The sequence below is a fragment of the Salmo salar genome, chromosome ssa25 (assembly GCF_905237065.1).
Source record: "Salmo salar chromosome ssa25, Ssal_v3.1, whole genome shotgun sequence".
Lineage (NCBI taxonomy): Eukaryota > Metazoa > Chordata > Actinopteri > Salmoniformes > Salmonidae > Salmo > Salmo salar.
Window position 1 is genome coordinate 45,637,285 of NC_059466.1, and position 64,378 is coordinate 45,701,662.

At 42.9% G+C, this 64,378-nt stretch overlaps 2 protein-coding genes across 12 annotated transcripts; one reads left to right on the forward strand and one right to left on the reverse strand.

The window, feature by feature from the left end:
• Window positions 1–2,674: 2,674 nt before the first annotated feature.
• LOC106586842 (interferon alpha/beta receptor 1a) lies at window positions 2,675–16,740 on the reverse strand. 3 transcript variants are annotated; one of them, XM_014174554.2, is made up of 7 exons: window positions 16,472–16,740; window positions 11,150–11,276; window positions 10,197–10,378; window positions 4,364–4,524; window positions 3,562–3,715; window positions 3,248–3,405; window positions 2,675–3,096 (listed from the first exon to the last, which is right to left on the reverse strand). In XM_014174554.2, the coding sequence occupies exons 1-7, from the start codon at window positions 16,521–16,523 to the stop codon at window positions 2,740–2,742; spliced, it is 1,191 nt and encodes a 396-aa protein (XP_014030029.2). In that variant the 5' UTR covers window positions 16,524–16,740; the 3' UTR covers window positions 2,675–2,739. The 3 variants fall into 3 exon arrangements, with proteins under 3 accessions (XP_014030029.2, XP_045563242.1, XP_045563241.1); XM_045707286.1 differs by having other exon boundaries at window positions 16,578–16,697; XM_045707285.1 differs by lacking the exon at window positions 16,472–16,740 and adding an exon at window positions 14,926–15,482.
• Window positions 16,741–17,125: 385 nt separating this feature from the next.
• On the forward strand, window positions 17,126–53,887 carry LOC106586873 (interferon alpha/beta receptor 1a). 9 transcript variants are annotated; one of them, XM_045707233.1, is made up of 9 exons: window positions 17,126–17,415; window positions 24,080–24,203; window positions 24,782–25,216; window positions 37,584–37,710; window positions 38,740–38,924; window positions 40,756–40,916; window positions 46,986–47,139; window positions 47,302–47,459; window positions 47,611–50,116. In XM_045707233.1, the coding sequence occupies exons 4-9, from the start codon at window positions 37,706–37,708 to the stop codon at window positions 47,989–47,991; spliced, it is 1,044 nt and encodes a 347-aa protein (XP_045563189.1). In that variant the 5' UTR covers window positions 17,126–17,415; window positions 24,080–24,203; window positions 24,782–25,216; window positions 37,584–37,705; the 3' UTR covers window positions 47,992–50,116. The 9 variants fall into 9 exon arrangements, 7 of the variants coding, with proteins under 7 accessions (XP_045563189.1, XP_045563190.1, XP_045563186.1 ...); XM_045707234.1 differs by lacking the exon at window positions 17,126–17,415 and adding an exon at window positions 21,402–21,509; XR_006761913.1 differs by lacking the exons at window positions 17,126–17,415; window positions 24,080–24,203; window positions 24,782–25,216 and adding exons at window positions 28,563–28,800; window positions 52,728–53,001; window positions 53,156–53,886 and having other exon boundaries at window positions 47,611–47,956.
• Window positions 53,888–64,378: the final 10,491 nt, after the last annotated feature.

Here is a 64,378-nt window from a genome sequence, read left to right on the forward strand (position 1 = left end):
GACACACTCCAATTTGCATTCCGCCCCAACAGATGACGCAATCTCTACTGTACTCCATACTGCCCTCACCCACCTGGACAAAAGGAGTACCTATGTAAGAATGCTGTTCATCGACTACAGCTCAGCAATCAAAACCATAGTCCCTTCCAAGCTAACCACCGAGCTCAGGACCCTGGGTCTGATCACCTCACTCTGCAACTGGATCCTGGACTTTCTGATGGGCCGCCCTCAGGTGGTGAGGGTAGGCAACAACACATCCACCACACTGACCATCAACACGGGGCTCCCGCAGGGCTGTTTGCTTAGTCCCCTCGTGTATTCCCTGTTCACCCATGACTGCGTGGCCGCGCACGAGTCCAACACCAAGTTTGCTGATGACCCAACGGTGGTAGGACTTATCACTTAGGACGAAGATGCAGCCTATAAGGTGGAGTTCAGAAACCTGGTAGTGTGGTGCCAGGACAACAACCTCTCCCTCAACGTCAGCAAGACACAGGAGCTGATCGTGGACTAGAGGCGAACACACGCCCCCATCCACATCAATGGGGCAGTAGTGAAGCCGGTCGAGAGCTTCAAGTTCCTCAGTGTCCAAACCACTAATAACTTAAGGTCCATACACACAGTTGAGAAGAGGGCATGACGGCGCCTCTACACCTCAGGAGGCTGTTCTACATCTGCACCATCGAAAGCGTCTTGACTGGCTGCATTACCGCTTGGAACGGCAACTACAAGGCACCCGACCGCCAAGCGCTACAACGCGGGGTGTGTACTCCCTGTCATCCAGGACCACTATACAAGGCTGTGTCAAGAGCAAGTCCCCACATTGCTAACGTTGTGAAAGACTCGAGCAACCACAGTGCACCAAGTCTAGAACCAACAAGACCCTGAACAGCTTCTATACCCAAGTCATAGAAAAGAAAGGTGGACTTGGGTGTCGTGTCTTTGGCTATGCCGGATTAAGTGATATGACATGCTATTTTATAAAATCCTTTTTCTGTCATTTATAATACCCGATTGAGCTAATCATGTAAATGTAATTAACTACAAAGTCGGGGCACCACGGAAGAGTGTTTATAGAGCTGTTATCTTCCGAATAAACTCTTAAAGACCTAGTAATATTTTACATCAATAGCAGTCAATATTAATCGTCACCTTATTTCAGTCTCATCTGAAAGTTGTAAATTCTTGGTTATCTTCACGAACCCTGGCTAACATGTTGAATCAGCAATACAAAATTGGGTTTAATTATTTATTTGCTAAATACCTAACTAATCACACAGAATTACATATACACAGAATACAAATTATGTCATACAGAAAATGTCCCTGGTGGACAGAACCTGTATGAGGCGTGTTACACAAAGAGAGGGGGTTGGGCTTGAATGAAAGAGCGGGAAGACTGAGGAACAAAGGGAGAAGCTGTGCTATCGTAAATACAGTATCTTATGCATTCTAAATTACCGCCCATTTGGAAAAGGAAAATGCAATAAATATTTAGTCTGAGCTGCGCTTCGGTAGGTTGGTCGTAGATGCTGGCGGTGTTGGCCAACAGAGATCTTCCTGTCCTCAGAAGAATGTCTCTGGTGGTAAATTGGATACGTTGTAGTATCTTCGTTGTGTGTTAGACTGGGTACGTCGTCCGTCTTTTCTTAGCCCACGTTTACAGCTGCTGTTGCTAAGTCAACGGCTAGGATCTCTCACTTCTTTAGTGAATAAGAGTTCAAAGTTCATACCATTCACAACCAAAGCTCACGCTGAGGTTGGCTTCGTTGTGTACTTGACATGTTAGTCCTTTTAACGTGGAACCATCATCCTCACATCCTCGGAACAGCTTATTATCTGAATCCTTCTGACATCGGACCGTCGCCCTAATGTACCCGGGACAGCTTATTATCTGAGTCCTTTTAACGCAGAGGCTGCAGACCTCACGTACTCGGAACAGGAGGTTACATTTTCGTCAAGGGCTTATATAGTGGAGGGAGAGAAGGGTGTGTTTCATAGTTTATAACCCATGTCTCTTCACAGGGGTGGGACACTGATTGAGCAGGGCTCTAACCTTATGAAAACCCAATTCTCTCATTTGGAAGCTAAAATTACATTTAATCTTCTCACAAATAGTTTCAATATCAAACATTTAAATTACACAACAATTCCATGTGAATCTGATAACTAGAATGTGTAGACTTTCCCGGATACAGTTTGTCATCCTGTCATCAGTCATAATGTCTCAGATGACAACCAAACTGACATCCATATTCATTAAGTACCAACGCATATTTTCAACTGGTTCTATTACCGAAATATGGTTCCTTTCCCCCCACTTGTTTGTTAAACATAGAGAGTCTGGGAACATCAAAGGCTATTCAAGAGTCCTTCAGTAGAGTCAGAGAGAGAGGGGAAGGGAGAAAGGCATTTATGGGGGGGGGGGGTCATAAACCTTACCCACAGGCCAACGTCATGACAGGGGTCTTTTAGACATCTTAAAGTTAATGGGCCCCCATACCAAATCTGACACTTTTAAGCTTGTTTCTACACCCTTAAAAAAGACACAGCAACATGGGATTCCCAGACCAACCCAGGCAGCTGACAGTGTACTGGTATACTAAAAGACCGGAATCACATGAATAACATGCCATCCTGTCAGTGCTGCTGAAATAAAAGAATCCACCCCAAAAATATTTAGGTATTTAATAGTCAGTTGATATTCCCAAAATGTTAAACATGTCAACAAACAAGTTTTCAAAAATATTGGACTTTCATGATGACGTCTCTCCCCATCTCCTCCATCTTGACCTGCGCCAGTGTCTGCCAGGAGTCCACTTCCTGGTCTGTCCTGATTGGCTCCCTACCACTACAACCCTGCTGGGCGGAGCCTCCCTCTGTGGAGTGGATCCCAGAGTCTCCGCTGTCCTGGCGGATGTGCCTGCCGCTGTCCTGCTCCAGCTCTGAGGGGGGCGCTGTGAGGGGAGGAGGGAGGTGTATCTCCAGTAGCACCACCTCAGGACATATGGTCAGCTTATCACAGCACAGCTCTGCCTCTGAATCAGCAGTGAGGAGGCGGGGCATGTCGGAGCCGGGGGAGGAGTCACAGAGGTACTGGGGGGGAGAGGAAGAGAAAATGGTCGTCATTGCTTAATCCCAACCACTCTTAAACACACAGATACACCCACCAACCAAGAGGATGGACAGTACACCTGGATATTACTGTTATGCTGTTTACTGTTGAGTAAGCGTTTGTGGGGCGTACCTCCTGGATGTGTGCAGGCAGCTGGATAGAGGGGTAAAAGGTGTTTTTGAGGACTCTGTAGAACCTGAAGAAGGCGTAGGAGGGAAGCAACACGAGCAGGAAACACACCACCATGGAGACCAGGAAGTACAGGAAGATCTGCCCGTACGGGGTGTCACCTGAGGACAGTCACACTTTAGTGGACTTATTATGTAAATGATCCTGTAAAACACGCTCTCTGGCATCTCTACACACACACAATATACAGGTAGGTAATTTGTCAAGCAATTCAGAAACCAATCTCCAAGTCTTTAGTGTGAAGTGTTCATTCCTACCCTCTGTCTGCATGCACTGGGGTTCTGTGTAGCCGCTAGTCTTGTTGTAGTAGTCGTAGCGAGACTGGATTATGACACAGTACCACGTCCAGGCCTCCTGCTCAGGCAGCATCACCAGGTTGTTGCTAGAGTCCACCACTTTAGGCTTCAGACCCTGAACATCCAATAAGAACACGTTATAAATCAGACAGGGTTGGGATACGCTGCCCTGTCTTGCACTACCCCCAGCCGTTCCACTTACTTCACCCATTCCAGTAGCAGCACATGGGATTCTAGTGGTGAACTCATCATCAAGCCCTTTACAAGTTCAATCAGATGTGCTCGTCCTGAATGCATCACAAGAGTGGAACGGTTGGGGGTACACCAGGAAAGGTTTGGGATATAGAGATGATATAGAAATCATATCTATCTGCTCTGGTGTAACACAGGGACACAGCAGATGGGTTATTGATGTTTAAACTGGAAGAGTTCCAGAGAACATAGAACAACAACTTTGCATTTCATCTGAATATAGAACACTTCAAAACCTTCTAGAATACAGAGCACCAACCAGTTCCCTGCATTGAAAACCCCATTAGAACACACTTGTTTTCCTATCTTTAAGTTTCTTGTTTAGAGTGTTACAACATGTTGTAGCTTCTGGTGTTTTATAGCAGTCCCAGGGTTACTGAGGGGAGGCCCAGGTGATAGCAGTCCCAGGGTTACTGAGGGGAGGCCCAGGTGATAGCAGTCCCAGGGTTACTGAGGGGAGGCCCAGGAGTCTTTAGAGGCCATAGAAAAAGGCAGAAGGTTGTGCCAGTACCTGAGGGTCATCAGAGAGACTCCAGTACAGGATGCGGTAGTACAGGGAGATGACGTGTTTCTTCATGGAGCCCTGGGTGCTGGTCAGGGGATCAGAGATGGTCACATTCAGCTGGTTCCCCGCAGGAGCCAGCTCCACCCTGGGCGGTGGGCCCAACAAAGCTAGACAGGGGGAAGAACAGATAAGACCAAAATAAACTCACTAATAATCAATAGTTACCATACAGGCAACTCCAGAGTCCTGGGAATGATTATTGGTGAAGGACAGATTAACGGTCTCTGTGCTAGTTGTGTGTGAGGGTGGCTGTGCGTGTTGGCATGTGGCTGTGCGTGTTATATTTTCATTTTATTTAACCAGGTAAGACCCATTGAGGTTGAAAGCCTATTGTGCTAGGGCGACCTGGCAAGAAGGCAAAACAGGGAAATTGCAGCGTGTTCAGAAAATATTGGAGAAAAATACAAAAGACAAATGCTGTGTTCAAATACCCATACTAACATACTGTATACTACATATTTAAGGAGTATATACACTACATACTATTAGTTCATTTTATTATACTGTAAACTAAATGGTATTCTTTCAGTTGAGCGTACTAGTGCTTCACCCGTCTATCCCGGAAGTTGATGCTGACTTTGGGCGTGTTCGTAAATTCAATCTGGGAGTGCCAGAGCACGCTTTGGGCGGTCCTAAATTCAGAGTGCTGTCAGATTATCTGTTCATAAGCGTTCAGAGCGCACACTGGATGCTCTGGCTGAGGACTAGGGTTGATCCAAGTGTTCTGACCACAGCTTGGGTGCTTAGCTGCCGTTGTAACAGCCTAATGTTGGCTAGCTTGCTAGCTACATCCAGACACAAATTAGACACTTCACTCTGACCATTGTACTTGCCCTAGCAGAGCTGGTTAGGCTGGTTTCATGTTATCTAGAGTGTTGGTAACTGAAACTGTGCTGCTGGAAACAATTTAATCACGCTTTATTATTATTTTATTTTTTTAAGATCGCCAGAGCGAATTAACAATGTCCATTGAGACTACACCACTTAGCTAAGTTAGATAGCATATAGTTGATATACTGGCAAGTCCGATGTATTAGTAGCCAACTAATGTTAGGTAGCTAGCTAACATACCGGTACATACGGCTGTAATATGCTATGTGGTTCGTGAGGATAGCGTAGCTAACAAATTGTCAGCCAACATAACGTAACTTATTTGAAAAGTCATTACATTGCTCAACATTTGTCATAAATAGTTAAAGCAATGAATTTGTATCCGCTCTCATGGACTTCGGCTGCATATTTGCTGCAAATCTGAAAATGTTGTGAAGCCACACCCCATTTGAGGAATTGCATTATGGGCCCTAAAGTACGGAAATAGTGTCCTCTGCGTGTATACTTCGTACTTTGTCAAATTTAGGACAACATCCGTGAATTGTCATACTAACTATATCAGTAAAATGGGATAGAGACAGCTTGATCCCCTCTGTCGAAGGCGCTTGGACCTTCTTTTTTGATATTTTCAATGGTATTGTTAACAAACGCACCCCCATAAAGAAAATTAGAATTAAAAAAAGATTTAGCCCCTGGTGCGACCGTGATCTTGCAGAGTTACTCCACCTCAAGAATTGCATTTGGCGAAAGACTCGGCACATGCATACTCAGGCTGACTGACTATCGTTCAGGTAAATGAGAAATAAGTGCACTCAGGCTATCCGGAAGGCGAGGGTTAGTTACTTTAAGGAGCAGTTCTCTCTGTGGGTCTAACCCCAAGAAGTTCTGGAAAACGGTTAAAGACCTGGAGAATGAATCCGCCTCCTCACAGCTGCCCGTCCCTTAATGTTGATTATGTGGTTGTTACTGACAAGAACATGGCTGAGCTTTTTAAATCACCATTTCATTAAGTCAGGATTCCTATTTGACTCAGCCATGCCTCCTTGCCCGTCCAACATTTCCTCATCTCCCACCCCTTCTAATGCGACTATCCCCGATGCTTCTCCCTCTTTTTCCCCTGCCCCGCTACAAAGTTTCTCCCTGCAGGCAGTCACTAAGTCCGAGGCGCTAAAGGAATTCCTTAAACTTGACCCCAAAAAAACATTGAGTCAGATGGATTAGACCATGTCTTCTTAAAACATGTTCTTACCCCTATCATTACCAAGCCTGTATCTCCTTTCTGGGGGGGGGGGTTCCCCCATTGCGTTGATGGGAGCCACAGTTCATCCTTTATTTAAAAAGGGGGAGATCAAGCTGATTCTAACTGTTATAGGCCAATTTCTATTTTGCCCTGTTTCTCAAAGTCATGGAAAAACTTGTCAATAATCAACTGACTGGCTTTCTTGATGTCTATAGTATTCTCACAGGTATGCAATGTTTTCTGCTCAGGTTATTGATGCGTCACTGCAACCTTAAAAAGGTACTAAATGATGTCACCATTGCCCTTGATTCTAAGCAATATTGTGCTGCTACTTTTATTGACTTGGCCAAAGCTTTTGATACGGTAGACCATTCCATTCTTGTGAGCCGGCTAAGGAGGATTGGTGTCTCTGAGGGGTCTTTGGCCTGGTTTGCTAACTACCTCTCAAAGAGTGCAGTGTATAAAGTCAGAACATCTGCGGTCTCAGCCACTGACTGTCACCAAGGGAGTACACCAAGGCTCAATCCTAGGCCCCACGCTCTTCTCAATTTACATCAACAAAATAGTTCAGGCTGAAGGAAGCTCTCTCATCCATTTATATGCAGATGATAGTCTTATACTCAGCTGGCCCCTCCCCGGATTTTGTGTTAATGCTCTACAACAAAGCTTTCTTAGTGCCCAACAGGCTTTCTCTACCCTTAACCTTGTTTTGGAGGTGTTCAGAACAAAAAGGTAATGTGGTTTGTAAGAAGAATAAACCCTCAGAGGTAGTAATCACACCGGTGGGAAGAGGGGCAGAGCTTGAGGTAGTCACTTCATACAAGTACTTGGGAGTATGGCTAGACAGTGCACTGTCCTTCTCTCTGCACATATCAAAGCTGCAGGCTAAAGCTAAATCTAGACTTGGTTTCCTCTATCGTAATCACTCCTCTTTCACCCCAGCTGCCAAACTAACCCTGATTCAGATGACCATCCTACCCATGCTAGATCACGGAGACATAATTTATAGATCGGCAGGTAAGGGTGCTCGAGCGGCTAGATGTTCTTTACCATTCAGCCATCAGATTTGCCACCAATGCTCCTTATAGGACACATCACTGCACTCCTCTGTAAACTGGTCATCTCTGTTTACCCGTCACAAGACCTACTTGTTGATGCTTATTTATAAAACCCTCTTAGGCCTCACTCCCCCCCCTATCCGAGATATCTACTGCAGCCCTCATCCTCCACATACAACACCTGTTCTGCCAGTCACATTCTGTTAAAGGTCCCCAAAGCACACACATCCCTGGGTCACTCTTTTCAGTTCGCTGCAGCTAGTGACTGGAACGAGCTGCAACAAACAGTCAAACTGGACAGTTATCTTAAGCTCTTCATTCAAAGACTCAATCATGGGCACTCTTACTGACAGTTGTGGCTGTGGCTTTGTGTGATGTATTGTTGTCTCAACCTTCTTGCCATTTGTGCTGTTGTCTGTGCCCAATAATCTGTGTACCATGTTTTGTGTTGCTACCATGTTGTTTTTGTTTTGTTGCCACCATGCCGTGTTGTCATGTGTTGCTATGTTGTCATCTTAGGTCTCTCTTTATGTAGTGTTGTCCCTCTTGTCATGATGTGTGTTTTGTCCTATATTTATATTGTATTTATTTTTAATCCCAGGCCCCTGTCCCCGCAGGAGGCCTTTTGGTAGGCCGTCATTGTAAATAAGAATTTGTTCTTAACCGACTTCCCTGGTTAATAAAAGGTTAAATAAAAATCCATACTATGCCCAATAAGCATGTACATCAAAAATAGTATGTTTAGTATGAGTATTCGAACACAGCTTAAGTGTCACAAGTTACAGATACATTTGAAGATTAGAAACAACTGCAGCTATCACAAACAATGTCATCGATCAGCGTCTTAAAACAGGCAAAGACACTAACCCCCATAACTTTAATATCTTTGGAAGCATATTCCAGGATGAAGGCAGTATGTGATATTTATTGCTTTCCCCATCTCAGTTCTAGCCTTAAGAACAGACAAGGACAGCAGTGACTGTGAAAGAAGACTGTATTGAGTGACTGATCTGGTCAGTGACAAAACAGAGATACAAAAAGGTAGTTGTCCTATCAATACCTTGTTCACAAAAGTGTACCAGTGCTTTAGCCTCCTGGTGGAGAGACAGATACATTGCACCATGGGTAATTGATGTAGCATTTGTAATGAATCTTAAAGCATCATGATAAACTCTGGACTCAGTGTAAGGTACTTGTGGAGGTCTGCATATAGACAATATCACCATAAATTGAGGACTGATAAAGTGCTTTGAACAAGATCCTTTGACAGACATTGAAAAGCCAGATTTGTTCCTAAAATAGAAACCCAATTTCAACTTCAGTTTCTTCGTCAAGGTTATCAATGTGCCGTTTAAAAATGTTCTTCTAACTAATTCCCAAGATACTTATAGGAGGTGACCATATCAATTTGCTGGCCTTTCATAGTTAAAACTCTGAGTGACTCCATCTGTTTACTTTAAGAAAAGAAAAAGCACAAGCACAAGTTTCAATTTGAAAAGATGCCTCTGAATAACATCAAAAGCCAACTATAAGTCCTGAAAAGCAATCTCAATATTAGATGCGCAAGAATAAATCATTGTGTCATCAGCATACAGATGGAGATTTGCAGAGTCAACAGTCTTCCCTATATCATTTATATACAGTGTAAAAAGGATCGGACCTAAAGTTGAGCTCTGGGGAACTCCTTTCATAAGCCTTCAAAACTCAGATTCCATACCCTGCTGTGCTACACACTGTTCTGTCAGAAAGGTAGTTTTGGAACCAATACAATGCATCGACACTTAAACCAACTTTTATTTAGTCTATACAACGGTGTCAAAGGCCTTTGACAAGGCGATAAAAAGTGAGCATCTAGAAAACCACCAACAACCTTACTGCAGTAATTGTACTATACTGCCCTACCAAGCAAAAAGGAAGTAATTGCTCATTTGATCGAAAATAAGTTAGTCATTTTTGCTACATTAAATACATGCTTAATCATGTGGACAAGTATTCTGCCTCGATTTTGTGTTTTGGTGAAAATGGGGGTCATGTTAGCAGTAACTGCATACAGTTACTGTGAAACCAAGGTAAATGAATGCCCTTTTTCCTCAGTTCCACGCTATGAGCAGTTACTGCCTTTTTGCTTGGTAGGGCAGTATACTTGGCTCTAAAACCCGACTGGAATTGAGGTAAACTCATAACTCAGTTTTTTCCAAAACATTTGCATGTGCAGACAGTTTAGATATGGGACGATAGTCATCTCCACCCTTTTGTAAAGGCGTGACGTAGGCTGCTTTCCAGACTTTAGGAATGTTATTACTCGCCAATGAAAGATTTAATATATGAGTGAGAGGGTCAGCAATAATCTCTGCACCCATTATTTGAAAAATGAGGGTTAAATTAATCCGGGCCAGCCGCTTTCTTAAGAAAAATAGATTTGAGTGCCTTTACAACTTCTGAAAGCTCAAACACACCCGTGTGGCTGTGTGTGTGTGTGTGTGTGTGTGTGGCTGTGTGTGTGTGTGTGTGTGTGGCTGTGAGCGTGTTTCTGTTGGTGTGTGGCGGTGTTTAAATGTGACTGTTTGCAACTGTGTTTATTTTCTCCTCTAATTTAGTTTATTTTTCATCTGTGCCCAAGTCTGTGTGCCTTCTCCCATTCCTCTCTCACCGTTTTTATCAGGGCAGAACTCTATGCAGACCCAGTGTGAGTTGACTCCGTCTGCGCTGGCTCGGACTCGGAGCATGTACGTTCCTATGTAGGTCAGATTAGACCCTGTGAAATCACAGCGGGTGTGTGTGGTCCTGTCACACACAAGGCTCCAGTCCTTCTTCATCTTCATCTTGTACTTCCTGTTGGGGAGCGAGCGAGAGGGTCAGTGATGAGAGGCAGTCTTGGCCTAATACCAGATCATGACTCTCAGTGGTAAAATAAAACAGACAAGTCACTGTTTGGGTGTAGGAGGTGAAATACGGTATCATGTGTGACATGTAGGAGGGGGAGGTGAAATATGGTATCATACGTGACATGTAGGAGGGGGAGGTGAAATATGGTATCATACGTGACATGTAGGAGGGGGAGGTGAAATACGGTACAGTATGTGACATGTAGGAGGGGGAGGTGAAATATGGTATCATATGTGACATGTAGGAGGGGGAGGTGAAATATGGTATCATATGTGACATGTAGGAGGGGGAGGTGAAATATGGTATCATATGTGACATGTAGGAGGGGGAGGTGAAATATGGTATCATATGTGACATGTAGGCGGGGGAGGTGAAATATGGTATCATGTGTGACATGTAGGAGGGGGAGGTGAAATATGGTATCATGTGTGACATGTAGAAGGGGGAGGTGAAATATGGTATCATGTGTGACATGTAGAAGGGGGAGGTGAAATATGGTATCATGTGTGACATGTAGGAGGGGGAGGTGAAATATGGTATCATGTGTGACATGTAGGAGGGGGAGGTGAAATATGGTATCATATGTGACATGTAGGAAGGGGGGAGGTGAAATATGGTATCATATGTGACATGTAGGAGGGGGAGGTGAAATATGGTATCATATGTGACATGTAGGAGGGGTATGCGGGGGTGGTGTGCGTGCATCTGGTGACTTACGCCATGTACTCTACAGTGAAGGTAACAGCGTTGCCTGTGGTCGTCTGGTCCCAGTCCCATGTCAGTACGTACTGTGTGTTCAGGGTGAGCAGAGTCAGGTTCTGAGGTTGAGGCAGCTCTGCAAGCACTGGAACAGAGAGTAAGACAGGCAGACCGGGTCATTGAGAAGTTCTTCACTGTTTGGCACCGTGTTGATTACATGTTATATGATGGGAGATGGATATAATCAACTGATTTGGCAACAACATAAGTTAAAATAGCCTAAACATTTGCATACTTTAGGCTGTGTATTTCATCACTACTTCACAGCCAACCACCAATTCACATGTCCTGTGGACATGAAATATAAAAAATAAAAAAGAGGAATTTATCCAATATTTAAAATCTCTGAAGACCAAGAGACGCAAACACACCCCTGTGGTGAGAAAGAAACAATAGACTGGCAACAATGACATTGACCTCACTAGCTATCCAGCGCTTCTATTGGGCGATTCCACGCCATCGAGAAATATTTTCAGTATCTCAGAATGTTCTTGTAATTCTCACATAAGAACTGCATTGGGTGGAAGGATGTTAAACATGCTTTTTACCTTTGTAGCAATAATTTTTTTGAAAATCAGGATTAAAAATGGCCATTTAAGACCTCTTATAAGACCCTAATGATCTGTAAACCGTAACACGATAGACATCTTGGTGTCATTATAACTCCTTATAGTGTTCTCTCAAATATGGAGTATGTCTAGACTCTGAAATAACTTCCACATTAATTTATTCAACATTAAAAAATAATGTCCTACACTTTTTGATTTAGCTTATTTTTTGGCATATTGTTTGTAACAATATACACTTTTTCAAACATGTCAAATTTCCAGAGTGGGCTTTGGTACTTTTAATGATATGATCCACCTAGACATAGAAATTGACATTATACATTGCATTCGGAAAGTGTTCAGACCCCTTGACTTTCCCACATTTTGTTCACAGCCTTATTCTAAAATTGATAAAATAGATTTTCCCCCCGCAATCTACACACAATTATGACAAAACAAAAATAGTTTTGAAATGCATTAAAAATCCAAAACTGAAATATCACATTTACATAATGATTCAGACCATTTACTCAGTACTTTGTTGAAGGACCTTTGGAAGCGATAACAGCCCCGAGTCTTCTTGGGTATGACGCTACAAGTTTGGCACACCTGTATTTGGGGAGTTTCTCCCATTCTTCTCTGCAGATCCTCTCAAGCTCTGTCAGGATGGATGGGGAACGTCACTGCACAGGTATTTTCAAGTCTTTCCAGAGATGTTTGATCATGTTCAAGTCCGGCGTCTGGCTGGGCCACTGAAGGACATTCAGAGAGTTGTCCCGAAGCCACTCCTGCGTTGTTTTGGCTGTGTGCTTAGGGTCGTTGTCTTGTTGGAAGGTGAACCTTCGCCCCAGTCTGAGGTCCTGAGCGCTCTGGAGCAGGTTTTCATCAAGAATCTCTGTACATCTTTACCTTGATCCTGATTAGTCTCCCAGTCCACAGAGGAACTCTGCATTTCTGTCAGATTGACCATCAGGTTCTTGGTCACCTCCCTGACCAAGGCCCTTCTCCCCCCAATTTCTCAGTTCGGCCGGGCAGGGAGCCTACACAGCCAGGATGCCTGCTAAACCAAGTGTAACTATAACAAATCTAACATGTGTCAAATTATATCCAGCTCAGGGGCTCCAGCTACGCATTTGGTTTGCTAACTTGCTAGCTAAGTGGCTAGATGTCAAGATTAAGTTTATTGGTCACTGTAGAGACATTCAGTTCCCTCCTGGATCGAGATCCCTGTTGCCTAAATTGTTGTGGAAGAACTGCGCAGATGCAAAGTCTGGCAAGAGAATTTCAGTAAAATCTCCCATCGTTTATAAACATCTCCACATTTTCCAAAAAGTCTTAAATATTTGCTCCGAATTCAACGATATCTCCAGAAAGAAAGAAAGGGGCGTTAGCTATGACATGACACATTGACTCTGAAAATATATATTTTGGTTATTGAACTACAGTAAATAAAGTGGATTTACACCCAGTAACAGAGTTGCGGTAACGGAATTTAATCATGGGGTCCCTGGTCTGTACAACACAGAAACGCCTAATTATGAATGTTATTCTCTTCATGGTGATGTATCCTATGCAGGGCTCTACAGTGCGACCATTTTACACGCATATGCGACTAAATATTATGCTATGTGACCAGGATCCTTTTTTATTTAGGAGCACCAGTGCGCCTGGAACAATTAAGAATTCTAGCAATATTAGCGCAAATATTTTGCATTGTGCTCCTAAATTTCTTTGTGTGCGCCTACATTTTTCTCAACTTCAACACGCATGTGCTCCTTATAAAATACGTCAGCGACAACGTAGACCCAAGTAAATACACAAAAGGTATAAATATGCAAGATCCTCCTCTGTATACTTAGGTATTATTCTACACACTGGCTATTATTTTAAATGAACTCTGCATCCAAACAAGACCAAATTTGGTTGGTCCGGACCAAATCTGAACCAAGCATAGACATCTATGTTTCACAAGTTTGGCCATAACAGTACACCACAGTACAGTTCAGTAGAGTACAGTGTACTCAATTTGTGTGATCGACTGTGTACTGTACTGCTTTATTGTACTCTACTTCACTGTAGTCTACTGTCCAAACTTGTGAACCCAACAATGGTGTAACTACTATAAATTCCAATTGCAGAAATTCCGCTACGGAATTTCTCAGAAATTACATTAACAATTTGGTAATAGAATTGTTTTAATCACTTAATTCATAAAAAAAATTGATATCAGTAAAAACACTAACTGAAAGGTCTAATTGTACTTGTTTCTTTCATTATCCTTCCTCATGAATGAGAAATGTGAAAATACACACCACATGGCCAAAAGTATATGGACGCCTGCTTGTCAAACATCTCATTCCAAAATCATGGGCATTAATATGGAGTTGGTCCCCCGTTTGCTGCTATAACAGCCTCCACTCTTCTGGGAAGGCTTTCCATTAGATGTTGGAACATTGCTGCAGGGACTTTCTTCCATCCAGCCAGGAGAGCATTTGTGAGGTTGGGGACTGATGTTGGGCGATTAGGCCTGGCTCGTAGTCGGCATTCCAATTCATCCCAAAGGTGCTCAATAGGGTTGAGGTCAGGGCTCTGTGCAGGCCAGTCAAGTTCTTCCACACTGATCTCAACAAACAATTTCTAAATGGACCTCATTTTGTGCATGGGGGCATTATCATACCGAAACAAGAAAGGGCTTCCCCAAATTGTTGCCACAAAGTTTGAAGCACAGAATCGTCTAGAATGTCATTGTATCATTAAGATTTCCCTTCACTGGAACTAAAGGGGCCTAGCCCAAAACATGAAAAACTGCCCAACCCATTATTCTTGCTCCAAACGTTACAGTTGGCACTATGCAATCGGGCAAGTAGCACCCTCCTGGCAGTCGCCAAACCCATTTTGCAAATACATGCTTGAACGTGCCAATAAAATCTAGCTCGCGTGTTAGGCTCTGCCCACCTCCTTGCTTGTTCTGCCTACTCAGATTACATTTGCGCCCATTGGAAACGACAGACTGGTCTATTTTGGTTAATCCTTAGTACAAATTAATGTACAGGTTTTGTTTAAAGCGCAAATTCTCGAAAACAAAACAGCCAAATTCTCCATCTAAACGTGAATCGAGTAACAATTGCGGTACGGTTCTAGAAACAAATCCCTTTACTTGCATATCACATCAAAATAAATACTTACTGTACACTGTTTTAAAAGGTGAACACAGTTGCAGCCGACAGTATTTTCCCAGTGAATCCACATTTTCGGCGTCTGTCTGTTTAAACACAGGTGTTCAGAGACGCTGATGGCTAGCTAATTAGCACAGGTCATTTAGTCCGTCTGTTTTCCGCAAACACGCACTGTGTGGGAATCCAATCCTAACCCTGTGTAATGGCACCGGGAGTCAAGGACTAGCTGTGCGTTCGTCAATTCAACTGTGCCTATCCATTCCGACTCCAACTGTGCCTATCCATTCCGACTCCAACTGTGCCTATCCATTCCGACTCCAACTGTGCCTATCCATTCCGACTCCAACTGTGCCTATCTATTCCGCTCTCGTCTGAGTGTGCCGGAGTGCAGAGTAACTGTTGAATTTACAAACTCTCAACACCTGTTGAATATGACCGGTGTCAGTAAACCTCGGCAAAAAAACATTAAATTATTGCCAGCAGCACAGTCACCATCCCTCTAGATCACATGAACACAACCTAATCAGCTCTTCTAGGGCGAGAAAAATGGTCAAAGGGAGGTGTTCTCGTATTTATGTCTGAAAGTAGTTTTAGCCAGTTAGCTTGGGTGCTTGACTGCGGTTGATCAACCCTACTCCTCGACCAGAGCGTCCAGGGTGCGATCTGAATTTATGAACGGACAATCTGACAATGCTTTGAATTTATGATCCCGTGTGTCTCAGTTGGTAGAGCATGGTGTTTGCAACGCCAGGGTTGTGGTTTCGATTCCCACGTGGGGAACATTTCATACATTTTTTTCTTCTCCGTACGGGTCGTACGGAGAAGAAAAAAATGTATGAAATGTACGCATTCACTACTGTAAGTCGCTCTGGATAAGAGCGTCTGCTAAATGACTAAAATGTCAAATATAATTAACGGACAATGCTTTGCATTTCCGAACGTCCAGAGCACACTGGCACTCCAGAGTGAATTGGATGCGAAGACGTAACAATTGTATCCATATAAAATCGGGGCCAACATCTATATAGCTAATCCCAATTTCGTCCTAAAGTAGCTATCGGTTTAAGGCTAGGGTTAGAGTTACCACACCGCCGAGAGACTGGAAAACAGTTTATATCTCAAGGCCATCAGACTGTTACACAGACAGGCTGCTGCCTACATACAGACTTTAAATCAATGGCCACTTTAATAAATGGATCACTAGTCACTTTAATAATGTTTACATATCTTGCATTACTCATCTCATATGTATATACTGTATTTTATACCATCTATTGGATCTTGCCTATGCCGCTCTGTCATTGCTCATCCATATATTTATATAAATATATTCTTATTCCATTCCTTTACTTAGATGTGTGTATTAGGTAGTTCTTGTGGATTTGTTAGGTTACATATTAGATATTGCTGCACTGTCGGAACTAGAAGCACAAGCATTGCGCTACACTCGCAATTAACCATGCTAACCATGTGTATTTGCCTAGTTAAATAAAGATTTACAAATATATGTAAAAAAAAAAAAAAATCTAACTAAATTAGCTAGTTACTGTACTTACCACTGGTTATTGGGAGAGACCAAAGGAGAACGAGTGCAAAGCCCACGTTCATGATAAATAATGATTATTTAACAAGTAATCCAACGGTACGTTTTTCCCAAACTACCTTCACAGATCGTTCATCTTCCCACTCCCAGCTTTAGTTGCTGTGGCCAGGTGACTTGGTCCCGTTTCCAGGGACATCACTGTTTGAATGTTAAATGACGAGACAGAGGCATTGATGTGAGTAACCAGTCTAGTTCAGTATATTGCAATGCATCCGGGTATTTCAAGCACACCGGTAAAAACACTGGAGTTGCAGTAATTAACATTTACCAACAGATGGCATCAATGTGCCATTTTACACCCATAACATCTTCCCTTTTATAAAATAGGACAGGAGTGTCAATTCACTAACAAAACAAACCTAGTAATAATTTCCAACATGAACAGTTTTTTTTTTTTGGTTCAGGTAACAACTTAACACATTTTGATACTCTCTTCACTTTTATCTCTGTCTGTCAACAATCCCTAATGGGAAACCTACAGATTAAGTATTTTTGGTGGCTGGGATAGACGCCCACAGCGTGAAAAGACAGGGGGCTTGTCTGCGAGGACTGCGGGTTTCCGCACAGGCGTGTCACATGACTGTCTAAGGGGAGTATTGATGGGCGAGGGAGCGGCCGACCTGTGATCCCCTGGCTCTTCGCCCAGTTCCTCAGGCCCCATGTGACTTGCTGGGGTTCTGTCTTTTGTCATGCGACCCCTTTGACCATCAGGGTTCTGAGTAGGTGCTGGCTCAGCAATCCGAAGGTCAACCCTGTTACGACGGTACAGTGATCCATTCACTTCGACCAAGTAGGAGCGTGGTGCCACTTTCTGTACACAGGATCCGAGTCTTCAGAGGCCCGTCCGGTCCCCTGGTAGTGGCGTCATCCACACCGTTTCACCCACCCTGAGCTCAGGTAAGTCTTTTGCTGATTTGTCATAGATGAACTTGGAGACCTGTCTTCTGTGACGTAGCTTCACCAGCACGTCTGTCACCACACATGGCTCCAGGAGAGTGCTGGCTACTGGCAGAGCTGCTTTTAAGCGCCGTGCCATGAGGCGCTGGGCCGGGCTGCTATCCATGCCTTCTGTCGGGGTATTGCGCTACTGCAGGGTTGCTTTCCAGGCATCTTTGCCCTCTCTCTGAGCTTTTTTGCAGAGGTTCTTTGCGATTTTGACTGCGGACTCCGCCTTCTCATTAGCTTTTGGGTGTCGTGGTGATGAAGTGACGTGCTCAAATTCCCATTCTGCAGCAAATTTTCGGAACTCAACTCCGGAGAATTGGGGTCCATTGTCTTAAATTACCCTATCTGGCTGGCCATAGCGGGCAAACTGAGCCTTGCTGCGTTTGATCGTTGTCTCTGCTGAGAGGTCGGGGAGGAGGTCAATCTCCCAGAAGTCTGAGTAATGATCGACTACCAGCAGAAAGTCTTTGCCACTATGCTGGAAGAGATCTAGACTTACTATCTGCCAGGGGCGCATCGGTAGCTCGTGGGACATCATCGTCTCTCTCTGTTGCTCAATGGCATATTCATTGTAGATTGTGCATTTACTGACATAGTCTTTGATTTCACTCTGCATTCCTGGCCAATACAGTGTGTCACGTGCTTGTCTGTAACAGGCCTCACCTCCTATGTGACTTGAGTGCACGCGCGCCAACATCTCAAGGCGCAGAGACCGGGGAATAACGACTCTCTGACCCTTGAATATTACTCCGTTTTGAACACTGAGCTCCTCTTTGACTGGCCAATAATCTCTGACAGCTAAAGCAGTTTCTTCCTTGCAGTCGGGCCAGCCCATGAGAATGACAGACCTCAATGCCTGGAGTTGCTCGTCCCTGTCTGTGTGCTGTCTGATTTGTATAAGGCGCTGGTCCGTGACATTGAGGTAGTCAGCCTGGTTGATGTGTTCAACATCCAATTGCTCTGTTTGTAAGCTGCACACTGTGTGTCGTTCATGCATGGCGCGTGTGTGAGTGCCTGATGCAGTAGCCCTGCTGAGCGTGTCACTCACATACATCTCTGGCTTATACACCACCTTGAGGTTGTAGTTTTGTAGGGCCAATAGCATGCTCTGCAGTCATTTCGGGGCATTCAGGAGAGGCTTGCTGAATATAGTGACAAAGCTGTCAATGGACTCCCCGTCCTCCTGTTTGCAACAACCGAAAATATAACGCTCGTAGATAACGTTCTTTGCTGGCTTAAAGTAATGTTCAAGAGCATCAAGAATAGCTGTAGCGTTACCTTGCTGAGCTGCTGTTAGGTTCAGGTTGTGTTTGTATACGTGTCGGCATTCAGTTCTCATTATAGTCCTCAAAGTGGCAGCCACTACCTCATCGTCCTTTTCCCGAAGTCCCGACAGACTGTCAACGAATACAGCAAATACCTTCTGTTTTTATTAGTGAGTTCAAGTTTAAGTTCTTACTCAGCACTGTCAACACTTTTTAATTCAACACCAGAACTGCAGCTGTAATGAATGAGTAGGAAAGTGTATCGAAAGGCTTTCGTTATTATTAGCTAGGCAATTTTTTGATATGGAGTAATTTCACTTAATCAATCAATCACATACATCATCAGATGTCACAAAGTGCTATATAGAAACCCAGCCTAAAACCCCAAACAGCAAACAGTCCAGATGTGGAAGCACAGTGGCTGGGAAAAACTCACTAGAAAGGCAGGAACCTAGAGAGGAACCAGGCTCTGAGGGGTGGCCAGTCCTCTTCTGGCTGTGCTGGGTGGAGATTATAAGAGTACACGGCCATTAAGGCCAGATTGTTCTTCAAGATCTACAAACGTTCATAGATGACCAGCACTGACCTGTGCCCCCGCACATCGACTCTGTACCGGTACCCCCTGTATATAGCCTCGCTATTGTTATTTTACTGCTGCTCTTTAATTATTTGTTACTTTTATTTCTTAATTTTTTTTGTGTTTTTCTTAACTGCATTGTTGGTTAAGGGCTTGTAAGTAAGCATTTCACTGTAAGGTATTTGGCGCATTTGATTTGAGCAGGGGCAAATAATCACAGTGGTTGTAGAGTAGAGGATGCAACAGGTCAGTACCTTGGGGGTAAATGTCAGTTGGCTTTTCATAGCCGAGCATTCAGAGGACGAGACAGCAAGTGCAATTTAAATGTATGCTTTCTCTGTTCATAGGAGGAACAACATGAATTTCTGCATGAGGCAGAAATAATGCAGTGGAAAGTTGAGAGGGCAGCCCATCTGCTGCCCTCTCCCTCTGCTGAGACTGACCATCAGATGCAGGCCCAGTAAAATAAAAATAAAAAGCTAATTATTTAAATGTATGCTCACTTAGCTGTGCCTCTCAAGTAGTACAACAACTGATCTATTACCGGTGTGATCATATAGCTTACCTCAAATGATAAAATATTTAAAAAAATGAAATGTTATTTAATGGCCTGAACAACAATTGAATTAAAGCCAATCTGAGGTAATAATGTATTGGGCCTCTAGCCTACTGCACAAAACTCATTGCTACAGAACTGTTTTTAATAGGTTAGTGTTGCGTAAACTTAATTTAAAAAAAAAGTCATGTTAAAAAAAAACTGAGCGGTAGATCTCGGCTTGCATTTTGACTGAGAAAGTGATCTTGACCCAGAAAAGCTTGGTGACCACTGGTCTACAACATAGCTCCAGGTATAAGAGCAGGTATGTTAAGTAGACTAGGCCTACTTATTATAGCCAGGGTTGGATGAGGACCACTTAGTACCCACAAGACAGGTCAGAAGTTACCTTGGCTTTAAGGGGAGGGCAATATCTGCACTTGCAACGTCATCGTATGTGAAGACTGATTGTTCTGTGTGTGTTAGCATTAATAGCTATTAACACCTGAAATGTCTATTTGTAAATATGTTGCATGATGTATCTGATCAATTCCGAATGTATCTAATAATAATATTAGCTCTAGTTCAGGAGAGAGGAGGGCCGTGGAGAGAAAGATCTACAGTATGTTAAAGGGAAGGTTAACCCATTTTGAATGTTATATTGTTTTTTGTGCATCTCTGAGTGATGTTCTATCGATTCTCTGTGTCATTTCATGTTTTCATGTGTACCTGAGTTATTGGCATTCAAGCAGGCAGATATGCGGCCGGTATGACGTAGCACTGTCTTAAAGCCACTCTCATTACACTGGAAGTTAATTGGAATACGACTAGCATAGATGTCAGATTTTAATTCTGGACGATATTATAACTCGGGAGGATGTCTTCTTTTGAATGAGCCAATGATCATATTTTTGGCGATATTTCTACCCAGAGAAAAGTGTAATTTTAACAGAGGGTCTAGCACATTTATCCTATTTGTCTGCCTCTTCAGTCCAGGTTGCATTTCATGGTGCTGTTGCCAGAGATGTTACAACACTGTATATAGCCATAATATGACATTTTAAATGTCTCTATTCCATTGGAACTTTTGTGAGTTTAATGTTTACTGTTTATTTTTTGTTTTTTAATATAATTTTGTTTTATCTATTTCACTTGCTTTGGAAATGTAAACATGTTTCCTATGCCAATAAAGCCCTTTGAATTGAATTGATATTAGAGAAAGGAGATAGCAATCCCATTGGACAAGGAATGGAGGAACGTACAGTATAACGGCCCACCCAGCAGACTGTCGACCAATCGCGTTCATGTTGTCATGCCGTGTCAAGCGGTTGCTAATGTCAACAGCGTGAGTCGAGAAACGTGCCTATTTTCCTCAAAAGTACGTAATATCACGATCTCCAAAGCTATACAAAATTACAGATATCAAGTTAATTATCTCACATCTCGGAAAATATTTGTATTGTTGTTCTTTCTTGTTGACGAAATTCATGCTAATTTTGGGTTTTTGAGCTATAGCGCCCAATTTACTCCCATTCCCTCCGTGAAGGAGCGCTCTCCTACCAGCAATGGCCGTTATTCCAATGAGTTTCCCATCTCATCAAAAGTATCTCTGCTGTTGCTAATGTCAGACTCCACTCTGGGACGCACAGAGATCTGCAGGTTGAACATGGTGAGATTGTAGACTCCTAAATTGATAGTGCGGTTTGTTTTATGCGATTTTACAGCTAACTATCTACTTCACATGCTGATATTGTTTTTGGTATTATTGTTTGTACCAAGCCAGCCAGGCCATAGAGAGAGCATTGCATTGTGGATTTTGTAGTCGACCTGAGCTTTAACGGATTTCCACAACGATTTTCACGTTGCTAGATTACCAACCTATTTATAATGCCTAAATTAAACATTGGTTCACACATTTTTTTGTTCTTTAACACGGTAAATTATAGAAATGGGTGGTTTTGGATTTTTACTTTAAGGACAATTTCACCAATCTGAAACGGTGGCAGCATCTCACACTATGCAATTCGATGTCTGCTTGCAATTCAAAGCACACTGCACAGCATGGCCTGATAGTTGCCTTCACACTGTGCGATTTCACAAGCTAATTCTTTACACTCGAGCCTCTTCCCCTTCTATCCTTCCTTCTGTGTGTACGATGGCTGTAAATACATTGAGAGAAGATAAAGGCCTTTCTCCTAACGTTGTTCACCCTGTTATGCTGTGAAGGCAAGGGAGCCTTGTCCACCAAATACAGCGTGCGGATGACAAGCTTTTTGAGACCTCCTTTTTTGACAGGAGTTTTTTAAATGTATTAATGAAAGCCATATGGTGCCGACTAGTGGACATTTAGTGTACTCTTCCGGCATAAATATCACAGTCTTCCTAAGGTAGGCTGAAGTGGATCTAGGGTTTCCTGGATGATGGTGTTGATGTAACCCATGGCCAGCCAATGAAAGCACTTCTTGGCTACCGATGTGAGTACTACGGGTCTGTAGCCATTTAGGCAGGTTACCTTCACTTTCTTGGGCACAGGGACTATGGTGGCCTGCTTGAAACATGTAGGTATTAAACACTCAGTCAGGGAGAGGTTGAAAATGTCAGTGAAGACACTTGCCAGTTGGTCCGTGCATGCTTTGAGTACACGTCCTGGTAATCTGTCTGGCCCCGCGGCTTTGTGAATGTTGACCTGTTTAAAGGTCTTGCTCACATCGGCTACGGAGAGCGTGATCACAGTCGTCCGGAACAGCTGGTGCTCTCATGCCTGCTTCAGTGTTGCTTGCCTTGAAGTGAGCATAAAAGGCATTTAGCTCATCTGGTAGGCTCGCGTCACTGGGCGGCTGGGTTTCCCTTTGTAGTCCGTAATGATTACATATCATTTTGAAAGTATTCAGACAAATATAATTATGTTTTTTACATCATGAAATTGTAAAGTAGATATTACCTCTATCTAGTTCTCAAGAGGCCAGGCTAAGTTGCTAACTTGAATGTGAGAGCCATTATCAAAAGTTACATTAGGTTTACAAGTACTTTGGGGTTATATTATCGATGTTCACAGACGGCATTAGTACTACTGGCTAATGCTAATGTGCAAACGTCAAGGGCATCATTGGTCAAGCTATACAATACAGTATTCTGTACTTATTCACAAGTTTAAGGTCAACATACTTTTTAGTGTTTATGCGATCATCGTAGTAGTACTTCTTTACTTGCTTTTTGCTATACTGTAGGAAACATTTAATCTAACTGTTACATATTCAGGAAAAAGTAGTCATTTTGAAGTGTGTATTATACCTTTTTTTGTAATCCATGCAAAAAGAGATTCCTTTTATCTGTAAAATAAATGTAATATTTGTTAACGCCAAGGGTGCGATGAATAATACAAACATTTTGTAATGAATCTTAAAGACAATTTTTTTAATCCTTCATTTTTTTAATGTAATAAAATATTTTTCGGATACCATCTGAACATTTGTTTTATCGTTTGTTATACACACAGTTTAAGAAACTATTCAGTACAACATTAGAAGTTTCATGTTCCTGACAGATATGTACACTGTATCCTTCAAACCAAAGAAACACAACTAATACAGCATACACTTCAAATATTCACAAATATGACATCAAAATGGACAGCAAATAAATACACTGAGTGTACAAAACATTAGGAACACCTTCCTAATATAGAGTTGCACCCCTCAGAACAGCCTCAATTTTTCAGGGCATGGACTATAAAAAGCGTTCCACAGGGATGCTGGCCCATGTTGACTCCAAAGCTTCCAACAGTTGTGTCAAGTTGGCTGGATGTCCTTTGGGTGGTTGGTCATTCTTGATACACACAGGAAACTGTTGAGCGTGAAAAACCCAGCAGCATTGCACTCAAACCGGTGCGCCTGGCACCTACTGTCATACCCCGTTCAAAGGCACTTAAATCTTTTGTCTTGTCCATTCACCCTCTGAATGGCACACACACAATCCATGTCTCAATTGTCTCAAGGCTTAACCTGTCTCCTCCCCTTCATCTACACTGATTGAAGTGGATTTAACAAGTGACATCAATAAGGGATCATAGCTTTAATCTGGATTCACTTGGTCAGTGTATGTCATGGAAAGAGCAGCTTCCGTTACCTACAGTATCTTATCTTCTTTGTATTCTCTGAAACATCATTTTCTTTATGTCTATAATTTTATATTTGTTTGTCTCCCTCCCTCCCTCTCTGTCTATATGTCTACATGTTCCAGTGGTGTTTCTGCTCCCAGCCTTTAGCAACATGTCCATTGTCTCCTTCAACCTTGAGCACACTCTGACCTGGCTGCCTGGTTCAGGGACTCCTGCCAACACCCACTTCACAGTTCAGATCCTCAGGTACGCACTTACTCTTCAGTCCCATGCTTTCATTTTATCCATCCTTCTAGTGTAGCTGCTGACTAAGTGCTTTCATTTTATCCATCCTTCTAGTGTAGCTGCTGAGTAAGTGCTTTCCTTTTTCTATCCTTCTAGTGTAGCTGCTGAGTAAGTGCTTTCCTTTATCCATCCTTCTAGTGTAGCTGCTGAGTAAGTGCTTTCCTTTTTCTATCCTTCTAGTGTAGCTGCTGAGTAAGTGCTTTCATTTTATCCATCCTTCTAGTGTAGCTGCTGAGTAAGTGCTTTCCTTTTTCGATCCTTCTAGTGTAGCTGCTGAGTAAGTGCTTTCCTTTTTCTATCCTTCTAGTGTAGCTGCTGAGTAAGTGCTTTCCTTTTTCGATCCTTCTAGTGTAGCTGCTGAGTAAGTGCTTTCCTTTCAGCTGGTTAAGTGGTAAAGGCAAAATACTGTATCACTGCAATTGTGCAATCTAGGACAGTTTAGATTTGATCATCATCAGTGTTGCCTTTGCTTTGTTTTCCCCCTCTATATCTCACTCTCGGTTTCTCTATTTCTCTCTGTCTCTTGTTCCCTCCTCCAGGAAGAACTCATGTGAAGGATTGTGCCAGGTTGAAGACCAACCAGCCATATGACCTCTTTAACAAGTTCAAGGATTCCTTCTGTTACTGTCAGGCCCGTGTTCAGGCCTTCACCCTTAGCCAGAAGTCCAACTGAGTGAAACTTTAGTCTGCTCTTTTAATTTGGAAATTGAAAAATATTGTCCATTCTAGTGGTCCTCATTACATCAATTTGTTGATAGAATTTACTTGTATAGAATCATTGTCTTCACTTTAACCCCTGACCTCCTTATTGCAGCAGTGTTGGGCCCTCTAGTGGTGTCCATGTCAGGCAGTGGGAACTGCCTGCTCCTGCAGGTCACTCCCCCTACATCCAGGGACCTACAGCGCTCCCCCCCCCACAGCTCCTCTTCAGGGAGATCACCTGCCAGATGCGGCGGAGCAGTGACGGGGCCCAGGTAGGGCTTGGTCGTTCAAAATTAGGTGACTTCTAATGAGGTGAGCCAGGGACAAAATACTCAGGTGAGATTGATGATAAAAACATTTTTTTTTAAATCAATTTTAGAATAAGGCTGTAACGTAACAAAATGTGGAAAAAGTCAAGGGGTCTGAATACTTTCCGAATGGAATGTACCTAGAAAAGAAAGCAAGTTCTGAGAATATGGTCAAACCCACTCACATTCCCTTTGAATAGAACCTGGGAATGTGATTTTTTACTTCAACTGGCAAGTCAGTTAAGAACAAATTCTTATTTACAATGACGGCCTACCCCACCCAAACCCGGACGACGCTGGGCCGGCTTCGGGTATTTAGATCACATCGATAAAAGGACAGAATATCTTGTAGTTCACTGAACAGTGTCATGAACTGTATGTTAAATAACTAGGGAGAGTGAGGAGAGGTATGGCCATTCACCTCTTGTGAATGCCACTTTGGTTAATTTCCCTACAAAAGGGATTGAACCCACATGGAGGCATGCAGGCATTTTAATAACAATCATTAGATACACATTTCAAGTCAACATAATATAGTAATATTTATACTCCAGTAGGTGCTGTAATAAATGTGATTATCTTTCCATGTGAAATTACTTTCTTTTGCAGTTGTTCATACTGCAATGTTCAATCCGTTCATGTTATTTATTTTAATCCAGGCATTGTACATGATAAACAGTGTCTTTGAAGTGAAAATGTTTCCCTTTTTGGTAATGTACAAAGAAATACCATTCTTAAAGTTCTCCAAATGAAGCCATGACCATTGTTGGGGTGATGGTTAAGGGTTTAATAATGGACATTATAAACTGGGTGTTTCGAGCCCTGAATGCTGATTGGCCGAAAGCCGTGGTATGTCAGACTGTATACCAGAGGTATGACAAAACATTTATTTTTACTGCTCTAATTAAGTTGGTAACCAGTTTATAATAGCAATAAGGAACCTTGGGGGTTTGTGGTATATTGCCAATATACCACGGCTAAGGCCTGTATCCAGGCTCTCCGCAATAAGAACAGCCCTTAACCGTGGTATATTGACCATATACCACAAACCCCCTCATGCCTTATTGCTTAAATATACTACAACATCTGCATTACATGTAGCCTTCATTTCAGCTACCTCTCTTTGTAGCCGCTGGGGTTGGTAAGTTGCTCTCGTTCAACAGCCTCTCGTTCAACAGCCTCTCGTTCCACAGCCTCTCGTTCAACAGCCTCTCGTTCAACAGCCTCTCGTTCAGCAGCCTCTCGTTCAGCAGCCTCTCGTTCAGCAGCCTCTCGTTCCGCAGCCTCTCGTTCCGCAGCCTCTCGTTCCGCAGCCTCTCGTTCAACAGCCTCTCGTTCAACAGCCTCTCGTTCAACAGCCTCTCGTTCCCCAGCCTCTCGTTCCCCAGCCTCTCGTTCCACAACCTCTCGTTCCACAACCTCTCGTTCCACAGCCTCTCGTTCCACAGCCTCTCGTTCCACAGCCTCTCGTTCCACAGCCTCTCGTTCAACAGCCTCTCGTTCCACAGCCTCTCGTTCAACAGCCTCTCGTTCAACAGCCTCTCGTTCAACAGCCTCTCGTTCCACAACCTCTCGTTCCACAGCCTCTCGTTCCACAACCTCTCGTTCCACAGCCTGGGGTTTAGAGTGGAATATTTAGCCACAGTATTGTTGTATGAAGGTTGTATGAAGTCACAGTATTGTTGTATGAAGGTTGTATGAAGTCACAGAATTGTTGTATGAAGGTTGTATGAAGTCACAGTATTGTTGTATGAAGGTTGTATGAAGTCACAGTATTGTGCTGGATTTACTGTCGGTGCCGGAGATGGCTGCCGTTTTACGGGCTACTAATCAATTGTGCTATTGATTTTTTTTTTTGCATTATTTGTAACTTATTTTGTATGTAATGTTTCTGCCACTGTCTCTTATGACCGAAAAGAGCTTCTAGATATCAGGACAGCGATTACTCACCTCGTACTGGACAAGATTTTTTCTTTAACGAGTCAGACGCAAAAGATTTACTTCAGACACCCGACAAGGCCCAAATCCACATCATTCTTATGAAGAAGATATCGGGGAAGTAGGTCGGGGTCTTTGTAAGGATCCGCCAGCGAGTGAGTAATCTGTCTCTATCATCAGTCCTATTAGCCAACGTGCAATCATTGTGTAATAAAATGGATGAGCTCCGATCAAGACTATCCTACCAACGGGACATTAAAAACTGTAATATCTTATGTTTCACCGAGTTGTGGCTGAACGACGACATGGATAACATACAGTTTCCTGGGTTGTCCGTGCATCGGCAAGATAGAACAGCTGTCTCCGGTAAGACAAGGGGTGGCAGCCTGTGCCTATTTGTAAATAACAGCTGGTGCACAAAATCTAATATTAAGGAAGTCTCAAAGTTTTGCTCGCCTAAGGTTGAGTATCTCATGATAAGCTGTAGACTACATTATTTACCAAGAGAGTAAATAGTGGTGTCCAAACACACCAAGACAGTTGTGAAGAGGGCACGACAATGCCTATTCCCCCTCAGATTTGGCATGGTTCCTCAGATTCTCAAAAAGTTATACATCTGCACCATCGAGAGCATCTTGACTGGTCGCATCACTGCCTGGTATGGCAACTACTCGGGCTCCAACCGCAAGGCACTACAGAGGGAAGTGCGTACGGCCCAGTACATCATTGGGGCCAAGCTTCCTGCCATCCTGGACTTCTATACCAGGCGGTGTCAGAGGAAGGCCCTAAAAATTGTCAAAGTCTCCAGCCACCCTAGTCATAGACTGTTCTCTCTGCTACCGCACGACAAGCGGTACCAGAGCGTCAAGTCTAGGTCCAAAAGGCTTCTTAACAGCTTCTACCCCCAAGCCATAAGACTCCTGAACAGTTCATCAAATGGCTACCCAGACTATTTGCATTGTCCCCCCCCCTTTTTTTTTTACACTGCTGCTACTCTCTGTTTATTATCTATGCACAGTCACTTTGACTCTACCTATTTGTACATATTACCTCAACTAACCTGTGCCCCCGCACATTGACCCTGTACTGGTACCCTCTGTATATAGCCTTGCTACTGTTATTTTACTGCTGCTCTTTAATTATTTGTGCAGGCATGCATAATAACAAATCAACATGCTATATTAATATAAAAACTATTGTTGCAAGCTAAGTAGCTAGCTATATATCTAACTATCTATCTATGTATTTACCAATATCTGATTATCCATTGATCTCATCCATGTCTTGACGACTGTCTCAAGCTACGTGCAAAAAACGTAAACAAATCGTTAGGACCAATGAGAGTAAAGTTACTGAGTTCCGACGTCATTCATACATCTCCATATAAGGCATTGCGTTGGCATCCATGTTGGATTGTATATCCGGTGATGTCCCTGGAAACGGGACCAAGTCACCTGGCCACAGCAACTAAAGCTGGGAGTGGGAAGATGAACGATCTGTGAAGGTAGTTTGGGAAAAACGTACCGTTGGATTACTTGTTAAATAATCATTATTCATCATGAACGTGGGCTTTGCACTCGTTCTCCTTTGGTCTCTCCCAATAACCAGTGGTAAGTACAGTAACTAGCTAGCATAGCTGTCGTTAGATCCTGTAATGGATAGATAACGTTACCTTCGGTCGAACGAGTTGGGTTGATTATCGACTTGATTTGTAATATCTGAGAGAGATTAATACCATTCGATTGTAATGGTGGGTACGTCAGTGGTTGAAACCCGTGTGTTAGTTACATGAATATAGATGTCGACCTGACGATATATGGATACAATTGTTTATGTCTTCGCATTCAATGGGTGTGTTCGTAAATTCACGCTGGAGTGCCAGTGGGTGCTCCGGACGGTAGAAAATTCAGAGCCTTGTCAGATTGACCGTTTTTTAGTAAATTCGGAGTGTTTCAGAGCGCACACTGCTCTCTCTCTCTCTCTCTCTCTCTCTCTCTCTCTCTCTCTCGGTCGAGGTGTAGGGTTGTCCAAGCATTCTGACCACACATGCTAGCTACTTTCAGACACCACCCTCTGACCATTTTTCCTGCCCTAGCAGAGCTGGTTAGTCTGTTGGCCACACGGCCATATTTTTCACGTTACAGCGCTTGTTAACGGAAAACAGACGGACGACAGTGGACTAACGTTACCTGTGCTAATTAGCTAGCTATCTGCTTCTCCGAACAATTGTGTGTAAACAAAGACAGACGCCGCAAATGTGTATACACTGAAAAATACCGTCGGCTGCAACTGTGTTCACCTTTAAAACAGTGTACAGTAAGTATTTATTTTGATGTGATATGCAAGTAAATGGCTTTGTTTCTAGAACCGTACCGCAATTGTGAATCGATAAACGCTTACATTGAGTTATTTTATTTCACCTTTATTTAACCAGGTAGGCTAGTTGAGAACAAGTTCTCATTTACAACTGCGACCTGGCCAAGATAAAGCAATGCAGTTCGACACATACAACAACACAGAGTTACACATGGAGTAAACAAAACATAGTCAATAACACAGTAGAGAAGTCTATACAGTGTGTGCAAAGGAAGTAAGATTAGGGAGGTAAGGAAATAAATAGGCCATAGTGGTGTAATAAATTGCAATTAAACACTGGAGTGATAGATGTGCAAATAGAGATACTGGGGTGCAAAGGAGAAGAAAAAAAAATAATATAGGGATGATGTAGTTGGATGGGCTATTTACAGATGGGATATGTGCAGTGATCTGTAAGCTGCTCTGACAGCTGGTGCTTAAAGCTAGTGCGGGAGTTATGAGTCTCCAGCTTCAGTGATTTTTTTTTTTTGCAGTTCGTTCCAGTCATTGGCAGCAGAGAACTGGAAGGAAAGGCGGCCAAATGAGGAACTGGCTTTGGGGGTGACTAGTGAAATATACCTGCTGGAGCATGTGCTATGTGTGGGTGCTGCTATGGTGACCAGTGAGCTGAGATAAGGCGGGGCTTTACCTATCAGAGACTTGTAGATGACCTGGAGCCAGTGGGTTTGGTGATGAATATGAAGAGGGCCAGCCAACGAGAGCATACAGGTTGCAGTGGTGGGTAGTATTTGGGGCTTTGGTGGCAAAACGGATGGCACTGGGATAGACTGCATCCAGTTTGTTGAGTAGAGTGTTGGAGACTATTTTGTAAATGACATCGCCAAGTTTTATGAGGGTATGTTTGGCAGCATGAGTGAAGGATGCTTTGTTTTGTGAAATAGGAAGCCATTTCTAGATTTACTTTTGTCTCAGAGATGCTTAATGTGAGTCTGGAAGGAGAGTTTAGTCTAACCAGACACCTAGGTAGTTGTCCACATATTCTAAGTCAGAGCCGTCCAGAGTCGTGATGTAGATGGGCGGGCAGCGATCGGTTGAAGAGCATGCATTTACTTTTACTTGCATTTAAGAGCAGTTGGAGGCCATGGAAGGAGAGTTGTATGGCATTGAAGCTCGTCTGGAGGTTAGTTAAGTGTCCAAAGAAGGGCCAGAGGTATACAGAATGGTGTTGTCTGCGTAGAGGTGGATCAGAGAATCACCAGCAGCAAGAGCGACGTTTATGTATGTATACAGAGAAGAGAGTCGGCCTGAGAATTGAACCCTGTGGCACCCCCATAGAGACTGCCAGAGGTCCGGACAACAGGCCCTCCGATTTGACACACTGAACTCTATCTGAGAGGTAGTTGGTGAACCAGGCGAGGCAGTCATTTGAGAAACCAATGCTGTTGAGTCTGCCGATTTTAGAATGTTGTGATTGACAGAGTCAAGCCTTGGCCAGGTCGACGAATACAGCTGCACAGTAATGTCTTTTATCGATGGCGGTTATGTCGTTTAGGACTTTGAGCGTGGCTGAGGTGCGCCCATGACCAGCTCGGAAATCAGATTGCATAGCCTAGAAGGTACGGAGGGATTCGAAATGGTCAGTGATCTGTTTGTTAACTTGGCTTTTGAAGACCTTAGAAAGGCAGGGTAGGATAGATATAGGTCTGTAACAGTTTGGGTCTAGGGTGTCTTCCCCCTTTGAAAGGGGGATGACCACAGCTGCTTTCCAATCTTTGGGGATCTCAGACGATATGAGAGTTTGAACAGGCTAGTGATAGGGGTTGCAACAATTGTGGTGGATCATTTTGAGAGGGTCCAGATTGTCTAGCCCGGCTGATTTGTAGGGGTCCAGATTTTTCAGCTCTTTCAGAACATCAGCTATCTGGATTTGGGTGAAGGAGAAATGGGGGAGGCTTGGGCAAGTTGCTGTGGGGGGTGCAGAGCTGTTGACCGGGGAAGGGGTAGCCAGGTGGAAAGCATTGCCAGCCATAGAAAATGCTTATTGAAATTTTCAATTATAGTGGATTTATCGGTGGTGACAGTGTTTCCTAGCCTCCTTGCAGTGGGTAGCAGGGAGGAGGTGCTCTTATTCTCCATCGACTTTACCGTTTCCCAGAACTTTTTGGAGTTTGTGCTACAGGATGCAAATTTTAGTTAGGAAAGCAACAGCTAGCTTTTTCAAACTGCCTGTGTATATTGGTTCCTAACTTCCATGAAAAGTTGTGTATCGCGGGGGCTATTCGATGCTAATGCAGAACGCCACAGGATGTTTTTGTGCTGGTCAAGGGCAGTCAGGTCTGGAGAGAACCAAGGGCTATATCTGTTCCTGGTTCTACATTTTTTAATTTTTTTTGAATGGGGCATGCTTACTTAAGATGGTGAGGAAAGCACTTTTAAAGAATAACCAGGCATCTTCTACTTATATATATATATATATTTATTTATTATTTAACTGTCAGTTAAGAACAAATCTTATAATGACAGCCAAACCCGGGCGGCGCTGGGCCGAATGTGCGCCGCCCTATGGGACTCCCGGTTGTGATACAGCCTGGAATTCAACCAGGGTCTGTAGTGACGCCTCTAGCACTGAGATGCAGTGCCTTAGACCGTTGCGCCACTCAGGAGACTGAGGTTCATGCAGAAATTGTTTGTTGATCGTGTGGAAGAACTTGACTGGCCTGCACAGAGCCCTGACCTCAACCCCATCGATCCCCTTTGGGATGAATTGGAACCCCGACTGCAAGCCAGGCCTGAACTCCCAACATCAGTGCTCTTGTGGCTGAATGAAAGCAAGTCCCCGCAGCAATGTTCCAACATCTAGTGGAAAGCTTTCCCAGAAGAGTGGAGACTGCTGCTATAACGAAGGGGGGACCAACTCCATATTAATGCCCATGATTTTTGGAATGAGATGTTTGACGAACAGGTGTCCACATACACTACATGGCCAAAGGTATCTTTCATGAGGGAGGATAATGAAAGTTCACAGAAGTAACAAGTAAAGTTAGTTCTATCAATTAGTTTTACTGATATCAATTTTGTTTAGGAATTATTAAGTGACTAAAACAATTCCATTACCAAATTGTTAACGGAATTTATGAAGAAAATCGATAACAGAATTTCTGCAATTAGAATTTATAGTAGTTACACCATTGTTGGGTTCACAAGTTTGGACAGTAGACTACAGTGAAGTAGAGTACAGTACACAGTAGATCACACGGGTTGAGTACACTGTACTCTACTGAACTGTACTGTGGTGTACTGTTATGGCCAAACTTGTGAAACATAGATGTCTATGCTTGGTTCAGATTTGGTCCGGACCAACATATACATTTTAGGATATTTGCGCATTGGTGCTCCGACGTTAAACAATCCTAGTCACATAGCAAAATATTTATTCCCATATGCGTGTAAAATGGTCACACTGTAGAGCCCTGCATAGGATACATCACCATGAAGAGAATAACATTCATATCCATAATTAATGATGCATTTCTGTGTAGTACAGACTAGAGACCTGTGATTAAATTCCGTTACTGGGTGTAAATCCACTTTTACTGTAGTTCAATAACCAAAATATGTTTTCAGAGTCGATGTGTCATGTCATAGCTAACGCTCCTTTCTTTCTGCAGATATCATTGAATTTGAATTCAAAGCAAATATTTGAAGACTTTTTGGGAAACGTGGAGATGTTACTTTACAGATTTTACTGAAATTCTCTTGCCAAGCTTTGCATCTGTGCAGTTCTTCCAGGAAATGTATTTTCATAATGTTCAGTGTAAATTGTTAAGTTGTCCTTGTGCATAGAGTTGTATGGCTTGTTAAACTTTTGAAGTCAATGGTTTTTGTTTGGCATACATTTTTAAGTGAAAAATCTTGAGTCACAGCTTAATGCTGTCACCGTGGAATAGCCCTGTAGCCTAATGCCTACTAGCAACATTTTAATAGACTTGGAAGAGGTTAGGCCAGGGAACAGGAACTAAAGTCAGCAGTCCCTAGCCTGAGGTCCCTGAATTCCATGGTTCCAAAGCAGTTTCAGTGATTCACTGACAGTTTGGCAAGTTATGCTGTTCTCCACGCTGTAAAATTCCTTCATGGTTAAGTCACTTGCTGGATCTTGATGTCATACTTCATATTCAATGTACATTGTCATCAGCAGTTTAACTGGTTTCAGTGTAGCCAGGCTATTTATAACCTGTGATTCCCGAAACCATGGTTAGCTTTCTGTCACACCCTCATATATTTTTATAACTCCAACACCATGGACTCTGTTTCGGAGTGCAAAGTCTGAGTTAGAGTAAACGTCATAACCAGTTATAGTCACGCACAGAACAAGTTAGGCAACAGGGATCTCGATCCACAAGGGGATTGAATGTCTCTACAGTGACCAATAAACTTAATCTTGACATCTAGCAACTTAGCTAGCAAGTTAGCAAACCAAATGCATAGTTGGAGCCCCTGAGCTGGATATAATTTGACACATCTTAGATTTGTTATAGTTACACTTGGTTTAGCAGGCATCCCGACTGAAGAGAAACAGATTTGTTATAGTTACACTTGGTTTAGCAGGCATCCTGACTGAAGAGAAACAGATTTGTTATAGTTACACTTGGTTTAGCAGGCATCCCGACTGAAGAGAAACAGATTTGTTATAGTTACACTTGGTTTAGCAGGCATCCTGACTGAAGAGAAACAGATTTGTTATAGTTACACTTGGTTTAGCAGGCATCCCGACTGAAGAGAAACAGATTTGAGTCAGAGGGTGTACTGAAGCTTAGCACACACAGATGTTAGGGGAACTGTTCCCTCCTCTAAATTAGATTTCCCCCCCAGCAGGAGTGGAAAATATTTTCGATATCTCTGATTTTGTTCTGGCCATTCTCACATAGGAACTTCTTTGGGGGGAAAGACATTTCAAACTGCTTTTTAAATTTGGACACTTTTTTTTTTTGAGGGGGAAATTATGACAGTGGCAATTTTAGGCTCTTTTTAGATATATACATGCGTCCTGTAAGACCTTATGATGACGGTGTCATTCTACTCCTTATAGTGTACTCTAACATATGGAGTAGCCTGACTTGATTCCGAAGTAAAAATGTTAACATGAATTTGTTAATATAAAAAAAAATATCAATAGTAACGCCCCCTTTTTATTTTTATTTTTTTTAACAATATTATTGTCGTTCCTGTTGGCTCAACTGTTTTTGAAGTTCAGTTGTTAAATTAAAATCTCTCTACCGTCATATCTAAGCCAATATGGCACCAATATCGATGAACATTTGCAAATCAACTTGACAGGCGGTACGACACACTCCCCACCTCTTGTCATGATCCGTCCGGCTGTTACTGAGACCCACTATACCAGGTTTTTAGCAAGGTCGCTAGCATTAGGGTACTCAGACACGTAATTATATATCTTTTTTTTTTATATGGATGTAAATCCTTTTGAACTGAACAGGTTTGTAGGTGCAACCATTTTTATTAAATTCACAATGTGTCACTCTAAGGATGTGCTACCTCCTTTTTTGTAGCATTTCTAACAATGCTGACATCTTTTCAGCACTATCTCAGAGTTCTCAACCGGTCGACCAACTCAGTTTTTGTGCAACAGTAGCAGCTAGCATCTATCTAGGTAACACCAGTTGGATGAGAAGCAAAGGAAGATGGATTAAATTGTTTAAAAAAAAAATGCATCAATCTACACAATACCCAATAATGACAAAGCAATTTTTAACATTTTTGTAAATATCACATTTCCATAAGTATTCAGACCCTTTCCTCAGTACTTTGTTGAAGCAGCTTTAGCAGCGATTACAGCCTCGAGTCTTCTTGGGTATGACGCTACAAGCTTGGCACACCTGTATTTGGGGAGTTTCTCCCATTCTTCTCTCCAGATCCTCTCAGGTTAGATGGGTAGTGTTGCTGCACAGCTATTTTCAAGCCTCTCCAGAGATGTTCGATCAGGTTCAAGTCTGGGCTCTGGCTGAGCCACTCAAGGACATTCAGAGACTTGTCTCAAAGCCACTACTGTGTTGTCTTGGCTGTGTGCTTATGGTCGTTGTCCTGTTGGAAGGTGAACCTTCGCCCCAGTCTGAGGTGCTGAGGGCTCTGGAGCAGGTTTTCATTAAGGATCTTTGCTCCATTCATCTTTACCTCTCCTGACTAGACTCCCAGTCCCTGCCGCTGAAAAACATCCCCACAGCATGATGCTGCCACCACCATGCTTCACCGTGGGGATGGTGCTCGGTTTCCTCCAGACGTGACGCTTGGCATTCAGGCCAAAAAGCTCAATCTTGGTTTCATCTGATCAGAGAATCTTGTTTCTCATTGTCAGTCCTTTAGGTGCCTCTTGGCCAACTGCAAGCGGGCTGTCATGTGCCTTTTACTGAGGAGTGGCTTTCGTCTGGCCACTACTGTAAAGGCCTGATTGGTGGAGTGCTGTGGAGATGGAGGAACCTTCCAGAAGGACAACCATCTCCACAGAGGAACTCTGGACCACTGTCAGTGACCATCGGGTTCTCGGTCAGATCCCCGATTGCTCAGTTTGGCCGGGCGGCCACCTCTAGGAAGAGTCTTGGTAGTTCCAAACTCCTTCAATTTAAGAATGTTGGAGGCCACGGTGTTCTTGGAGACCAGAATATTTTTTTTTTTGGTACCCTTCCTCAGATCTGTGGCTTGACACAGTCCTGTCTCTGAGCTCTATGGACAATTCCTTCTACCTCATGGCCTGGTTTTTGCTCTGTCAACTGTGGGACCTTTATCTAGACTGGTGTGGGCCTTTCCAAATCTTGTCCAGTCAATTAAATTTACCTCGTGGACTCCAAGTTGCAGAAACATCTCAAAGATGGTCAAACAACATCATAATAATCATTCCTTGCTTGTGTGTCACGTGTGCAGTCAAACTCCATGCTTGCTAACTTTGTTAGCTATGTGATAAAATGATTGTCTTTGAACCCAACAACTGTTTTAAGACACATTTATCAAAGATGACTAAACATTCAATCAGTACTGAATATCCAACTTTTTGGAACAAAACGTGCTGCCATCACCAGACTGACAATTTTTAAATCAAGTTGACGTATCTATTACAGGGTTTGTAGCGTAACGCTTAGCGTCACTGCCCTGGGATATGAAGGTCTTGGGTTCGCTGACCGGAGGGGATATTTAGACAATTCCCTTTCGTGTGTAATAAACAGCAGGCTATAGGCTTATCTTAACGCAGTGATTGGTTAATGACCTATAATGTCCATTTCTATGTAATGGATGGATCATATCATTAAAAGTACCAGAGCCTACTCAGGAAATGTTTATTTTGAAGAGTATATTGTTTACAAACGGTATTTCTAAAAATAAGCTAAATAGAAGTGTTTTGAGATCAATATTTATAATGTTGAATAGATTGTGACTATTTTTATTTCAAATAGTCTAGACATACTCCATATTTGAGAGAACACTACAAGGAGTTATAATGACACCAAGATGTCTATCGTGTTACGGTTTACAGATCATAAGGGTCTTATAAGAGGTCTTAAATGGCCATTTTTAATCCTGATTTTCAAAAAAATTATTGCTACAAAGGTAAAAAGCATGTTTAACATCCTTCCACCCAATGCTGTTCTTATGTGAGAATTACAAGAACATTCTGAGATACTGAAAATATTTCTCGATGGCGTGGAATCGCCCAATAGAAGCGCTGGATAGCTAGTGAGGTCAATGTCATTGTTGCCAGTCTATTGTTTCTTTCTCACCACAGGGGTGTGTTTGCGTCTCTTGGTCTTCAGAGATTTTAAATATTGGATAAATTCCTTTTTTATTTTTTATATTTCATGTCCACAGGACATGTGAATTGGTGGTTGGCTGTGAAGTAGTGATGAAATACACAGCCTAAAGAATGCAAATGTTTAGGCTATTTTAACTTATGTTGTTGCCAAATCAGTTGATTATATCCATCTCCCATCATATAACATGTAATCAACACGGTGCCAAACAGTGAAGAACTTCTCAATGACCCGGTCTGCCTGTCTTACTCTCTGTGTTCCAGTGCTTGCAGAGCTGCCTCAACCTCAGAACCTGACTCTGCTCACCCTGAACACACAGTACGTACTGACATGGGACTGGGACCAGACGGCCACAGGCAACGCTGTTACCTTCACTGTAGAGTACATGGCGTAAGTCACCAGATGCACGCACACCACCCCCGCATACCCCTCCTACATGTCACATATGATACCATATTTCACCTCCCCCTCCTACATGTCACACATGATACCATATTTCACCTCCCCCTCCTACATGTCACATATGATACCATATTTCACCTCCCCCTCCTACATGTCACGTATGATACCATATTTCACCTCCCCTCCTACATGTCACACATGATACCATATTTCACCTCCCCCTTCTACATGTCACACATGATACCATATTTCACCTCCCCCTCCACCCCTCCTACATGTCACACATGATACCATATTTCACCTCCCCCTCCTACATGTCACATATGATACCATATTTCACCTCCCCCTCCTACATGTCACACATGATACCATATTTCACCTCCCCCTCCTACATGTCACACATGATACCATATTTCACCTCCCCCTCCTACATGTCACACATGATACCATATTTCACCTCCCCTCCTACATGTCACACATGATACCATATTTCACCTCCCCCTCCTACATGTCACACATGATACCATATTTCACCTCCCCCTCCTACATGTCACACATGATACCATATTTCACCTCCCCCTCCTACATGTCACACATGATACCATATTTCACCTCCCCCTCCTACATGTCACACATGATACCATATTTCACCTCCCCCTCCTACATGATACCATATTTCACCTCCCCCTCCTACATGATACCATATTTCACCTCCCCCTCCTACATGATACCATATTTCACCTCCCCCTCCTACATGATACCATATTTCACCTCCCCCCTCCTACATGATACCATATTTCACCTCCCCCTCCTACATGATACCATATTTCACCTCCCCCTCCTACATGATACCATATTTCACCTCCCCCTCCTACATGTCACACATGATACTGTATTTCACCTCCTACACCCAAACAGTGACTTGTCTGTCTGTTTTATTTTACCACTGAGAGTCATGATCTGGTATTAGGCCAAGACTGCCTCTCATCACTGACCCTCTCGCTCGCTCCCCAACAGGAAGTACAAGATGATGAAGAAGAAGAAGAACTGGAGCCGTGTCTGTGAAAGGACCACACACACCCGCTGTGACCTCACAGATTCTGATCTGCACTACCTGGGAATGTACGTGGTCCGAGTCCAAGCCAGCGCAGACGGAGTCAACTCACACTGGGTCTACAAAGACTTCTGCCCTGATATGGATGGTGAGAGGAATGGGAGAAGGCACACAGACTTGGGCACAGATGAAAAATAAACTAAATGAGAGCAAATAAACACAGTTGCAAACATGCACATATTTAACCTCTCTGCGGGACACACTATTCAACAGCCAGTGAAATAGAAGGGTGCCAAATTCAAAACAATCTCATAATTCAAATTTCTCAAACATACAACTATTATATCCCATTTTAAAGATGCGCTTCTCGTTAATCCAACCACATTGTCCGATTCAAAAAGGCTTTACGGCGACAGCATAACATTAGATTGTTAGGACAGCTGCTGTGTCAGATTTCAAAAAAGCTTTGCAGCGAAAGCACACTTTGCAATAATGTGAGTATGGCGCTCAGTCACAAAACCAAACCTGCCATTTTGTTCCCGTTCAGTTGCGTAATCCAAATTCACTGTGCTCGCGCAGTGAGTTCAGACAGAGTCAAAAAAGTTATATTACAGTTCGTAGAAACATGTCAAACGATGTATAGAATCAATCTTTAGGATGTTTTTATCATAAATCTTCCATAATATTCCAACTGGATGATTCCTTTGTCTTCAAAAAAGAAAAGGAACACAGCTAACTCTCACGTGAGGGCGCGCCACTGAGCTCATGTCATCTGATTCCAATGGCTCTTATTCTCTTCCCATTCACAGTAGAAGCATGAAACAACGTTCTAAAGACTGTTGACATCTAGTGGAAGCCTTAGGAAGTGCAAAATGACCCCACAGACACTGTATATTGGATGGGGAATCACTTGAAAAACTACAAACCTCAGATTTCCACACTTCCTGGTTGGATTTATTCTCAGGTTTTAGCCTGCCATATGAGGTCTGTTATACTCACAGACATCATTCAAACAGTTTTAGAAACTTCAGAGTGTTTCCTATCCAAATCTACTAATAATATGCATATCTTAGCTTCTGGGACTGAGTAGCAGGCAGTTTACTCTGGGCACCTTCTTCATCTGGATGTCAAAATACTGCCCCCTACCCAAGAGAGGTTAAACACCCACCAACACACCAACAGCCACACGCGTGTGTTGATTGAGCTTTCAGAAGTTGTAAAGGCACCCAAATCTATTGATATTAGAAAGCGGGTGGCCCGGATGAATTGAACCCTTTTTTTAAATAAAAATGGTGCAGAGATTATTGCTGCCCCTCTCACTCATATATTAAATCTTTCATTGGTGAGTAATACCATTCCTAAAGTCTGGAAAGCAGCCTACGTCATGCCTTTACTTAAGGGTGGAGATCTGTTCCAGTTGAAGAATTATTTATTTTTATTTATTTTTTTACCTTTTATTTAACCAGGTAGGCTAGTTAAGAACAAGTTCTCATTTGCAACTGCGACCTGGCCAAGATAAAGCATAGAAATTCGACACATACAACAGTCACTCAATACAGTCTTCCTTCACAGTCACTGCTGTCTTTGTCTGTTCCTAAGGCTAGAACTGAGATGGGGAAAGCAATATTTATCCCATACTGCCTTCATCCTGGAATATGCTTCGAAAGATATTAAAGTTATGGGAGTTAGTCTTTGCCTGTTTTAAGACGCTGATCGATGACATTGTTTGTGATAGCTGCAGTTGTTTCTAATCCTCAAATGTATCTGTAACTTGTGACACTTAAGCTGTGTTCGAATACTCATACTAACTGCTCTAACTGTACTATTTGTGACTTACACACACACACGCGCGCACAGAGACAAACAGTTAATCTGTCATTCACCAATAATCATTCCCAGGACTCTGGAGTTGCCTGTATGGTAACTATTGATTATTAGTGAGTTTATTTTGGTCTTATCTGTTCTTTCCCCCTGTCTAGCTTCGTTGGGCCCACCGTCCAGGGTGGAGCTGGCTCCTGTGGGGAACCTGCTGGATGTGACCATCTCTGATCCCCTGACCAGCACCCAGGGCTCCATGAAGGAACACGTCCTCTTCCTGTACTACCGCATCCTGTACTGGAGTCTCTCTGATGACCCTCAGGTACTGGCACAACCTTCTGCCTTTTTCTATGGCCTCTAAAGACTCCTGGGCCTCCCCTCAGTAAACCTGGGACTGCTATCACCTGGGCCTCCCCTCAGTAACCCTGGGACTGCTGTAACCTGGGCCTCCCCTCAGTAACCCTGGGACTGCTGTAACCTGAGCTTCCCCTCAGTAACCCTGGGACTGCTGTAACCTGAGCTTCCCCTCAGTAACCCTGGGACTGCTGTAACCTGAGCTTCCCCTCAGTAACCCTGGGACTGCTGTAACCTGAGCTTCCCCTCAGTAACCCTGGGACTGCTGTAACCAAATCAAATTTTAGTTGTCACATACACATGGTTAGCAGGTGTTAACCTCTCTAGGGTAGGTGGGACGAAATCGTCCCACCTACTCAACAGCCAGTGGAATCCCGTGGCGCGTTATTCAAATACCTTAAATGCTATTACTTCAATTTCTCAAACATATGACTAGCAAGCGTCCCACCCGTGGTGCACTCCATCAACAGCAGGTGCATTTCAAGAGCGGCAAATTTGAATCCAAATAAATGTCAAAATTCCAATTTTTCAAACATACAACTATTTTACACCCTTTGAAAGATAAACATCTCCTTAATCTAACCACGTTTTACGATTTCAAAAAGGTTTTACGGCGAAAGCATAAATTTAGAGTATGTTAGGACAGTACATTTACAAGAGTTGTGTGTAATGTTTTGTCAATTCAAAGACAGGGTCACCAAAACCATAAAACCAGCTAAAATGATGCACTAACCTTTTACAATCTCCATCAGATGACACTCCTAGGACATTATGTTAGACAATGCATGCATTTTTAGTTCTATCAAGTTCATATTTATATCCAAAAACAGCGTTTTACTATGGCATTGATGTTGAGGAAATCGTTTCCCTCCAATAACCGGCAGTCAAGTCAGCACCACAAATTAAATAATTAAAATTAGAAAACATTGGTAAAATATTATATTGTCATTTAAAGAATTATAGATTTACATCTCTTGAACGCAATCAACTTGCCAGATTTAAAAATAACCTTACTGGGAAATCACACTTTGCAATAATCTGAGCACTGCGCCCAGAAAAATACGCGTTGCGATACAGACTAGCCGTCATGTTGGGGAGATCTAAAATCGAAAATACTATGTAAATAATCCATTACCTTTGATTCTCTTCATCAGATGTCACTTCCAGGTATCACAGGTCCATAACGAATGTAGTTTTGTTCAAAAAAGCTCATCATTTATGTCCAAAAATCTCCGTCTTGTTAGCACATGATCTAAGCCAGCCGGACTTCTCGTCATGAACGAGGGGAAAAAATATATTTACGTTCGTTCAAACATGTCAAACGTTGTATAGCATAAATCATTAGGGCCTTTTTAACCAGAACATGAATAATATTCAAGGTGGACGAATGCATACTCTTTTATAACGTATTGGAACGAGGGTACCCAACATGAACTCGCGCGCCAGGTGTCTAATGGGCCATCATCGTTCCATGGCTCTTGTTCGGTCAGATCTCCCTCCAGAAGACTCAAAACACTTTGTAAAGGCTGGTGACATCTAGTGGAAGCAATAGGAAGTGCCAAAATATTCCTCAGCCCCTGTGTTTTTCAATGGGATAGGTTTAAAGGTAATACAACACATCAGGTATCCACTTCCTGTCAGAAAATGTCTCAGGGTTTTGCCTGCCAAATGAGTTCTGTTATACTCACAGACACCATTCAAACAGTTTTAGAAACTTTAGAGTGTTTTCTATCCATATATAATAAGTATATGCATATTCTAGTTACTGGGTAGGATTAGTAACCAGATTAAATCGGGTAAATGTTTTTATCCAGCCGTGCAAATACTGCCCCCTAGCCCTAACAGGTTAATCTAACCACACTGTCCGATTTCAAAAAGGCTTTACAACGAAAGCAAAACATTAGATTATGTCAGCAGAATACCCAGCCAGAAATAATCAGACACCCATTTTTCAAGCTAGCATATAATGTCACATAAACCCAAACCACAGCTAAATGCAGCACTAACCTTTGATCTTCATCAGATGACACTCCTAGGACATTATGTTATACAATACATGCATGTTTTGTTCAATCAAGTTCATATTTATATCAAAAACCAGCTTTTTACATTAGCATGTGACGTTCAGAACTAGCATACCCACCGCAAACTTCCGGTGAATTTACTAAATTACTCACGATAAACGTTCACAAAAACCATAATTATTTTAAGAATTATAGATACAGAACTCCTTTATGCAATCGCTATGTCCGATTTTAAAATAGCTTTTCGGCAAAAGCACATTTTGCAATATTCTGAGTAGATAGCCCAGCCATCACAGGCTAGCTATTTAGACACCCACCAAGTTTGGCCCTCACCAAAGTCAGATTTACTATTAGAAAAATTTGATTACCTTTGCTGTTCTTCGTCAGAATGCACTCCCAGGACTTCTACTTCAATAACAAATGTTGGTTTGGTTCAAAATAATCCATAGTTATGTTCAAATATCCTCTGTTTTGTTTGTGCGTTCAAGACACTATCCGAAGGGTGACGCGCCCGACGCGTTTCGTGACAAAAAAATTCTAAATATTCCATTACCGTACTTCGAAGCATGTCAACCGCTGTTTAAAATCAATTTTTATGCGATTTTTCCTCGTTAAAAAAAGCGATAATATTCCGACCGGGAAACCCTGTTTACGTTCAAAGACAGAGAAAATAAAAACATGGTGTCGCCTCATGCACGCGCCTCAGTTTCATTGTTCTCTGATTGACCATTATCCAAATGCGCTAGTGTTTTTCAGCCAGGGCCTGCAAAGACATCATTCACCGGTTTGCCGCCTTCTGAGAGCCTATGGGAGCCGTAGGAAGTGTCACGTTACAGCAGAGATCCTCAGTTTTCAATAAAGAGAGTGTTGAAGCCCAAGAAATGGTCAGACAGGCCACTTCCTGTAAGGAATCTTCTCAGGTTTTTGCCTGCCATATGAGTTCTGTTATACTCACAGACGCCATTCAAACAGTTTTAGAAACTTTAGGGTGTTTTCTATCCAAAGCCAATAATTATATGCATATTCTAGTTTCTGGGCAGTAGTAATAACCAGATTAAATCGGGTACGTTTTTTTATCCGGCCGTGCAAATACTGCCCCCTACCCGAGAGGTTAAAGTGGCTAGTGATACATTACATCAAGATGTGATACAGGATGCTCTCGATTGTGCATCTGTTAAAGTTTGTGTTTTTGGTGACAAGCCAAATTTCTTCAGCCTCCTGAGGCTGAAGAGGCGCTGCTGCGCCGCCTTCACCACTCTGTCTGTGTGGGTGGGCCATTTCAATTTGTCCGTGATGTGTATGCAGAGGAACTTAAAGCTCTCCACTACTGTCCTGTCAATGTAGATGGGGGGGTGCTCCCTCTGCTGTTTCCTGAAGTCCACGATTATCTCTTTTGTTTTGTTGACATTGAGTGCAAGGTTATTTTCCTGACACCACACTCTGAGGGCCCTCACCTCCACCCTGTAGGCCGTCTCGTCGTGGTTACCCTCCCTCACCATCTGGGGGCGGCTTGTCAGGAAGTCCCGGACCCAGTTGCACAGGGCGGGGTCGAGACCCAGGATGAATCATTCAAACTTCAGACGGGCATGTATATGTGGTTTCTTGAGCAGGGGGACCTTGCAGGCGCTGCAGGATTTCAGTCCTTCACGGCGTAGTGTGTTAGCAATTGCTTCTTGGTGACTGTGGTCCCAGCTGCCTTGAGGTCATTGACAAGATCATCCCGTGTATTTCTGGGCTGATTCCGCACCGTTCTCATGATCATTGCAACTCCACGAGGTGATCTTGCATGGAGCCCCAGGCCGAGGGAGACAGTTCCTTTGTGTTTCTTCCATTTGCGAATAATCGCACCAAATGTTGTCACCTTCTCACCAAGCTGCTTGGCGACGGTCTTGTAGCCCATTCCAGCCTTGTGTAGGTCTACAATCTTGTCCCTGACATCCTTGGAGAGCTCTTTGGTCTTGGCCATGGTGGAGAGTTTGGAATCTGATTGCTTCTGTGGACAGGTGTCTTTTTTACAGGTAACAAGCTGAAATTAGGAGCACTCCCTTTCAGAGTGTGCTCCTAATCTCAGCTTGTTACCTGTATAAAAAGACACCTGTCCACAGAAGCAATCAATCAATCAGATTCCAAACTCTCCACCAGAACTACATGGGAGGATCTTGTCAATGATCTCAAGGCAGCTGGGACCATAGTCACCAAGAAAACAATTGGTAACACACTACGCCGTGAAGGACTGAAATCCTGCAGCGCCCGCAAGGTCCCCCTGCTCAAGAAAGCACATATACATGCTTGTCTGAAGTTTGCCAATGAACATCTGAATGATTCAGACGACAACTGGATGAAAGTGTTGTGGTCAGATGAGACCAAAATGGAGCTCTTTGGCATCAACTCAACTCGCAGTGTTTGGAGGAGGAGGAATGCTGCCTATGACCCCAAGAACACCATCCCCACCGTCAAACATGGAGGTGGAAACATTATGCTTTGGGGGTGTTTTTCTGCTAAGGGGACAGGACAACTTCACCGCATCAAAGGGACGATGGATGGGGCCATATACCGTCAAATCTTGGGTGAGAACCTCCTTCCCTCAGCCAGGGCATTGAAAATAGGTTGTGGATGGGTATTCCAGCATGACAATGACCCAAAACACATGGCCAAGGCAACAAAGGAGGGGCTCAAGAAGAAGCACATTAAGGTCCTGGAGTGGCCTAGCCAGTCTCCAGACCTTAATCCCATAGAAAATCTGTGGAGGGAGCTGAAGGTACGAGTTGCCAAACGTCAGCCTCGAAACCTTAATGACTTGGAGAAGATCTGCAAAGAGGAGTGGGACAAAATCCCTCCTGAGATGTGTGCAAACCTGGTGGCCAACTACAAGAAACGTCTGACCTCTGTGATTGCCAACAAGGGTTTTGCCACCAAGTACTAAGTCATGTTTTGCAGAGGGGTCAAATACTTATTTCCCTCATTAAAATGCAAATCAATTTATAACATTTTTGACATGGGGTTTTCTGGATTTTTGTTTTGTTATTCCGTCTCTCACTGTTCAAATAAACCTACCATTAAAATTATAGACTGATCAATTCTTTGTCAGTGGGCAAAAGTACAAAATCAGCAGGGGATCAAATACTTTTTTCCCCTCACTGTACATGTGGCTGGCATTGATAAGGGGAGACTGGTGGAGATCTTAGAACCTAACAGTGTCACTGAGGGAGAGAGGGTACCGTATAACATTTACATTATGTCAGGATATGTTATTGTTAGCCATCAGGGATCCTATGGGAGGAGAAGAGACAGTCTGGTACCAGGCACCATGACAGCCTTGAGTTGGGGAGGAGTGAGCACTTTGGGGTAGAGGTCAGGTTAGACGAAGTGAGAAAGAACAGATATCACTAAGGTTCTGTCATTCCAACAGGGATGCATTGGCTGTTAGGTTGTGGATGAGGAGACTCAGCCTAGGAGAAAGGGTTTATTATCAGTGCTTGTGTGAAAAAAAAAAAAAACGTTTGTCCAAATTACAGCTGTAATGACCCTTTGGGAAGAATTAAACTTGGTTAAGCTTCTCTAGTGTCCATGAGTTATTTACTCTGATAAATTGGAACCTAGCACTATGCAGGGAACTGGTTGGTGCTCTGTATTCTAGAAGGTTTTGAAGTGTTCTATATTCAGATGAAATGCAAAGTTGTTGTTCTATGTTCTCTGGAACTCTTCCAGTTGAAACATCAATAACCCATCTGCTGTGTCCCTGTTTTACACCAGAGCAGATAGATGTCATTTCTAGATCATCTCTATATCCCAAACCTTTCCTGGAGTACCCCCAACCGTTCCACTCTTGTGATGCATTCAGGACGAGCACATCTGATTTAACTTGTAAAGGGCTTGATGATGAGTTCACCACTAGAATCCCATGTGCTGCTACTGGAATGGGTGAAGTAAGTGGAACGGCTGGGGGTAGTGCAAGACAGGGCAGCGTATCCCAACCCTGTCTGATTTTTAACGTGTTCTTATTGGATGTTCAGGGTCTGAAGCCTAAAGTGGTGGACTCTAGCAACAACCTGGTGACGCTGCCTGAGCTGGAGGCCTGGACGTGGTACTGTGTCATGATCCAGTCTCGCTACGACTACTACAACAAGACTAGCGGCTACACAGAACCCCAGTGCATGCAGACAGAGGGTAGGAATGAACACTTCACACTAAAGACTTGGAGATTGGTTTCCGAATTGCTTGACAAATTACCTACCTGTATATTGTGTGTGTGTAGAGATGCCAGAGAGCGTGTTTTACAGGAGCATTTACATAATAAGGCCACTAAAGTGTGACTGTCCTCGTCCTCAGGTGACACCCCGTACGGGCAGATCTTCCTGTACTTCCTGGTCTCCATGGTGGTGTGTTTCCTGCTTGTGTTGCTTCCCTCCTACACCTTCTTCAGGTTCTACAGAGTCCTCAAAAACACCTTTTACCCCTCTATCCAGCTGCCTGCACACATCCAGGAGGTAGGCCCCACAAACGCTTACTCAACAGTAAACAGCATAACAGTAATATCCAGGTGTACCGTCCATCCTCTTGGTTGGTGGGTGTATCTGTGTGTTTAAGAGTGGTTGGGATTAAGCAATGACGACCATTTTCTCTTCCCCTCCCCACCAGTACCTCTGTGACTCCTCCCCCGGCTCCGACATGCCCCGCCTCCTCACTGCTGATTCAGAGGCGGAGCTGTGCTGTGATAAGCTGACCATCTGTCCTGAGGTGGTGCTACTGGAGATACACCTCCCTCCTCCCCTCACAGCGCCCCCCTCAGAGCTGGAGCAGGACAGCGGCAGGCACATCCGCCAGGACAGCGGAGACTCCGGGATCTACTCCACAGAGGGAGGCTCCGCCCAGCAGGGTCGTAGTGGTGGGGAGCCAATCAGGAGAGACCAGGAAGTGGACTCCTGGCAGACACTGGAGCAGGTCAAGATGGATGAGATGTGGAGAGAGTCGGCCGACGAAAGAGATCTGGACGAGGGGGTTGTGGATGTGTGTGTCTGAGGAAAAATGGAGAGAGGAGAGCTGGGTAGAAAGACCATCAATGATGGTTGGCGATTGGTAATGAGGAAATTAGTGGTCGCACAGAATGTTCTCAAGTCTCCGTCTTGCTGCCTCCTCAAAGGACACTGTGAAGATGATGACGTCTGAGCCAAAGACGCATCGTCACCTGTCCTGCCTGCATTAAAGGAAAAATCTACTCCAAAACTATCTTATGATATTGTTTCATTAGTCCACTGTTGATACAGACCCAAAATGTTTTGCATGTCAACAGATAAGTTTTCAAGATATTGGACTTTCAAGAAGCAAAGTGTCACCAGATTTTAAAATGCATCATTGTGTGGCAAGTGACACTTTGCTTCTTGAAAGTCCAATATCTTAAACTTGTCTGTTGACATGCAAAACATTTTGGGACTGTATCATCAGTGTACTAATGAATCCCATGTTGCTGTGTGTTTAAGGGTGTAGAAACAAGCTTAAAAGTGTCAGATTTGGTATGGGGGCCCATTGACTTCAAGATGTCTAAAAGACCCCAGTCTGTCTTTTCTATGGCCAGGGTAATGACTGACATGTTTTAGTGTAGTTTGGAACACGTCTATCTCATCTCAGACTCGGCTGGTCCCAGCCAAAGGCGTACTTTCTGTTTCCAGTGAATTCTGAGACAGTTGGTCCATTAGCATCCTGTGAAGTGTGTGAATCCAAGGTGAAACAGGGTAGCTAGTTGTGTTTAAACAACAGGGTGTCAGTTTTAACAATTTCAATCACACAAATCAACCTATTTTCCAGTCAAGACATCTTCTTTAAAAGGAATGGTTCTGGTTAATTTATCTTCAAAACGAATCCTGTCGGGTGTGTGTGTGTGTGTGCGCCTTGGATAGATAAGACAGTACATTGGCAGCAGAGCTTTTGGTGTGTGGGCGTGTGTTGTCAGTGAAGTACTGCATGTCTGAGAGTCCCGTGTGTGTGCGCTCTTAGGATAGATGATAGACAGTACATTGGCAGTAGCGTATTTGGTGTGTGTGTGTGTGTGTTGTCAGTGTAAGTACTGTATGTCTGATAGTCCATTGTGTACATAGTTAATCCACGTAGTCCGGGTAGCCATTTGAAGAGCTTGTTTAGCAGTCTTAAGGCTTGGTTATAGAAGCTGTTCAGGGTTGTGTTGGTTCCAGACGTGGTGCACTGTGGTTGCTCGAGTCTTTCACTATTTTTGGGACCTTCCTCTTGACACCGCCTGGTATAGTGGTCCTGGATAGCAGGGAGCTCTGCCCGGGTGATGTATTGGGCTGTAATCCGTGGTGGTTTGCTAACCCTGCCACATCTGACTGCCTGTTTTTTTTTTTTTTTTTAATTATGTTACTTTTAGAAACATTTAATTAGTTTGTCCTTTTATGATTCTTATAGAATCTGACATCAGGAAGTGTCATGTTTTCTCTCTGATACCTTATTATTTGACTTCATCTTTGTTTTGAAAGGTGCTTTGGTCCGACTGTTACTGGTTGGATCCCTGAAGGTCTATGTTTATTGATGTCTCTTCCTCTTTCTGATGGTTTGTTCTCTGAGGTGGAACAACTTCCACCTAGGGCAGGTCTGCCCAACCCTCTTCCTGGAGATCTACTGTCCTATAGGTTTTCAGTCCAACCCTAATTTAACATATCTGATTCAGCTAGTTAAGGTCTTGTTGAGCAGCGAATTAGTAGAATCAGGTGTGTTTAAATTAGCGTTGGACTGAAATTCCAACAGGACGGTAGATCTCTAGGAAGAGGGTTGGGCAGCCCTGGACTAGAGGTTTTTCACAACATTTTGTCAAAGTTAAACAAGGAAATAAGCAGCATAATTTGGATAAAATGTGACATGAAACAAAATGCATCAACCAATAACCATACCTTGCATCTGTCAAAGCCTCATAACCACAGCCAATGCAAATGTTTATCGTCTATGCTTTATACCTAGCTGACGTCTGACGCAGCTTTATAATTACCTGCTGTGAGTTAAGTAGTCCTGGTGAATAGTGTTCCCAAAAAATTGTCGCATTTATATCGTTGTGCATGCTGTACAATACTGAACATGCTGTAAACTATTGCTTCCAAATGGAGTTGAATTGATATTAAAGAAAGTATCTCATCTCATACCCCTTGCCCAGGTCTTTTATTGCATACTGACACTACCTTTTTCCCAGATCCATGATGTGAGCTTGACCTCTGTTACATTTGTGAAGGAAACGTTTTATTCAACCGTGAGTAACATCCACGTGTGGCTGTGAGAGTACGTGCTGCTACATGTACACAGTCACTAACTTTTGACACTGATTTTCTGTGTAGTCTGTTTCTTTATTAATCACACTGGGCGGGAAGTTGTGAACATGCTGCCGCATGTAGGTTATTGTTAGATTCTGGGTTAAACTTGGAACATTGTTCAACTCAGAAGTATCTTATTTAAAGAGTGATAGCGACTGGTTTTTACATTCGAAGTTGATGGTTATCTGTAGGAACCAGATGGCTTTGGAATGTGTTGGCTGGACAGGAGAAAGTCACAGGATTGCTATAGCGGATACGGGTGGTGATCTGAGGGTTAGGAAAATGAGGGGTTGACGTCAGGTCAGATCCCCTTAAAGGGAGAAATTATGGTTATTACCTTTCTGTCAAACGATACTAGATGTAAGGATTGGTGAGAAGGAGTGCCTACATTTGGTGTGTGTGTATATATATTACACAGACTTGAAGTCGGAAGTTTACATGCACCTTAGCCAAATACATTTAAACTGTTTTTCACAATTCCTGATATTTAATCCTAGTAAAAATTCCATGTCTTAGGTCAGTTGGGATCACCACTTTATTTTAAGAATGTGAAATGTCAGAATAATAGTGGAGATTTATTTCAGCTTTTCTTTCATCACATTCCCAGTGGGTCAGAAGTTTACATACACTCAATTAGTATTTGGTAGCATTGCCTTTAAATTGTTTTACTTGTGTCAAATGCTTCACGTAGCCTTCCACAAGCTTCCCACAATAAGTTAGATGAATTTTGGCCCATTCCTCCTGACAGAGCTGGTGTGACAGAGTCAGGTTTGTGGGCCTCCTTCCTTTCACACGCTTTTTCAGTTCTGCCAACAAACTTTAGAAAGGACTGAGGACCAGGGCCTTGTGATGGCCACTCCAATACCTTGACTTTGTTCTCCGTAAGCCATTTTGCCACAGCTTTGGAAGTATGCTTGGGGTCATTGTCCATTTGGAAGACCCAGTTGCGAGCAAGCTTTAACTTCTTGACTGATGTCTTGATGTTGCTTCAATATATCCACATCATTTTCCTGCCTCATGATGCCATCTATTTTGTGAAGTGCACCAGTCCCTCCCCCAGCAAAGCACCCCACAACATGATGCTGCCACCCCCGTGCTTCACGTGAGGAAGAACAGATATCACTAAGGTTCTGTCATTCCAACAGGGATGCATTGGCTGTTAGGTTGTGGATGAGGAGACTCAGCCTAGGAGAAAGGGTTTATTATCAGTGCTTGTGTGAAGAAAAAAAAAGTTTTTGTCCAAATTACAGCTGTAATGACCCTTTGGGAAGAATTAAACTTGGTTAAGCTTCTCTAGTGTCCATGAGTTATTTACTCTGATAAATTGGAACCTAGCACTATGCAGGGAACTGGTTGGCGCTTTGTATTCTGGAAGGTTTTGAAGAGTTCTATGTCAGTTGTTGTTCTATGTTCTCTGGAACTCTTCCAGTTGAAACAACATCAATAACCCATCTGCTGTGTCCCTGTGTTACACCAGAGCAGATAGAGGTGATTTCTAGATCATCTCTATATCCCAAACCTTTCCTGGAGTACCCCCAACCGTTCCACTCTTGTGATGCATTCAGGACGAGCACATCTGATTGAACTTGTAAAGGGCTTGATGATGAGTTCACCACTAGAATCCCATGTGCTGCTACTGGAATGGGTGAAGTAAGTGGAACGGCTGGGGGTAGTGCAAGACAGGGCAGCGTATCCCAACCCTGTCTGATTTTTAACGTGTTCTTATTGGATGTTCAGGGTCTGAAGCCTAAAGTGGTGGACTCTAGCAACAACCTGGTGATGCTGCCTGAGCTGGAGGCCTGGACGTGGTACTGTGTCATGATCCAGTCTCGCTACGACTACTACAACAAGACTAGCGTCTACACAGAACCCCAGTGCATGCAGACAGAGGGTAGGAATGAACACTTCACACTAAAGACTTGGAGATTGGTTTCCGAATTGCTTGACAAATTACCTACCTGTATATTGTGTGTGTGTAGAGATGCCAGAGAGCGTGTTTTACAGGAGCATTTACATAATAAGGCCACTAAAGTGTGACTGTCCTCGTCCTCAGGTGACACCCCGTACGGGCAGATCTTCCTGTACTTCCTGGTCTCCATGGTGGTGTGTTTCCTGCTCGTGTTGCTTCCCTCCTACGCCTTCTTCAGGTTCTACAGAGTCCTCAAAAACACCTTTTACCCCTCTATCCAGCTGCCTGCACACATCCAGGAGGTAGGCCTCACAAACGCTTACTCAACAGTAAACAGCATAACAGTAATATCCAGGTGTACCGTCCATCCTCTTGGTTGGTGGGTGTATCTGTTTGTTTAAGGGTGGTTGGGATTAAGCCATGACAATTATCATCTTTCTCTGCTCCGCCCAGCAGGGTCGTAGTGGTGGGGAGCCAATCAGGAGAGACCAGGAAGTGGGGAGTGTCGGTGGGGAGAGAGTCGGCCGACGAAAGACATCTGGACGAGGGGGTTGTGGATGTGTGTGTCTGAGGAAAAATGGAGAGAGGAGAGCTGGGTAGAAAGACCATCAATGATGGTTGGCGATTGGTAATGAGGAAATTAGTGGTCGCACAGAATGTTCTCAAGTCTCCGTCTTGCTGCCTCCTCAAAGGACACTGTGAAGATGATGACGTCTGAGCCAAAGACGCATCGTCACCTGTCCTGCCTGCATTAAAGGAAAAATCTACTCCAAAACTATCTTATGATATTGTTTCATTAGTCCACTGTTGATACAGACCCAAAATGTTTTGCATGTCAACAGATAAGTTTTCAAGATATTGGACTTTCAAGAAGCAAAGTGTCACCAGATTTTAAAATGCATCATTGTGTGGCAAGTGACACTTTGCTTCTTGAAAGTCCAATATCTTAAACTTGTCTGTTGACATGCAAAACATTTTGGGACTGTATCATCAGTGTACTAATGAATCCCATGTTGCTGTGTGTTTAAGGGTGTAGAAACAAGCTTAAAAGTGTCAGATTTGGTATGGGGGCCCATTGACTTCAAGATGTCTAAAAGACCCCAGTCTGTCTTTTCTATGGCCAGGGTAATGACTGACATGTTTTAGTGTAGTTTGGAACACGTCTATCTCATCTCAGACTCGGCTGGTCCCAGCCAAAGGCGTACTTTCTGTTTCCAGTGAATTCTGAGACAGTTGGTCCATTAGCATCCTGTGAAGTGTGTGAATCCAAGGTGAAACAGGGTAGCTAGTTGTGTTTAAACAACAGGGTGTCAGTTTTAACAATTTCAATCACACAAATCAACCTATTTTCCAGTCAAGACATCTTCTTTAAAAGGAATGGTTCTGGTTAATTTATCTTCAAAACGAATCCTGTCGGGTGTGTGTGTGTGTGTGTGTGTGTGTGTGCCTTGGATAGATAAGACAGTACATTGGCAGCAGAGCTTTTGGTGTGTGGGCGTGTGTTGTCAGTGAAGTACTGCATGTCTGAGAGTCCCGTGTGTGTGCGCTCTTAGGATAGATGATAGACAGTACATTGGCAGTAGCGTATTTGGTGTGTGTGTGTGTGTGTTGTCAGTGTAAGTACTGTATGTCTGATAGTCCATTGTGTACATAGTTAATCCACAAGTCCGGGTAGCCATTTGAAGAGCTATTTAGCGGTCTTGTTTAGCAGTCTTAAGGCTTGGTTATAGAAGCTGTTCAGGGTTGTGTTGGTTCCAGACGTGGTGCACTGTGGTTGCTCGAGTCTTTCACTATTTTTGGGACCTTCCTCTTGACACCGCCTGGTATAGTGGTCCTGGATAGCAGGGAGCTCTGCCCGGGTGATGTATTGGGCTGTAATCCGTGGTGGTTTGCTAACCCTGCCACATCTGAGTGCCTGTTTTTTTTTTTTTATTATGTTACTTTTAGAAACATTTAATTAGTTTGTCCTTTTATGATTCTTATAGAATCTGACATCAGGAAGTGTCATGTTTTCTCTCTGATACCTTATTATTTGACTTCATCTTTGTTTTGAAAGGTGCTTTGGTCCGACTGTTACTGGTTGGATCCCTGAAGGTCTATGTTTATTGATGTCTCTTCCTCTTTCTGATGGTTTGTTCTCTGAGGTGGAACAACTTCCACCTAGGGCAGGTCTGCCCAACCCTCTTCCTGGAGATCTACTGTCCTGTAGGTTTTCAGTCCAACCCTAATTTAACATATCTGATTCAGCTAGTTAACCTCTTACATCTAGACGTTCCGCTAGCGGAACACCTCTCCAATATCCAATGATAGGGCGTGGCACGAAATACAAACTCCTCGAAAATCCGGATAAAGAACATACCCGATTTAATGTGGTTATTACTCCTGCCCAGAAACTAGAATATGCATATAATTGTTTGATTTGGATAGAAAACACCCTAAAGTTTCTAGATCTGTTTGAATGGTGTCTGTGAGTATAACAGAACTCATATGGCAGGACAAAACCTGAGAAGATTCTGTACAAGAAGTGCCCTCTCTGACCATTTCTTGGCCTTCTATAGCCTCTTTATCGAAAACAGAGGATCTCTGCTGTAACGTGACATTTTCTAAGGCTCCCATAGGCTCTCAGAAGGCGCCAGAACGTTGAATGATGACTCTGCAGTCCCTGGCTGAAAAACAGTAGCTCATTTGGATAGTGGTCGATCTGAGAACAATGAAACGGACGCGCACGTGAAGAGTCCATTTTACATTTTCAGTCTTTGAACGAAAACAACGTCGCCCGGTCGGAATATTATCGCTATTTTATGAGAAAAATCTCATAAAAATTGATTTGAAACAGCGTTTGACATGCTTTGAAGTACGGTAATGGAATATTTTGAATTTTTTTGTCACGACATGAGTCCGCGCGTCACCCTTCGGATAGAGACCTGAACGCACGGACAAAACAGAGGATATTTGAACATAACTATGGATTATTTTGAACCAAAACAACATTTGTGGATGAAGTAGAAGTCCTGGAAGTGCATTCTGACGAAGAACAGCATAGGTAATCCAATTTTTCTTATAGTAATTCTGAGTTTAGTGAACGCCAAACTTGGTGGGTGTCAAATTAGCTAGCCCGTGATGGCGAGCTATCTACTCAGAATATTGCAAAATGTGCTTTTGCCGAAAAGCTATTTTAAAATCTGACACCGCGATTGCATAAAGGAGTTCTGTATCTATAATTCTTAAAATAATTGTTACGTTTTTTGTGAACGTTTATCGTGAGTAATTTAGTAAATTCACCGGAAGTTTTCGGTGTGTTTGCTAGTTCTGAACGTCACATGCTAATGTAAAAAGCTGTTTTTTGATATAAATATGAACTTGATTGAACAAAACATGCATGTATTGTATAACATAATGTCCTAGGAGTGTCATCTGATAGAGATCATCAAAGGTTAGTGCTGCATTTAGCTGTGGTTTTGGTTTTTGTGACATTATATGCTAGCTTGAAAAATGGGTGTGTGATTATTTCTGGCTGGTACTCTCCTGACATAATCTAATGTTTTGCTTTCGTTGTAAAGCCTTTTTGAAATCGGACAATGTGGTTAGATTAACGAGAGTCTTGTCTTTAAAATGGTGTAAAATAGACATATGTTTGAAAAATTTAAGTAATAGCATTTTTAAGGTTTTTGAATATCGCGCCACTCGATTCCACTGGCTGTTGACTAGGTGGGACGATTTCGTCCCACATACCCGAGAGAGGTTAAACAGAGATTTTATTGTGTATCTCAGGAGAAGAGAGTGCAATTGGAAACAGAGGTGCAGTATATGTTGGACAATGGTATTGCGGAGCCATGTTATTCAAATTGGGCTTCACCCTGTCTTCTGGTCAAAAAGTCTGATTCCACTTTGACCTTGCACTGATTATAGAAAAGTTAACTTCTCTAGGTCCAGTGGGACGATTTCGTCCCACCTACGTAACAGCCAGTGGAATCCTGTGGCGCGTTATTCAAATACCTTAGAAATGCTATTACTTCAATTTCTGAAACATATGACTATTTTACACCATTTTAAAGACAAGACTCTCGTTAATCTAACCACACTGTCCGATTTCAAAAAGGCTTTACAACGAAAGCAAAACATTAGATTATGTCAGCAGAGTACCCAGCCAGAAATAATCAGACACCCATTTTTCAAGCTAGCATATAACGTCACATAAATCCAAACCACAGCTAAATGCAGCACTAACCTTTGATGATCTTCATCAGATGACAATCTTAGGACATTATGTTATACAATACATGCATGTTTTGTTCAATCAAGTTCATATTTATCTGAAAAACCAGCTTTTTACATTAGCATGTGACGTTCAGAACTAGCATACTTCCGGTGAATTTACTAAATTACTCACGATAAACGTTCACAAAAAACATAACAATTATTTTAAGAATTATAGATACAGAACTCCTCTATGCACTCGCTATGTCCGATTTTAAAATTGCTTTTCGGTGAAAGCACATTTTGCAATATTCTCAGTAGATAGCCCGGCATCACAGGGCTAGCTATTTAGACACCCACCAAGTTTAGCACTCACCAAAATCAGATTTACTATAAGAAAAATGTTATTACCTTTGCTGTCTTTGTCAGAATGCACTCCCAGGACTTCTACTTCAATAACAAATGTTGGTTTGGTTCAAAATAATCTATAGTTATGTTCAATTATCCTCTGTTTTGTTCGTGCGTTCAAGACACTATCCGAATGGTAAAGAAGGGTGACGCGCACGATGCATTTCGTGACAGAAAATTCTAAATATTCCATTACCGTACTTCGAAGCATGTCAACCGCTGTTTAAAATCAATTTTTATGCCATTTTTCTCGTAAAAAAGCGATAATATTCCGACCGGGAATCTGTGTTTAGGTTCAAAGACGAAAGAAAATAAAAACATGGGGTCGACTCGTGCACGCGCCTCAGCCCATTGTCCTCTGATAGACCACTTAACCAAGGCGCTAAAGTTTTTCAGCCAGCGGCTGGAATTACATCATTCAGCTTTTTCCCGGGTTCTGAGAGCCTATGGGAGCCGTAGGAAGTGTCACGTTACAGCAAAGATCCTAAATGTTCAATAAACAGAGCCAAGAAGCCCAAGGAATGGTCAGAGAGGGTACTTCCTTTTTGGAATCTTCTCAGGTTTTTGCCTGCCATATGAGTTCTGTTATACTCACAGACATCATTCAAACAGTTTTAGAAACTTTAGGGTGTTTTCTATCCAAAGCCAATAATTATATGCATATTCTAGTTTCTGGGCAGTAGTAATAACCAGATTAAATCGGGTACGTTTTTTATCCGGCCGTGTAAATACTGCCCCCTAGCCCTAACAGGTTAACAATGTTACTAAAGCAGACCTTTACCCTCTTCCTAGGATGGAGGACTGTATTGATCAAGTTGGGTCAGCAAAGTATGTTAGCAAATTTGATCTTTTAAAGGGGTATTGGCAAGTACCCCTTAGCAAAAGAGCTTGTGAGATCGCTGCGTTTATAACTCCATCTGGTTTGTTCTCTTATACAGTGATGCCTTTCGGGTTGCGGAATGCTCCAGCCACCTTCCAGAGGCTGATGAATCGGGTGGTTTCAGGTCTGGAAGGGTGGGCCGTGTATTTGGACGACGTGGTCGTCTACACAGACTCTTGGGAGGAGCATGTCTGTAGAGTGCAAGCCCTGTTCGAAAGACTGGTGTGGGCCAGGTTGACTATCAATTTGGCAAAGTGTGAGTTTGCCAAAGCTACAGTCACATACCTAGGCAAGGTTGTTGGTCAGGGTGTTGTCTGTCCCGTGGAAGCCAAGGTTCAGGCTGTGAAGCAGTTCCCACAGCCCTCCACAAAGAAAGAACTGATGCGCTTCCTGGGAATGGCGGGGTACTACCGTGCTTTCTGTAAACTTTTTGGTAGTAGTGTCCCCCCTGACCAATCTGTTGAAGGCCAAGGCTGAATTTATCTGGTCCACCCAGTGTCAAGAGGCATTTGATGCAGTTAAGGCTCTATTGTGTTTGGCACCACCAAATTTTGGGAAACCTTTCAATTGCAGGTAGATGCCAGTCAAATCGGTGCTGGGGCTGTGCTTCTCCAGGAAAATGATGACAATGTTGAGTGTCCAGTCAGTTTCTTTTCCCGGAAATTTAATAAGTATCAGCAAAACTATTCTGTAATTGAAAAGGAGGCTTTAGGTCTCATTTGGGCTTTACAGCACTTCGAGGTCTATGTTGGTTCTGGCTTAACCCCTTTAACTGTGTTCACTGACCACAACCCCCTTATTTTTCTGAAGTCCCTGCAAAATCCCAACCAGCGCCTGACGCATTGGGCTTTGTTCTTGCAACCATTCAACCTGGATATTAGACACATTAGGGGTAAGGATAATATCATTGCTGATGCTCTGTCCCGTGCTCCTTTAGCCTAGTTTGTATTTTCTCTCTGCTGACCCCTGCGGGCTGTCTGCGCCTCTTTCCTCTTAATTTGCTCCCCAGGTACCAGGTCTGCTGAGTTTGAGGACGGACAGTCAGCTAGGGGACACAGGGCTACTGCTAGGAGCCGGGACTGGTATCCTTTTTTTTGTTTTTTGGGGGAATTTTGGATTGTTGTAAATATGTTGGGTCGTAATTTGGGTTGAGGGTGGGACCCTCATTTTTAAGGAGGGGGGTGTCATGGCTCCTCTGCAGTGCAGGGGCGGTTCCTCCTGCAGGCAGAGGAGGGTCATTAGTGATTGGAACTGGTGTGATTGGAGCCACCTGGGCTCAGGGTATAAAACTGCTCCACTAACCTCTCTCTCCCTGCTCCTCCAGGTATGATCCTGTTTTGTTTGTTCCTTTGAAGTTTTACGTAGTTTCCACTTAGTCATGTTCACACACACACATATTCACGCATCCATGCAATTTATATACACCCTACATTATGACATTTCCACACCTCATTCCCTTTTCTTTGTTTAGAGTTAATAGTTTTGTTTACAATAAAGAACCTTTTGAATTGGCCTATACCTGTTGTTGATGTCCCCTCATTTTTGCCACAGGCTATGAGCCGGCCTGTGACAATGTCATTTTCACTTTTTTCCCCATCTCCTCCATTGCCACAACCCTACATCCTCTTGAGGTAACTCAGCACTGTATATGCTTTCACATCAATGCTTTCAACATGTTGTTTAGAGTACAACATCTATCCTCTTTCATATGATGCATTAACCAATAAAGCAGCTGACCCCAACCCAACTATGATGTTAAAGTAGCTCCTAGACTCAACACTAGACCTAGACCCTGAATCCAACACTAACAAACTTTACCCTAACCTTATCCACTAGCTTAGCTAACGTTAGCCAAAACAAATTGCAATTCGTAACATATGAAATGGACATCTACATATGAATACATACCATACGAAACATAACATATGATACTCATTTGATTGTTACAGCTTTACGTTTACTATGTTCCGTCTACCCCTGAGTCCAGGTTGGAAGGACCTGTGGAAATAGAGGGGAGAGAGGCTGTCAAGATCAGGGATAAAGATATGCTATTAAACCTATTTGCATGGCAAGCTTTCCTCTTTGCATACCTAGGTAAGTTACAAGTTACATACAACTCTCCTTCCGTGGCGTCCAACTGCTCTTAAATGAAAGCAAAACTAAATGCATGCTCTTCAACCGATCGCTGCCCACACCTACCCACCCGCCAAGCATCACTACTCTGGACGGCTCTGACTTAGAATATGTGGACAACTACAAATACCTAGGTGTCTGGCTAGACTGTAAACTCTCCTTCCAGACTCACATTTAAGCATCTCCAATCCAAAATTAAATCTAGAATCGGCTTCCTATTTCACAACAAAGCAGCCTTCACTCATGCTGCCAAACATACCCTCATAGAACTGACTATCCTACCGATCCTCGACTTCGGTGATGCCATCTATAAAATAGCCTCAAACACTCTACTCAGCAAATTGGATGCAGTCTATCACAGTGCCATCCGTTTTGTCACCAAAGCCCCATATACTACCCACCACTGCGACCTGTATGCTCTCGTTAGCTGGCCCTCACTACATTTTCGTCGCCAGACCCACTGGCTCCAGGTCATCTATAAGTCGTTGCTAGGTAAAGCCCCGCCTTATCTCAGCTCACTGGTCACCATAGCAGCACCCACCCGCAGCACGCGCTACAGGAGGTATATTTCACTGGTCACCCCCAAAGCCAATTCCTCCTTCGGCCGCCTTTCCTTCCAGTACTCTGCTGCCAATGACTGGAACGAACTGCAAAAATCACTGAAGCTGGAGACTCATACAGTGAGGGAAAAAAGTATTTGATCCCCTGCTGATTTTGTACGTTTGCCCACTGACAAAGAAATTATCAGTCTATAATTTTAATGGTAGGTTTATTTGAACAGTGAGAGACAGAATAACAAAAAAATCCAGAAAAACGCATGTCAAAAATGTTAACAATTGATTTGCATTTTAATAAGAGGTCATACAATAAGTTTTGTAGTGATTCATATGTTGATGATGTAAAGAATATTTGCTGGTCTGTGGTGTGTAATGAGGAGCAACCAGACGCTGCACTTGACACATTTATGAAACTACTTATTCCAGCTACTAACACAGCCATGAAGAAAATTACTAAAAAACTGTTAAATCTCCTTGGATTGATGAGGAATTGAAAAATGTTATGGTTGAGAGGGATGAGGCAAAAGGTATGGCAAATAAGTCTGGCAGCACAACTGATTGGCAAACATACTGAAAATTAAGAAATGTGACTAAACTAAATAAAAAAGAAAGTATACTATGAAACAAAGCTAATGATAGTAAAAAGCTTTGGAGCACCCTAAATGACATTTTGGGGGAAAATGCCAACTTCATTGAATCAGATGGCTCATTCATCACAAAACCCACTGATATTGCCAAATGCTTTAATGACTTTTTCATTGGCAAGATAAGCAAACTTAGGGATGACATGACAGCAACAAACGCTGACACTACACATCCAAGTATATCTGACCAAATTATGAAAGACAAGAATTGTACTTTTGAATTACGGTAAGTCAGTGTGAAAGAAATGTATTGTCTATCAACAATGACAAGCCACCAGGATCTGAAAATCTGGATGAAAAATTACTGAGGATAATAGCGAATGATATTGCCACTCCTATTTGCCACATCTTCAATTTAAGCCTACTAGAAAGTGTGTGCCCTCAGGCCAGGAGGGAAGCTAAAGTCATTCCGCTACCCAAGAATAGTAAAGCCCCCTTTACTGGCTCAAATAGCCAACCAATCAGCCTGTTACCAATCCTTACTTCTGGAAGAAATTGTGTTTGACCAGATACAATGCTATTTCACAGTAAACAAATTGACAACAGACTTTCAACACGCTTATAGGGAAGGACACTCAACAAGCACGGCACGTAAACAAATGTCTGATGATTGGCTGAGAGAAATTGATGATAAAATGATTGTGGGGGCTGCCTTGTTAGACTTCAGTGCAGCTTTTGACATTATCGATCATAGTCTGCTGCTGGAAAAACTTGTGTTATGGCTTTACGCCCCCTGTTATATTGTGGATAAAGAGTTACTTGTCTAACAGAACGCAGAGGGTGTTCTTTAACCTCTCTTGGGTAGGGGGCAGTATTTTCACATCCGGATGAAAAGCGTGCCCAAAGTAAACTGCCTGTTACTCAGGCCCAGAAGCTAGGATATTCATATAATTGGTAGATTTGGATAGAAAACACTCTAAAGTTTCTATAACTGTTAGAACTATGTCTGTTAGTATAACAGAACTGATATGGCAGGCAAAACCTAAGGACAAACCATCCCCCCCAAAATAAATCAGCCTACCACTTTTACTATAAGGCGAAATCCTCCCAGATTGCAGTTCCTAGGGCTTCCACTAGATGTCAACAGTCTTTATAAAGAGTTTCAGGCTGGTTTTTGGAAAAATGAGCCAGAAATTGTAGTTTTTCTAGGTGGCTCCCATTTTGGCTGTAGTGTTTCCAAGCGCGTGAATGAGAGCGCGTTCTTTGGTATTTTTCTCCGGTAAAGACAATAACGATTCTCCGTCTTAAATTATATCATTTATTTACGTACTAGGATACATAAGGTTTGATTATAAACATTGTTTGACTTGTTTGGAAAAGTTTATTAGTAACGTTTGGGATTCATTTTGTATGCATTTTGATGGAGGGAAACTGGGTGGATTATTGACTGAAGCGTGCCAGATAAACTGAGTTTTTATGGATATAAAGAAGGACATTATCGAACAAAAGGACCATTTGTGATGTATCTGGGACATTTTGGAGTGCCAACAGAAGATCATCAAAGGTAAGGCATTTATTATATCGCTATTTCTGACTTTCGTGGCGCACCTGCCTGGTTGAAACATGTTTTTCATGCTTTTGTATGCGGGGCGATGTCCTCAGATAATCACATGGTGTGCTTTCGCCGTAAAGCCTTTTTGAAATCTGACACAGCGGCTGGATTAACAAGAAGCTTTATTTTGATGTATTACACTTGTGATTTTATGAAAGTTAAATATTTATAATTCTGTAGTTTGAATTTCGCGCTCTGCAATTTCACCGGGATGTTGGCCAGGAGGGACGCTACCATAGTTGAGGTGTTGAGGTGAGGTGTTGAGGTGACTAAACTGCTTGGAGTAACCCTGGATTGTAAACTGTCATGGTCAAAACATATTGATACAACAGCAACTAAGATGGGGAGAAGTCTGTCCATAACAAAGCTCTGCTCTGCCTTCTTAACAACACTATCAACACGGCAGGTCCTACAGGCCCTAGTTTTGTCGCACCTAGACAACTGTTCAGTAGTGTGGTCAGGTGCCAGAAAAAGGGACTTCGGAAAATTGCAATTGGCTCAGAACAGGGAAGCTGGCACTTAAATGTACACAGAGAGCTAATATTAATATTATGCATGTCAATCTCTCCTGGCTGAAAGTGGAAGACAGATGGACTTCATCATTACTTGTTTTTGTAAGAGGTGTTGACAAGCTGAATGTACCGAGCTGTTTAAAATACTAGCACACAGCTCGGACACCCATGCATACCCCACAAGACATGCCACCAGAGGTCTCTTCACAGTCCCCAAGTCCAGAAGAGACTATGTGAGGCACACAGTGCTACATAGAGCCATGACTACATGGAACTCTATTCCACATCTGGTAACTGATGCAAACAGTAGAATCAGATTTAAATAGCAAGTAAAAATACACCTTATGGAACAGCGGGGACTGTGAAGAGACACAAACGGTACAGACCCACGCAGACAGTACGCACACATTGTTGTATGGGGATATTGAACATTTTGTGTTGTGGCTATGTGGTAGTGTAGAGATGTTATATGATGTAGTTTTATCTTTAGCTCATTCAGTACAAACATAGTTCACTGTTTAATCTGTTGTTTTATATGTAATGTGGGTGCTTTGGTGTGTTTGGACCCTAGGAAGAGTAGCTGCTGCCTTGGCAGGAACTAATGGGGATCCATAATAAACCCCAGGAAGAGTAGCTGCTGCCTTGGCAGGAACTAATGGGGATCCATAATAAACCCCAGGAAGAGTAGCTGCTGCCTTGGGAGGAACTAATGGGGATCCATAATAAACCCCAGGAAGAGTAGCTGCTGTCTTGGCAGCAGATAATGGGGATCCATAATAAACCCCAGGAAGAGTAGCTGCTGTCTTGGCAGCAGATAATGGGGATCCATAATAAACCCCAGGAAGAGTAGCTGCTGTCTTGGCAGCAGATAATGGGGATCCATAATAAACCCCAGGAAGAGTAGCTGCTGTCTTGGCAGCAGATAATGGGGATCCATAATAAACCCCAGGAAGAGTAGCTGCTGTCTTGGCAGCAGATAATGGGGATCCATAATAAACCCCAGGAAGAGTAGCTGCTGTCTTGGCAGCAGATAATGGGGATCCATAATAAACCCCAGGAAGAGTAGCTGCTGTCTTGGCAGCAGATAATGGGGATCCATAATAAACCCCAGGAAGAGTAGCTGCTGTCTTGGCAGCAGATAATGGGGATCCCTAGTTAATACAAATACAAAGTGTATAGATTGATGAGGATGTTTTTTTTTTTTTAATCCATTTTAGAATATGGCTGTAATGTAACAAAATGTGGAAAAAGTCAAGGGGTTTGAATACTTTCCGAATCCACTGTAGACCCATCTCTGATGATCC

Excerpts from the sequence above, each read along its gene's own strand:
- LOC106586842 (XM_014174554.2), bottom strand. The coding sequence starts at position 16,523 with ATGAACGTGGGCTTTGCACTCGTTCTCCTTTGGTCTCTCCCAATAACC. Across the intron at positions 4,525-10,196 it reads GTTCTGCCCTGATAAAAACG|CTTTGTTGGGCCCACCGCCC; the intron begins GTGAGAGAGGAA and ends CCCCCTGTCTAG. Across the intron at positions 3,097-3,247 it reads TGCCTGCACACATCCAGGAG|TACCTCTGTGACTCCTCCCC; the intron begins GTACGCCCCACA and ends TCTCCCCCCCAG.
- LOC106586873 (XM_045707230.1), top strand. The coding sequence starts at position 28,749 with ATGAACGTGGGCTTTGCACTCGTTCTCCTTTGGTCTCTCCCAATAACC. Across the intron at positions 28,801-37,583 it reads GTCTCTCCCAATAACCAGTG|TGCTTGCAGAGCTGCCTCAA; the intron begins GTAAGTACAGTA and ends TCTGTGTTCCAG. Across the intron at positions 37,711-38,739 it reads TTCACTGTAGAGTACATGGC|GAAGTACAAGATGATGAAGA; the intron begins GTAAGTCACCAG and ends GCTCCCCAACAG.